The sequence below is a fragment of the Coenobita brevimanus genome, chromosome 86 (genome assembly GCF_032717465.1).
Source record: "Coenobita brevimanus isolate Jiangsu-jjx chromosome 86, ASM3271746v2, whole genome shotgun sequence".
NCBI classification, from domain to species: Eukaryota; Metazoa; Arthropoda; class Malacostraca; order Decapoda; family Coenobitidae; genus Coenobita; species Coenobita brevimanus.
In genome coordinates, this window is record NC_137039.1 from 35,066,246 (window position 1) to 35,138,334 (window position 72,089).

General features: G+C 42.8%; 4 protein-coding genes across 4 annotated transcripts in view; 3 read left to right on the forward strand and 1 right to left on the reverse strand.

Moving 5' to 3' along the window:
- Positions 1-24,908: 24,908 nt before the first annotated feature.
- LOC145410668 (uncharacterized) lies at positions 24,909-32,836 on the forward strand. The gene is made up of 7 exons (XM_080280781.1): positions 24,909-24,923; positions 25,201-25,387; positions 26,115-26,249; positions 26,690-26,723; positions 27,715-27,793; positions 31,649-31,786; positions 32,369-32,836. The coding sequence occupies exons 1-7, from the start codon at positions 24,909-24,911 to the stop codon at positions 32,834-32,836; spliced, it is 1,056 nt and encodes a 351-aa protein (XP_080136907.1).
- Positions 32,837-35,161: 2,325 nt separating this feature from the next.
- On the forward strand, positions 35,162-44,850 carry LOC145410669 (uncharacterized). Its single transcript, XM_080280782.1, has 6 exons — positions 35,162-35,302; positions 35,778-36,004; positions 43,012-43,137; positions 43,735-43,807; positions 44,224-44,340; positions 44,506-44,850. The coding sequence occupies exons 1-6, from the start codon at positions 35,162-35,164 to the stop codon at positions 44,848-44,850; spliced, it is 1,029 nt and encodes a 342-aa protein (XP_080136908.1).
- A 4,983-nt stretch (positions 44,851-49,833) lies between these two features.
- On the forward strand, positions 49,834-52,912 carry LOC145410670 (uncharacterized; the record flags this gene model as incomplete). The annotated part of the gene is made up of 5 exons (XM_080280783.1): positions 49,834-49,889; positions 50,607-50,679; positions 51,492-51,671; positions 52,302-52,414; positions 52,690-52,912. Coding segments are annotated over 5 exons (645 nt in total), but the record flags the coding sequence as incomplete, so codon positions are not given.
- A 10,167-nt stretch (positions 52,913-63,079) lies between these two features.
- LOC145410671 (uncharacterized) overlaps positions 63,080-72,089 on the reverse strand; it is an 11,537-nt gene continuing 2,527 nt past the window's right edge. Inside the window, exons 2-4 of the mRNA XM_080280785.1 lie at positions 67,602-67,766; positions 67,202-67,296; positions 63,080-63,425 (exon numbers count right to left, since the gene is read on the reverse strand). Of these exons, the coding sequence (XP_080136911.1) occupies positions 63,230-63,425; positions 67,202-67,296; positions 67,602-67,766 (456 nt within the window). The 3' untranslated portion in view covers positions 63,080-63,229. The remainder of the gene's footprint in view (positions 63,426-67,201; positions 67,297-67,601; positions 67,767-72,089) is intronic.

Here is a 72,089-nt window from a genome sequence, read left to right on the forward strand (position 1 = left end):
CGCACGAAAACGACACGTTGTGAGAGTCAACCAATGAAAACGCTGGCTCTATTCAGGAAGCACAGAAATCACACACCTACGCCGCCTCGTGAAGTTACAGCCAGCCTCGGCCATCTCGCTATCTCTCCTTCAAAGTCCTTGATCATTATAACACTAGCTTAAGGTACAGAGAATCCCAGTATCACGCCCAAAAGTCCGTGAGACATGAATCATTAGCATCCCTGTAGCCTACGAGATAAACAACTAGCCGGCATGCATCCAGCCACACTTGCCTTGTTGTGAAGTTTCAGCCATCTCGCCATGCCTCTGCCAGCGTCCTCAAACTTCTTAACACTATCCAAAGATGTAGAAAATCCTTGTGTGATGCTCAGAAGTCCGCAGATTAAAAGCACGATGAGTAACGTCGCAAAACTTCAGTAAAAATCATAATTCACTCACACACCAACAAGCAGCCACCTCAACAGCGCCGCATGCTGCGTCCCTCGCCTGCGCATGTCACCATATTTGAGTTGACGGCAAGATATTTCCGCATCCTTTTTATTTTACAGCTTTAGTTTCTCTCGCCATGCTTACTGTATGCTTCTACCGTAACTTTAAGGGCGAAAAAGGCTCTTATACTTGACAATGTGTAAAGGATTTACGTGTTTGTGATAATTTAATGTACGATTATTTGGTAAAACTGGGAAGTGATGGCGGTGACGTGGTGGAGGGGCTGGGGGGGATGAGGGGGAAGACGGAGAGGAGGGAGAGGGGGAGACTGAGAAAAGAGGGGGTAGGGTAGGACGTGGGGATAGGGGGGGTCTGAGGGAGGAGAAGGTGGAGGGATATGGAGGAAAGGGGGTACAACAAGGAGATAATGGCTGAGAAAGGAAAAGATGGCGGAGTTCAGGGAAAATGGGGTGGAGCAGCGCGTACCGGTTAAATTCATTACACCCTCACCAAAAACTACTCAAACACCTGGGCACGACAGATCTGAAATTGAGCAGAACGTAGCCAGCCATCTCGATGTGGTTGGTACGCCTGCTTGTGGAGTCACTCATTTTGAAACCACTTACATTGCCAGACATTCCTGAAATCTAGAGGTATATTTTAGATATATTATTAGAATTCGTACCATACTCGTTAATACTATTCCCTGAGAACAATGGGTTTTAATGAGTAAGGGAACTGAATAACCATATTTAGATATAGTAAAGGGGTAGTACGAGGCATCAGTAAAGTTAAACAACTACCTACTACACGAATCGTAACACGCTGCTTTAGGGTAACGCCAGACGGTTTTATTCTGGTGACGGACAGACTCTTAATGCTGAGGCGTAATAATCACCTAAAATACATTCACTTCAATATGCAACGGTGGAATTACCTGACACGTTAATCTGACAGTTCGTTATATTGACTTTGCACTGTGATGACTGAGAGACAAAGACATGACAACGCAAATGACTACGTAACAGGCACGGGAATATGAACCACTGGTAACTCGGCCAATCACTCTTGCATGTTTATGTAGATGCACCACTCGATCGACACAAGAAGAGTCGTTTCCAGAATTTTTCGTCATCTCTCTCTCTCTACTAAAATTAAATATAAAAAAACAAAGACATGTTACAGCTGGAAGGAAAGCATGTGAAACTGGTTACCACCCAACGTACTACATGGTTTCTTGGCCTACATGCTATCATCTAACTCGTCACTGTGTATAGTTAAAAGCAAGCACCATGGCAAGTGAGTGGATGGGGGGCATGACGAATTCAGAAGGGGGGGTGACTGACAAAACAGAGGTTGAGTGAGAGGACTCCAAGAGACGTCAAGTACAAAAGAAAAATATCACAAGGGAGGAGGACACATGAAATGGAGAAGTTGTAGGCAAACCATGGCCGAGATTAGGGCAGTGGCGGGGTGCACGGTGAAAGTTGGAGAAGTTTGTTCAGCAGCTGGCTTGTGATGGTGGTGCTGATGATGATGATGGTGCTCTCTCTCTCTCTCTCTCTCTCTCTCTCTCTCTCTCTCTCTCTCTCTCTCTCTCTCTCTCACACACACACACACACACACACACACACGTGGTTAAGAGGTCATTAGTCAGTGGCGGTGTAGCCCTGAAGAGCCCCTCTGTTCCAATGTCCGCCTCACACACACTGCCCTATGTCTCAACCCTTCCCATCCCCATCCCACCACATCATCTTCCCCATCCCTCACATATCCTTACTAGTTCTCCCTCCCCTCTCATCTCCTCGCCGATTCTCTCCCCTCTTCTATTCTCTTCTCCCCATCCCACCTTGGCCAGTCTCCATTCTCTCCTTTCCACCCACACCGTCAACCCCCTCCTCACATCTCTTCATCCCTCCCCTCTACCAGGTCCCTCCTTTTTCTCCTAACTCTGTCTCTCTCTCTCTCCCCACCCAACTTGCCTATCCCTCCCTCTCTCCTCTCTCTCCTCCTCCTCCTCCAACACAGACTTCCGAATATTTCATTAGTATAATTTCCGGTAGCTGGAAATCCTCAGCTGTGCATGGACGTGGGTAGTAAAAAAAAAAAAATTATCATAAAAAATAAAAGCCTGAAGATTGTATTTTTTTAACTAAGTGAGCGAAAACCTAAGCACGCCCCGAATTATTGGCGATCACTGGAGTAACACCTGTAATTTGTGCTCAGCTTGCATCCCACAATACGAAGTAGGAGTCAGTAAAGATGTAAAAATATTATTCATTTTCAATCATCATCGTAAAAAGATTATAATGATTCAATTTTTTATCACCACCACCACAAATTATCTTAAGAAAAAATGATCTTAAGAAAACCGGGAGACTGTCCACACTCTGTCTTCTTAATTCTCAAACAAAAAGGAAAAAATATGGAAGTATGTTAGCATATTCTACTGCGTCTAAGACAATCCCTTCAGGCCGAGAAGGTAACTTTATACAGGGTGGTCGTCACTAGCAACTGGCCTGACTGTACCTTATGCCCTGGGAGGACGGCTCAGACTGCTGGCGTGGGCGTAGGAGTGGCAGCGGGTGTAGGAAATTAACAAAATGATGCAGGATAGACACTGATGACGCTGACTGAGCCGTACCCGCAACACACGAGAAATCACCCACCCTGGATCGGATGAAGGACGTTATATATGGGGCACCCTCTATTTTTGCTCTCCTGACGATTTTATTTCAGCCTGGGATAGACTTTTAGAACTGGGAGAGATTGGATACAGCCTTCAGTGTGTGTGTGTGTGTGTGTGTGTGTGTGTGTGTGTGTGTGTGTGTGTGTGTGTACTCTACTGGCCTCTTCTTAAACCCTCAAAATCTATACCACAGACATCCTGCATTACATCACATAACCTTGTAGGAATGAATCAGCCTACTGTTTTGTACTTGCACTATGTACTCATTTGTAACTCCCCTCTCTCTTCCTTTCATTCTCTGCTTATCTACAAAATTACTTCAGCCACCATATTTCCTCCCTATATCTCTCCTTTTCTCCGTCTCCTCTCTTTCTCATCTTCTCATAGTTCCTCTCCATTTTTCTCAACCCAGCTCCTCTCCTTCCCTGTCTCTCGTCCCTTCCCTCCCCGATTCTCCACAAATTGCCCAAGCCGGCACAATCCTTCCCCATTTGTCTGCACCCGATGCTCCCTCTCCTTCCTCCCCTCCACACCCACTCTCCCTCTCCACTCCTTCCCTCCACACCCACTCTCCCTCTCTCCACCCCTCCCCTCCACATCTGTGCAAGTTCCGCTCTAGTAAAAAGAACGAGCCAACTGTTGCAAAGCTGTTTCTTTCTTGCTCTGCACTTGCTCCCCTCAACACAATTTTTCAGCATACCCCCTCAGACCATCCCCACCTCACCCGGTTTTTTAACACTCAGTCCCACCCATCACCTCCCCACCCTCGGTCTAAACACCATACCTCTTAACACGCCACCCCACCTAACCCCAGCCTATCCTACTGACCCCATCTCTCTCAACAGATCACCTCATCGCTCATCACCATCACCTCCCTCCCCAGTCTTTCAATATCGTACCCTTCCCATCACTTCAATACCCCAATCTTCAGCATCCCTCCCAACCGTACCCTGCTCCATTCTGCTAATCTCACCTCCCAACATCCCACCCCATCCCATCCCACAACATCCCATTCCACCCAACTCTTCAACACCCCACCTCACCCCTCCACACCAATACTCACTCCTGTCAACCCCATCCCACATTTCAAAACCCCATCTCACCCCTCCACACCAATACCCACCCCAGTCAACTCCATCCCACATCTAAACAACCCACCTCTCCTCAAAACATCCTACTCCTTTTTAGCACCCCACTTCATCCCACTCCATCGTGCTCACATATCACTCCTCGCCTAATCAAATCACACTACTCCCTTTCACTGCGTCCTACTTTACTTCCTCTCACCACACTCTGATGCATATATTCTCTCTTTTTATCTCTCTCTTCCTCATCATCTTAACCTTCATCATTATCAATGTTTTACAGTCACTCCATCCTCCCTCATTCATGACTCTTCCTCCCTTCGTTATCTATCTCCTCTCACCATCATCATCACTGTATCTTACTTTACTTCCCTCTCCACCCACTCCATCCTCCCTAATACACTACGCTCTTCCTCCATTTATTTCCTCCCTCTCTCCCTCCTCTTACCACCACCGCTACCACCACCATCCTCATCCTCTAAGAGCTCAGTCCAGTACAAAGGCCTTCAACAATTTTCTCCTCTCTTACCTTTTTATCTGCTACATCTCAACGGATCTAGGTCACACAAGGTAAACTTCAACAGCTTTCATCCGATATTGACCAAAGTTTGTGGAAAAGTTAAACGTCATAAAAAAGAACGATTTTGATAGAAATCGGTCGAAAGTCATGGTCACGAAGCAAAGTCAAATGTTTAGCCCTTATATCAAGTGGCAGGTGTTAATTATTTCTTTCTGGTTATGGCATAGTTATCTAATCTTACCCAATTCTTTCTCTCCTCTCTCCTCTTCACAGATACAAGACCCATGTAGTTATTATTTTTTTAAGGATAAATTAGGCCTATCATTATATATTACATAATTCTTCCCACATACTTGCCACATTTATCACACTTGTTTCTTTTTACCCCGTCATCCCCATCCACTTCCTTTCCCACATACCGAGACTCATTCCCTACATCCTGTCCATTAATTCATTCAACACCCCCTCCCTGCACCTTCCCCCTCCCTTACCCTCTATTTCCTCCCTCACCCTCTCTTCTCTGCGCCCTTCTTCTTCTTTTCACCTCTCTCCTCTTTATTCTACATTCCTACCGTTAACTTTTTTTCCTTCTCTTGCTCTCTCTTCTTTCTACTTCCATCTCCTTTCTTTTAACTTTCCTCTCTTCTTCCCCTCCCACTTCCCTCCAATCAGTATTTTTTTCATCTCTCATCTCCCGTTATTTTCTCTTTTCTTTCTCTCCCCTCTCTTCTCTCTACGTTATTCTCCTCTCCTTTTCCTCGTCTCTTCCCTTGCATTTTCTCCTCTCCCTTTCTGGTTTCATCCCATCTTTCCCCCCGTCTTTCTGCTTTCATCCTCCCTCCTCTTCTCATCTTTCCTCTTCTCCTCTGCTCTTCTCTTGCCCTTTTTACCCTCCTCTCCTTTCCTCCCCAACTGACGGCCTCATTACGTATCGCACAGCTGCCTACCATTGTGCAGGCGCGTAAAAATCAGTTGTTAAAATACACAGATACATACATACTGACAGAGACATACGAACATACATATATACACACATACATAAACATACCGTACATCACCATCATCATTATCATCCTCATCCCGGCCCTTATTCCCAGCTAAAAACGTGGATGCAGAAACAAGGAAAGAGATAAAACTTACAGAACTATCGAGAACATAATAGCCAATGAAATTAATCATAAGAATACAATCATTCACACATCATTCAAGCCTCCGGAATATACATACCTGTACGTACATAAATACTCATACATATACATACATACATAAGATACATACAGATTCATACACACAACACATACGTACTATATACCGGCACATACATATACATATCAAATATTTACATATATATTGGTACAAACATTTGGCAGGAAAGTCAGACAACTAAGAGATGTTAAGAGCAACATGAAGACGATCGATAAGAAAGATTCCTTAACCCATTCACCCCGAGGACGACCATTCTATTATATGCTTGTTTAATGCTACCTCTAGACGATTTATCTTCACCTTACGAGCGATTATTTATTTATTTTTGTATTTATTTACCAGTTTGTTTTAAGCAGGGGGTTCTGATACGTCCTTCATTAACCTCTTCACACTGAGATGCTTCCTAAGATGCATCAAATCACCTACAAGTAACACGAATAAAGATGTCACCGTACTGAAGGGTCTGATACAAGGCCCCACAAAGGACACGAAATAAAAAAGAATTCTACACACACACACACACAAAAATCCAACTGTTTCCTGGTGAAGGGATGAATGATGGACAATTAGAGTGATGGAGGAGGGCGGAGAGGAAGGCTGAGAACGAGGCAGACAGACAAAAGGTAGAAAGGAGACAGATGGAAGAAGGAATGTGTGTGTGTGTGTGTGTGTGTGTGTGTGTGTGTGTGTGTGTGTGTGTAAATAGGGGCTAGGTTAATGTATCTGACTGCTTAAGATGCTAGACGTAATAAAGGAGGGGAGAATTTTCAATACAACTGTGTATTAATATAATAATTATTCCATATTTACTACACCCGCTCGAACGATAGCGCAGCCGGTGTATTGTGTATTGCTGTGCATCGTGTGTACTGATGTGTATTGCTGTGTATTGTTTTGAGGTGTGTTTGAGGGGAGATAGATGGAACGCAAATGCTTGTAAGAAAGGAAGGATGCAAAATGGAAGGAGGAATGAAACAAAACAACAATAAATGAAGGAAAGAAAGATGGAAGGAAAGAAGAAGAGTTGATGGAAGAAAGGAAAGAATATGAACGGAAGGAAGGAAGGAACGAGGAGGAGGAGGAGGAGGAGGAGGAGGAATGATGACTGATGACAAAAGAAACAACGAATAAAAAAAAAAAAGGAACGCAAACTGAAGAGAAGAAACGATAAAAACAAAAAAGCAAGAAAAGAAAAACATTAAATACACATGAAAAGAATGGAACGAACGAATATACGAAGAGACAAAAAAGAAAGACAAGATACACGAGACAAAGTAATGAAAAATGGAGACAGAGAGAGAGAGAGAGAGAGAGAGAGAGAGAGAGAGAGAGAGAGAGATAAGAATGTTAAAAAGCAAGGCAGATAAAGAGCAGGCGTATATTTTCAATGCAGCAAGAAATAACATGGCTTTACCCACGCTGAAAAAAAAAAAAAGGAAATGAGAGAGAGAGAATCATTAACAAGATGCTTGTGAATTGCAGACAGAGGCGGAGACGGAGAGGGGAGGATGTGAAAGGGGGTAACAAGAAAGAAGAAATGAGGTGAGAAGGGAGGAAAGAGGAGAGGAGGTGGGGGGGGGGAAGTAAAGGAAGGATAAGAGGAAAAGGGAGAGGAAAAAAGGAAAGGGGATAGGAGAGAGAGGGGAGGAAGCAGGAAAATGGGAACAGGCATGAGGGAAGAAACAAAGGAGAAGGAAGAGGAAAAGAGGAGAGGGAGGTATGAAGAAGGTAAGGAGAACATAAGAATACGAATGCAACAGTCAGCTACCACTCTTACTTGCTTCTGTATTTATTATGCTTACTACATCTTACTAGTCTAATTTATGCTTTGTCTCCTTCATATCAACTAAGGCTGCTTTAATAACATCGAAAGGAATATAAAAATCCTTGTGCGAAGAAATAAGGACGTAGGATGTGGTACTTGCGCGACACCTTGGCCTACTAGAATACGTACCCGGACGCATCACTCACGCGGTCACTTTTCTAGCGCCCAGAAAACTAGTTCCATACATTTTTAGCCATTGTTTACCCTGTATGGTGTATTTTGGGTATTAGTCTTCATAATTAAGTTCACTGAGCACAGCGGTTTTAATAAATAATGCCACATATGCAATATTTGTACGAAAAAAAAAAAAATCCACCAATGAAAATAGTAACACGAAAAATACCATAATTTCCCTAACCACCAAATTTTGTCTACGACTCTGCAGTCTTATATCTATTCAGCAAAGAACGTTAACAAAGAGGGCACGTTAACACTATTCGTACGAAAATAAATGAAAAATAATAAAAAGGGAAGGAGCGAAGCGGTGCGTAATCTCAGCGTATTATCACTACTATTATTATCACTGTCATTATTATTGGTTAGTATAAGGAATAGTAACAGTATTACGGTAGTAGTAGTTAGTCGTAACAGTAGTATGAGGTCGATGAAAATATGGCAATATTAGGCTTTCTTAACATTTTTCTTTAGCGATTTAATTATGAGAACGTACAGTATGTGTTATTTTCCTCGTTTAAATATCGACACAAGTTACATAAATAACATACATTATTCTAAATCGGGAATAAACTACTAAGGATGAAGTGCTTTGCATACTCCAATGCCGACGAGAACACGGAAACTCAACGCACAAATTACTTACCTTATCTTCCACGTTTCCTCCGATTTCACGCTTCTTCTCAATCTCCTGTCTTTTCACGGCATTATAATGACACTGTATATAAAACTGTTCCGTATCTAACGCAACTGTCCCAAGATCTTCGTGAAAATTACGAGAGGCGAGACACGCGCAACATTTGAGCGCTTTTTCCCGCCAACGATGACGCGGAATACATGATGACCCAGGCGGGAAGATGTGGTACCTGTGCGACACCTTGACCTACGAGAATACGTGCCCCGACGCAGCACTCACGCCGTCACGTTACGATCTCCCACGTTTTAGCCACTGTTTACCCTGCATGGTGTATTTCGGGTATTAATGTGCATAATTATATCCATTAAGCATAGCAATTTAAATAAACAATGCCACCTAAGCAATACTGTATGAAAATTTAAAATACACCAAAATTCCACCAATGAAAATATTAACACGAAAAATACCATACTTTCCCTACCCACCGAATTTCGTCTATTAATATGCAATCTCATATATATTAAGCAAAGAGTTAATTAAAGAATGGTCATGTTAGCATTACTCGTATGAAAGTAAATGAAAACTAATCGACAGGGAAGGAAGGAAACGGTGCGTAATCTCAGCGTATTATTATTACAACCTTGATTATTAGTTAGCAGTAGTAGTAAGTAGTTTGTCGCAGCTGTAGCAGAAGTAGTAGTTAGTCGACGATAATATGGCATTATCAGGCTTCCCTAACACCTCTCGAGCGACTGTTTTAATGTATGTATGCACGTATGTACATTTATACCGTACACAGTATATGTATGTTATTTTTCTTGTTTAAATACCAGCACAGGTTACATAAATAACGTACATTATTCTAAAGCAGGAATAAACTAGTAAGGATGAAAGTGCTTGGCAGGCTCCACTGCCGACGAAAACACGCAAACTCAACGCACAAATTACTTACCTCATCTTCCACGTTACCTCCATGTCACGCCTCTTCTCTATCTTCTATATTTTCACGGCACTATAGACTCACTGAATATATGTAGCTTTTACGACTCCAACGCAAATGTCCCAAGATACTGGTGAAAAATACGAGAGGCGTGACGTGTGCTGCTCTCCCACACTTTTTCCCGCCTATAATGTCGCGGAGGAATATTAAGATCACCTAGGCAGTCCCGTCTCAATCTCCCAAGAAAACTAGTTCCGATACGTTTTATAGCCACTTTTTACCCTTTTTCTGGCGCATTTCTGCTATCAGTCTGCAATTATGTATCAATTATGCAAGGATATTGAATGAAAAATGCCACAAAAGCAATATTTATCATAAAATCACCAAAAGTAGAATATGGGGAGCGGCGCGTATCACAAGGGAGCGGCAATTTTATAACATCTGTCCAATAGGGAATCTTCACAATTCTTATTTGTTATCTATTATGCTTACTACAGCTTACTAGTATAGTGTATGCTGTTTATGTTTCCTTAATAGCAACTAAGATTGCATTAACAACACAGAAAGGAATATAAAAGTCCCGTGGGAAGAAATAAGACGTTAGGTTGTAGTACTTGCGCGACACCTTGACCTACTAGAATACGTGCCCGAACGCATCACTCAAGCAGTCACGTCTCTATCTCCCAAGAAACTAGTTCCCATACATTTTGGCTTCTTTTTTTTTATAACTTTTATGGTACATTTCGGGCATTTGTTTGCAAAATTAAATCCACTGAGCACAGATATTTAATAAGTAATGGCACTGAGCAATATTTATGGAAAAATCGCCTGAGCTGGAAGGTATGAGCAATGTATTACCATGGAGTGGCCATTTTAACTTGAGCATGCTGAGGAGTTTCTCTAATACTCTTAATTGCCATTTGTTATGCTTGCTACACCTTATTTGTCTAATATACGCTGTTTATTCCTTACTATCAACTTAGTCTGCATTGATAACATAGAAGGGAATATAAAAGCACCACGCGAAGAAATAAAGCGGTAAGGAAGAGATGACTGAGTGACACCTTGGCCTACCTGAATACGTGCCAGGACGCAGACAAGCGGTGAGGTGAGAAAAAAAAAATCACACATACTGTATGTATATTTACAAGACAAAGACTCGTCTGGGACACTATTTACGTAAACAAATAAGATGAAATAAGGAAAAAACAAAACTAACTTATATTCAACCTAATTTCTATTCATTAACCTTATTTCTATATACAAAAGCTATTCCTAGTCTTAAAAATTCTTGTGAAGATGGACTTTATAGGTTGAGCTGAAGGGTTTTCTTAAAGCTAAGAACAACAACTGCACTAACAATAATAATAATAATAACAGTAATAAAAAAGCAACCTCTTTCACCTGGCGAATCATGATGCAAGTAAAAAGATGTCATCACAATGAAAGGGTTAACAAGTTACTTCCTAGGTTAAGGCTAAGAGAACGAGAACGAGATAGGAAGATTAGAGTGAAAAGGTGCATGATGATGGGCATCTTGGAAAGGCAGGAGGGAGGAAAAGCGAGAAAGAGAGAGAGAGAGAGAGAGAGAGAGAGAGAGAGAGAGAGAGAGAGAGAGACGGGAAAAGTAATGTGAAAAAGCACATGCAGGAAGGTGACCAGGGTGTGCATGAGACGATGGAGATGTGAAGATGAGAGAATTTGAAAAGGTAAAATATGAATGAGCTGGAGATATGAAAAGAAAGGGAAGGAAGCTTGAATGCGCGAAGAGGAAGGGGAGACATGAAGCAGCCGAATGAGAAAAGGAAGACCACGAACGAGAGGGAAAGATCTGAGGGGAAGAGTGCATGATGGAGGGCGGGACCGAGTGGCAGGAGGAAGCGGAGACAGAAAGCTGACGGAGGAATGAGAAGACGATGACCATTATGGAAGAATGAAGTGGAAAAGATGTTACGCTGAGAAGAAAGTAAGAAGAGGATGTGTACGCCCAAGGACGAGGTGGAAGATTAGGGTGGAAGGATGGAAGACGGAAGGCGGGCTGAGATGGAGGAGCTTTGAGGCAGTTTTGGGGGCGGGCACTCCGGAGGTACAGTGGGATTGGACGACTGACAAAAGAATACATTATAAAGCTTTCTGGAGAGGGAGGGTGAGGCAGAGTATGACTGTGAGATGAAGGACACATCAATAAGACTGCGTGGGCGTGAGATGAGTGAGTGAGTGGGTCAGTGAGTGACGGGGGGAATGAGTGAGTGAGAGGGGGAGTGAGTCAGTGTGAAGGTAAGTGAAATTGGAGTGAGTGGGTGAGGGAAGGAGAAAAGTTAAATTACAGCATTAGGCCTTATTCGGTACTTTATTCTGGCTGTCACGCTTAACTACAGCTGTAGGTAACCCAAAGTAAGTAGAGTTAATGAAGGCTCTGAAAAGCTGGACAGCGGAAGACTTTATAATCTAAGAAACCTATAATGCTACAGGGAAAATCAGCTAACATCTATCCACTTGTACGGTAACGGGGATGGAACCCTGGACTACTGGGGCCTCGTTGCTGCGCCTTCTGCAGGGAAGAAAGCGAACAGCATGATGACGGAAACTCTGAGAGCAGAAATTATACATGAAGGGGTTGACGGCAGCAGCGGCCACCAGCAACCACCAGGCCAGGTAGTGGAAGCATGGCAAGCGAGTCCACAACCTCAGGGTGGCGGCCACACCCACCGGCACCAGCCACACCACCGCCACCACCAGCATCACCACAAGCGTCACTGTCACCTGCCGGTCTTGCTTTCTCCACGTCTCGTCCAGCCCCACCACAGAATGCCACACCTGCTGATCCATCTGTTGTCTTTTGACTTCTGCCCGCCAGGCTTGCACCGCCCTGGCTCCATGCAGGATGGTTATGGCCCAGGACAGTGTGGCAAGAGCAACGTATAAATAAAGCAGTACAGAGGACTTCCCTCTGTTGCCTCCAGTGGGCATACTCAAAGTTAATTTGGTCACTGGGTCAAAGAAACCAATGTATCTAACCTCATCTTCACGGCTCAACACGATGCTTGCTGAAAGGAGGAAGGCAGCCACCCAAACACCTGCCAAAGTCCACATCACTCGTGGTAGTGTCATTAGTCGATTGATGCTGAGTGGCCTCGATGTTCTACGGTACCGTTCAAAGCTGAGGACAAGCAGTGACAGAAGGGAAGCAATGAGTGAGAAGGTGAAGAGAAAACTGGCAAAAGCTGGGAAGCCTGATCGCTTGAAGAGGAAGTTTCTGAAAGGTGAAGGCAGAGCAAGCTGCTGGTGTGTGAAGTTCGCTAGGAGAGAGTCCGAGTCCAGTTGGTAGAGTGTAAGGTATCCATGGACTAGAGCCACATGGTCACGCACACCCAGACACGCCGGAACACCCATCAACAGGTCTGCCAATGCTAAAGACATTCGCAGGAGGCTCTGGGGTTCACTTTCATGGGCACCGTTCAGCAGGATGACTAACACCAGAATATTAGCAACCAAAATAGTGGGAGCAACCAAACCAGGCAGCAGGAAGAGCAGCAGCTCTTGCCATTTGTCAGTAAGATAAGCCCAGTCCACCACAGGGTCAAGGCCTCCCAATGGGTACAAGATGACCTCATCCAAAGCATCAGTGCTCCAAAACTTGTTGATAGTGGCACGTTGCTGATCATACGCCACTTGCAGTCTCTGCCAGAACCTCGCAGGCAAGTACTTATAGCATGATCCTCCTTGCAGTGTGGTTGTGAAAGGTCCCACACGAATTATACCATTGCCGTCCATGCCACGTATAGAAAACCTTCCTGAACATATTTCTTTCAGACACTGTTCGTCTGAGTTGGCGATGGCACCAATGGCAACGTCCAATGAAGCCTGAAAGTCTGGATGTTCTGGATTGAGAGGATGACAGCGACGACCTGGGGGAACCATTACAACCCAACCTTCATCCTTTCGAAACCACTCGTCCTCCTCTAAACTGACACCATGCTTGCCTCTGGTCCAATATGCTCCGATCGTCAGGTTAGTGGTATGAGGTTCCATTGGTGCACAAGGATTCTGGATTCTCTCCCAAAAGATGACTCTGCCTTGGCGCTCCCCTATTTCCCAAATAAGGCAACGGAAGCGCTCACGTCTTTCACCCCACACACTCAGTATGTGTGTTTTTATGTGCTTCAGGTCTTTCACAGTCACACAGTTAGCAGAAGAAGCACTGAAGAAAGCCAAAAAATTAAACTGCAGATGTTCTGGAAAGACGAATGACTCCATAAACTTTTGAAGAGTGTTGTATGGAATGGTTGAACGCATCCAGATAACATGGGAAGGGTGTATATAATGGGTTAAGAATGCTTCACCCCTACATACTGCATGCATTAAATCATATTTGTTACAGTTAAGCAGATTTAATACATTCATAGGACCTGACCAGAAACTGAAGTTACAGTCCAGGAAGACCAACTTACCCATCCATGTATCTAAAACCGTCACATTTTCCAAGTATACTACTGACTGGCTCACCATTTTGACTCCCTGCACACACTTTTCAACTAACTCACTCTCATCTGAAGGAACAGTGAGATCATACACATACCATTTTCTCTTCACCTTATTTGCACTCATGTCAGGATACATCAAGATTTCAAACTGTAGTCCTGCACAACTCTCAAGACCAACCGATACGAAATCCAGCTTGGAATTATATACAGCGGTACTTCTGGGCAAAGGGAGGTTCTTGCGAGTCTGACGAATCCAAACACAGGTGGAATTCAAGACATGGAAGAGGGGTGGCTCATCAGGGGAAGCAGACGGTGACTTATTCAAACTCTCCAGGCAAGTCTGACACTCCCCTGGGCCCTCCCTCACAAGAACGAAGTAGCTTGCTGCGCATGATGTATTATGTATCCTACCTCCAACCGACCTGATGTAAGATGTGATGAGGCATGACACACAGGAGCTTCCAACACTTCTGCAGCTCTCAATAAGGAGGAAGCAGGTCACACAGACAGCGTTTGGTGGAGGTTGCACGTGGTAGCAGAACAATATACACGCGCTGGAACAAAAGAAGTGGGAGTTATTATACTGAACATAATTTTCAAGAGCACTGACTTCCCGTAGACATGTTTGCGTGATGTGAGAGTCAGCATTGTATTTATTCATCTGTACTTTCGTCACATTGACATTTCTGCATCTTTCCCTATTCACGGTCAGCTCGTACATCGTCACCATTATTAGACACGCATCTGGCAGACCCTCAAACTGAAGTACTGAGTCTGCTATGGGTGACAAAAGCAGGGTCACACTTGTATTAGCATGGACATAGGTGCTATTCCCTCGATAAACTGGCTTGCCATCTACATTTCCCAGCTTGCAGAGGAACTTGTACCTGTCAAGGGAAGTCTTCTGGGGCTCCTGATGGTGGAAGTGAAGGTAGTAGGTGTGACCGAGAGACGAATGGGTCCCCAGCGGCATTATCCCAACACATGGGCTACATATAAGACACCGACACCACACTGGCAAAGCATCCACATTGAAGTCTTGGGGAAGAATCGCACACTCACACGGTAGTCCTGAAATACCTAAAAGTTCAGAGTCTCGTTTTAGGCATGTCTGCGGAAGGGGCATCAAAGAGCACCTATCAGAGTCATGCTGCGATCTGGCAAGGGGTGAAGATAGTAATGCTTCAGCTTGAGATGGTAATGATGTGCTAGTGGACAAAGATGTTACAGTGCCGTTAGGTGACGATACTCGTACAGTGAAGGGTAGTGACGATGCAGTGGCAGACGGTGATGATACACGTTTAGACAGTAATGATAAGGCAGACTCTGGTAATGATAGGGTAGAAGATAATGAGGCTGCAGTGGGATTAGGTCGTGGTATGGAGAACTTGGATGAGACTATTGGGACAGTTGGTGAGATTACAGGCTGCAACGGAGATACAACAGACACATATGGTGACGACAGAGGTTGAGATACAGGTGGAGAAGAGACATTCACTGCTAACAAGGCTTGGCATAACAGTGAGGCAGAGGCATTCAGCGATAAGGAAGGAGATTTAGATGGTGACGTTGCAGATTGGCACGGTAATGTTATGGATTGCAATATTGATGTTTGATTGGCATGCTGCAGTAACAGAGCTCTGCGGGTGATGACTCTACACTCTGCTTCTCTGCCTCTATCGACTGCAGTGGTTGGGTGACTGCTTTTGACGCGGCCTGATCTCACCACGACACTTGGCAAACACAGAACCACCGCAAGCAGCCATACGCAACCGCAGTCCATCTGACGAGCACCAAAATAAACAAAATAGAAATCAAATGAAAATGAAGATAAAGATGATGATGGTGATAGTGGTGGTGGGTTGGATAATAAAATAATGTATACTGTGTTGTATACACAACTTTTTTTCTTTCACAACACAAGGATGAATTATTGTGAAGACAGTTGAAACAACAACTCACAACCGTAGTGTTGGTAGTAGCGACAATCGTAGTAGTAGGCAGTCCTGGTGATTAGCGATTTTCTTTCCTTCACGGTAGTAGTGTTAGAAGTTATAACAGTGGTGGCAGTGGAGAGAAGTGATGAAAGGCACTGATGGTTTTCTTGTTTTGTTTTTCTAATGTCTCTTAATATCACGTTAACAGCCAGAAGTGATCAGCCACCCCACCCCTCACTTCATTTTTGAAGCATTTCGGCGCCTTGATGGATGAGAACTGAAACTTATAACGGCAGTAGTAGTGGCAATGGTAGCTGCGATGGTAGTGGTGGTGGTATAGTTGGGGCAGTAGTCCTCGCAGTGGTTGTTGCAGAAGATGTGGCTGTAGTTGAAGCAGTAGTGGTAGCTGCGATGATAGTAGTGGTAGTGGTTTAGCCGTAGATGAGGTGGCAGCCGTGGTAGTAATGGTAGTAGTTGCCGTAGTGGTAGTTTAGATGAACTACTATGGGTGACGATGGTACTCGTGGTGGTACCGGTAGCTGTAGTAGTGGTTTTGTCGTAGTAGTGGTGGTAGTTGCGGTAGTGATGGTGATAGTTGCACAAGTATGGGTGACGGTGATACTCGTGGTTACTGCAGTAGTCATGAACGGTGGTAGTTTGAAGATATTGGAGACAGTGGTGGTTTGGAAGTGTTGACAATGGTAGTAACTGGTAGTCGTGGTTGCTGTGGTGGTGGAGTGGGAAAGGGTGGAGAGACATACTGAGGGGTGAGGAAGTCAAGATCTACCAACCCCTCCAGCGGAAGAAAAAATCACAAGTTATCTCATGTTTATAATTATGCTTGCCTTCCTCCCACGGTCTCTGTGACATCTTGATAGGAAGGAAGGAAGGAAGGAAGGAAGGAAGGAAGCAAGCAAGCAAGCAAGCAAGCAAGCATGCAAAAAAGCATACATGCAGAAGAAGGGAAGGGAAGAAAACGAAAGAAAGAAAGAACGAAAGAAAGGGTGGATGAAGAGCAGGAAGGGGAGGTGAAGGCAACTCAGGAGAGCACTTAAGTTACATATGAGAAAACCTCAAATAAAAAGGATGAGAAAGAAGATAGTCCCGCTCCCATCCAGCATCACTGTCATCCATATCCGTCCCCCACCCCCTCTCTCTCTCTCCCTCTACGTTCATATGAGAAGCTGTGAGGATAAAAGTGAACAAAGTCTGATGCTTGTGGATCACAGTTTCCCCATGCTTCTTTTTAAAGACTATTCACCATTTAGTACTAGCCTCAACACTCTGGGGAACGTTGTCACTGAAGGCCATGCAAGAAGAGTATATGAGAGCAGAAGGGTTATATTGATGCATGCACTGAGCAAAAATTGAGTTCGTGAAGGAATTATTTGTTACCCATAAAATTTCCCGTTCTTTAAGGCACCAGTTACTTAAAGAAAACGGTTCCTTAAGGTATTGTTGAGGATGACTATTGTAAATGGTATCCGCGTACTTCATTAATATCAATCCATTTTTTCATTATTCGTAAATGATTGAGAGAGAGAGAGAGAGAGAGAGAGAGAGAGAATTACTTCTTGCAGTTACACGGTTACATTCAATCTGCATTAACCTTTTCACTATAATACTTCACTTCTATCTTGCTATCCCAGACTCGAAACACAGACAGGCCAAATATGGGCAAAGAGAAGGATTGTTGTGATGCTGATGTGGACATGCTGCAGATCATTCAGATGGGTTGGCTATGAAAAAATGGAGAACGATATCGACTAGGAAAGTCAATATCAATGAGGTGGAAATGGGGGAGGGGATCCAAGGATGAGGTGGTGAGGTATTAGAGTGTGAAGGTGCGTGAATTAGAGAAAGGGATCAAGTGAAATAGAGGCGGTTGTGGTCATCCATTCCTCCATCTGGCTACTGTATAAACACTGATAAAACAATGACGTTCTTTATCTTTCATTCCGAGTTTCGCTAGACAATTTGACTCGGCTTGCAGGGGACAACTATTGCAGGTTTCTTCCCTTCCTGCTGTTGACATAAAACTATATTTACTCTAACTTGGCCTAAAACATCCATCTCTCCATCTTGAATGCTACAGCAGGAAATTAATGCCTTTAAGGCCCTATCACACGGTACCTCGTACCAGGAACGGCCGAGAAAGATTTATGTGGAACAAAACTTGGACGCTATCACACATGTTCCTCGTATCCTCGGCAAAGGACATGCTTCTCACACTGTTGCCAGAACCCCGTCTCGCGACTGTGGACAGTGATCGCTGTCGCTGACTCGATAAAGAATAAGGAGAAGCAACTTTTGTTTACAAACTGGTACACACGCGGAACTGCCTCAATTTCTCCATAAGGGCGAATTCAGCTGCCCTTGTCCAGGAAATCGATGATAAAGCCATCAGTACGTTGTTGTTGTGGTGGTGTTTTCAGGTGGCGACTGGTTCGTCTACTCTACCTGCGATGGAGTCCTCGGTTGTAAACACGTGATATTTTATCGACATCACAGTTTCCTCGGTGTAGGAAATATTAACTCTTTATAAGGCCTTCAAAACGATTGATATTTATTATAAAATATTAATAAGTATTCAGAGTTAGGCTAAATGTTTAATAATGTAGTATGATATATTCTCTGTCAAGTAGCCTGGGTTTTGGTCACACTGTTTTGCCCGTCGTATCGTCGGCAGGAATCCATACAGACGGGTTCCAAATGCCCGTGGTATCGTCGGCAATTTTACCACGTTACCGTTCCGATTTACCATCGTATCCTCGGCAAACCTCGTATGAGGTGCCGTGTGATAGCCCCTTCATGCTACCCGCGAAAAGGTGTTGTGGAAAGCAAATACACCCGTAGCATTGTCTTTGCCGCTGAGCAACGTGAAACAGACACCAATAAGAACCAAAACCAGGGCCAAATTATGATGAAAAATCTATACTAATCATTTCCATGTACAGTACTTTAAGAAAACGATAATTTGGGGTTAGATTGGAAAGCCATGCTACAACTTGTTTGAGGAAATGATTTTGTTAGCAGGTGTGTGTGTGTGTGTGTGAGTGAGAGAGAGAGAGAGAGAGAGAGACTGGAGCAGGTCCCGTTGCTGCAGCGTACCGTTCACTGCTTACAGGTGGAGAAAGAGAGAGAGAGACAGACAGAGAGTATAGATAAAGTAAAGGTATATATACTACATATAAATAAAATATACATACGTATATTTATAAACATATATAGACAGATAGATAGATAAACAGACAGAAAGACAAAAATATCAGCAAGATATTAAAGTGTTATGGTAATAGCATGGTGTGTGTGTGTGTGTATGTGTGTGTGTGTATGTGTATGTGTGTGTGTGTGTATGTGTGTGTGTGTGTGTGTGTATATAGGGTAGTACCTCTGACCACTCTGTTGACGAGGCAAACATACTGATCGTTTAGGGCATCCCTCATCTCCCTCCCTCTTTGATTCTCCTTCATTCTCTCCCTCCCCCTTCATCCCCCTTCTTCTTCCTTCCCCTCCTTCCTTCCTTTAATCGTTCTCATTTCTTTCTTTCTTCCTTCGCTTCTCTCCTCCTTCTCCTTCCTTTCCTTTCTCATTTTCTTCCTTCGCCTCTCTCCTCCTCCTAAATCTCTCTCTCCTTTTCTTCTCATTTCCCTCAAATCTTTTTTCATCTGCCTCCTTCCTTTCCATCCCCCTTCATCACTCATTTCGCCCCCTATTTTTTTCATTTTTTCCTCTCTCTCTCTCTCTCTCTCTCTCTCTCTCTCTCTTAGCTTACGGTAACGAACGCTCCATGCAGTCATTACAGGAAATCAGCTGCATGTCGATAATCCACATGTTCTTCCTCTCAGCCAACCACGCCCTTGTGTAGTCGTTTTGTTAACTATAGTGCGTCTACACTAACCTGGCAAAGTTCCCTAACCCTCCAGCTCAGTTAATGGTCAAGTGTAGTTAGACTGGAGGGCGGATTTGACTAGTAACCAAGGAGACTCAATCCCACCTCGTAACTATGGGTCACTGAACTTCACGTCAACACGACACTGTATTTATGTTGTGGGAGTGGGTCAGTTCTGTCAGGTGAAAACGAGAGAGAGAGAGAGAGAGAGAGAGAGAGAGAGAGAGAGAGAGAGAGAGAGAGAGAGAGAGAGAGAGAAATACTTCCAATAATAAACCACCTTCCATTCCCTTCATAAAACAAAATAAACATACACATACCCAAAGAAGCCAACCATCGTACTCACCCCCTGTAAAAGGCAGAGAAAAAAATTGTTAGATTAAAAAAAAAAAAGAACTTACACTACCTTTATAAAATTAACTAAGCAGATAAATAAATACTTAACGTAAAATGAAAGGACACACTACCATCACGCACAGTAAATGTCTTCGTGGACGCCCTGAATCATCTATGGCATTAGGCTCAAGATGGAATAGATGGATATTTTAGATGAAATGGTTAGGTCTGTCTCCACTTTGCCTATATGTGAGTCTAAATATGTACACACACACACACACACACACACACACACACACACACACACACATATCTACGCAGCAATGTGTGGCAGGAGGAGGTGGGGGTGGGAGAGGTGTGAGAATAAGGCGTGGAAGCTCATAAAGGTGACATCTGCTCTCTCTCTCTCTCTCTCTCTCTCTCTCTCAAGAATCTGTGAGCAAGAACCCGTTATGGTGCTTCGGACAGGTAGGCAGGATGGTAGATAAGAGAGATGGGTAATAAATTGGTAGAATGGTTGGTTGGTTGGTTGGCTGGTTGGTTGGATGGATGGATGGATGGTTGACAAGCAGGAGGGAAATAAAGAAGACATGTTGGTAAGTTGGATGGTTCAAAGACATGCAACGGTATAAGGCAGGTACTAGGTAGGTAGCTAAGGTGGTGGGCTAGATTGGCTGTTTGGTAGATACTAAATGAACGAAGGAAGAAAGGAAGTAGAGAAAAAAGGAAGGAAGAAAGAAAGGAAGTAGAGAAAAAAGGAAGGAAGGAAGGAAGGAAAAAAGGAAGTAGAAAAGAACGGAAGGAAGTAGAGAAAGAAGGAAGAAAAGAAGTAGAGAAAAAAAGGAGGAAGGAAAGAAGGAAGTAGAGAAAAAAGGAAGGGAGGAAGGAAGGAAGGCAGGAGTGGAAGCTGGTATTTTTTATCCATCTAATTTCTATTTTCTTTTCACTTTTTATCTGCAAACAAGTCATGGTGTCTACCAGTTCACATTGTTTAGCTATGTATTCTTTTATCTGTCTACAAAAACATAATGGCAAGAAAAGGTATAGGAAAAGTCTACCTATCCACCTACCTACCTATTTATCTACCTGCTTATCTGTTTATATCTATCAATCTATCTATCTGTTTATCTCGCCATAATCTCTTAACATTCTTTTCTCACAGCTAACGAGAAAAACAAATCTTTCACCCTCATCAACTCACAGGCCAATTTTTTTTTTTTTTTTTTTTTTTTTTTTAGCTTCATTACCGATATCATTAATTTCTCATATTCCTTCATTTTCTTCATTACTTCTCAGACCGAACGGGGAGAAGAGAATCATCCAGTCACTGGTCCCCCCTCCCTCCTAATTTCTCCCCATCCCCCCTCCCTCCTAATTTCTCCCCATCCCCCATCCCGTCCCCCTCCCGCCTCCCCTCCTCAACGCTCCTCTCCCCACGCTTCAACTCAACCCGCACTCTTACACACACACACACACACACACACACACACACACACACACACACACACACACACACACACTCAACCCGCTCACACACAACCTAGCCTAGTCGTATTCGCTACCGCACAGGGAAGGGACCCGGCTGAGGGTGTTTACACTCTTCTACACCCATCAGAGAGGAAGAGGAAGCGGAGGAGGAGCAAGAGGGGGAAGAAGAGGAGGAGGAAGAGTTTTAAACCGCGTTAGACAAAGATTAATAAGAGTTACAGAAGAGGAGAAGATGCAGGAGAGAGAGAGAAAGTAAAGGAAGAGGAAGAAGTTTAAACAGTGGCAGCAAATATTAAGAACGGTAAAAGGAAGAGAAGGAGCAGAGAGAAGGGAAGAGGAAGAATTTAACAGGGATTGCAAAAATTAGGAAGATAAAAGAAGAGGAAGGGGGAGGAAGAAGAACGGGAGAAGGCAGAAGAGGAAGATTAAACGGAGGAGGAAAAAACTGTGAACGGTAAACACTGAGAGAGAAAACAACGGTGCTCAAGAGAGACAAAGAAGAGAGTGATGCAATAACAGGACTCGACAAAGACGAAGAGAGAGACGAGAAGTAAGAGTAAAGCAAACAAAACAAGAGGCAGCAGGAGGCTAAATACGAAGGAGACGAAAACAGCAAGAGGAGGAGAAGGGAGTGACAGAAGAGACAGAAAAAGACAAACACATACAGACAGCAATATCCACACAATAAACCAGGAATTCAAGACGCAAGAAACAACCACAACCTCCACCATAACCACCACATCCTGAACAAAGAACAAAAAAAAATAACAAAAAAGGCCTTCCATACACCCAAGACTGAACAAATAAAAGGGAACTGAGAAGCAAACATTAAAAAGAAAAAATCCAACTTAAAGCGGAGAAAAAAAGTCTGCCATCCTCAAACAAGAACAAAAAAAAATCGCTTATACCCCAACATCAAGTAAGGAAGAATTAAAGACAAAGAAGAAAAACGTCGCCAGTTAAGTAAAGAAAAGGTGAAGAAGAAAAGCCACAAAGAAGACAGTGAGGAAGACAGACATATTCACCACACCTACCGGTTAATTCATCATGGTAAGTAACATTCAATCATTCCACCTCTGTATTTGAACTTAAGACATTTATTTCTCCTAAGTACAGACGATTCTCTTCAGCTGACAGAACCCCAATGTATTCAAAAATTCAACCCCTACTCTCCAAGGACGCACTTCTCATTTTATTCCCGCTATCTCCATGCAATTTTACATATACAAGGGGAAACCTTTGGGAATAGAGGAGGTTTGATTTATAAACCTCCCTAAACCCCCTCGTCTCCCCAGAGCTGAATAAAATCGTCTGGAGGGGGCAAGAGCAAATTAGAAAGCACGTCGCCGGATTGACGGGGTACAACCTCTGCCATTATTATTATTATTATTATTATTATTATTATTATTATTATTATTATTATTATCATCATCATCATCATCATTATTTACGCCGTATTTTAGGTGGCACAGGCTTCTCAACACCTCTTCCTTAGCGATTTATTTTGCATGTTACTTTAACCCTTCCTAGTTTGCTTTTTATATCATTTTAATATCAACACAGCCTGAAATAAATATACAGGAGGATATTAGTGTGTGACACGCAGAATTAATCGCCACAGAAGAGGTGTTAAGAAATGAAAACTACTACGAATACAACCCACTGTCACGCAATGTATCATACGATTTCCGGCATCAATAAATCCCTCCCATAAATCCCTCATCGGGTGAATAAAATCGTCTGGTGGGAGAAGGACACACACACACACACACACACACACACACACACACACACACACACACACACACACACACACACACACACACACCACAGGGGCCAGATACCGCTAGTCTAGTGGATCCGGTTTATCTTCAGGGCACATTTTGTTCAGATATACCCTAGATTGTTAGTATGGCCGGGTGTAAGTGTAGATGAGAGAGAGAGAGAGAGAGAGAGAGAGAGAGAGAGAGAGAGAGAGAGAGAGAGGGGAGGTGCAATGAATGAAAGGGATGTGAAGTAAGGATGACCAAAAAATGTAAAAGGGGGAGGAGAAGGGGGTATTTAATATGAAGGGTAAGGGTGTAAAGTAAGGAACTAAGGATGTAAAGTAAGCCTGTTTAAAGTGGCAAAGTAAAGGAAAGTAAAAAGTAATGAAGTAAATGATACAGACGTTGGATTGTAAAGTAACTAACATGGGGAGTAGATTAAGGATGTTAGTTTGTAAAGTATTGAAGTTGGAGTGAGAAGTGGAGCTGGTGTGTAAAGTATGGTGTGAAGCAAGTATATTGGTGGGAGAGCAGCCTGTAAGTGTTAAGTAATGCTGGTGGGTGAAAAGTAGAGAGAGAATTTAAGTGTGAGGATGATATAAAGTAGGTAAGAGAGATCTGCAATATGTCTAGCACACTGCACATCACTCCATCCTCACATCACTGCAATGAACACCACAACACACCCTCAGAACCACACTGTCATCGTACCACACCATCCTCACACTACACCTCACATCTCACCACACTCACTACACACCACACACCATCCTCATTACACCACGCTACATACCATCCTCACACTACACTACACTTTACACTACATCATTCTCACACCACTTTCACACTCCGCTATACCACACCACACCACACCAGATGGTCAATGTGTGTAGGTTATGTCTCACGGAAGTAGCTGCTAGTAAAAGAAAATTACTATACTTAGGCTAGGCTGTTGCTCTTAGCGGTCTCTCTCTCTCTCTCTCTCTCTCTCACACACACACACACACACACACACACACACACACACACACACACACACACACACACACACAAATACAAAACCGGGTGACTAAAAGTAAATATTATATAGGCATTAGTATATCTCATAAACACAATGTACAGGATGTAGTGTCTGCTGGAAACATACACAGCTTCTCACTAGGAATGTCAATCCACCTAATGTCTATCCACAATCTTGTCCCAGAACATCAAGAATCATTAACATATGATGTATTTCAAACATCCTTGTAGTCCAGACGACCAAGAATTTCATGACGTATTCAAACACGTGGAGTAACCAGCCCTAGTCTGTTAGTCCACGTGAAAGGAAATCTACCAGACACACACATCCTCTCCAAGCTGTATATAATGTCAGAGAGCTTCCCTTCAGATCAGAAGAGGTTGGAGAGTAGGCCAGATAACACGAGGGTCAGGTAGAGTGAGAAGGGGTTAGACAGAGAAAGGGGAGAGGGGCAAGAGAGAAGGTCCGACACTAGGGTCATGATCCGCGACGCTGTAACTCACAATTAATACAACTGTGCAATAAACTTCGTAACCCAAGAGTGTTGCAACTCACCTCGTTGACACTACGTCTCACTACTTTATTCTGGCTGAGTTTAACGATCCTTAACAGACTTCCCCATCTCCCTACAAGTACCTAAGATCACGCTATTGAGATTAGTATATATTCAAACTCATACTGCTGCAATGAATCTCTCTCTCTCATCAATTATTATTATTATTATTATTACCTTACTGCTCATTAACAATTTTTTTCCATCACTACCTACAGGCCTCCCGCTGGGCCCTACTCTTCACTACCCTCGTGGCCTTTTCCTCCTCCCTACCTGACGGAGGAGAGGAGGCGGAGGAGCTGCCCAAGCCGGAGGAGTGGAGGAGAAACCCTACCCTGAATGGAGGAAACGGATATATGGACAACCTCTCGGCGGACCTGAAGGAAGCTTATAACAAAATGGCAGGTGAGGTGATGATGATGATGATGATGATGATTGTGGAGATATAGATGACAGGAATGATGATGATGATGATGATGATGATGGTGGAGATATAGATGATGATGATGATGATGATGATGATGATGATGAAGATGATGATGATGGTGGAGATATAGATGATGATGATGATGATGATGATGATGAAGATGATGATGATGGTCGAGATATAGATGGCAGGAATGGTGGTGGTGGTGGTGGTGATGTAGGTAACAAAGGTGATGGCAGTGGTGATGAAAATTGAGAAATATTAGTGATGATATTTTGACTACTAATAATGGTGATATAGAACAGTACATTTTTCTCCCATGTACAAACCCCTTCAGTACGAGTTTTTATCTTCTTTCTTACTAGTGCCTTTTGATTCTCCTCAGCTTTGGGGAGTATCGTGTGTGTGTGTGTGTGTGTGGAGGGGCGAATGAAGATTATTACTAGCCTTTTCGCTGTGACGTCTCCCAGTAGGTACATAAAACCGCCTGAAGAGAGCAAGACTAAATCACAAGACGCTGACGTATATAAGGAGTTAACCTAATGCCATATCCTTCAGTGTTATATTCAATTACCTTCTTTTAAATTACATTCCACTGCTCTTCGCTCCCCCTTCCCTCTCTGTTTGTCACTCTTCCACACTCTCTTCCCCTCTTCTCTCTCTCCCCCTCCCTCTTCCTCTCCCCACTCACCCTCTCTCCCTCAGCCAACAGAATGGGGGGAAACACACACAGCGGTTCAGGCAACAGCGGCGACTCCATCAGAAAGGATGGTGGAGGCTATGGTGCTGGAGGTGGAGGCTACGGTGGTGGTGGCGGCTATAGCGGTGGTGGTGGAGGAGGTGGATATGCAGGTGGGTGTCGTGGAGTGTGTGTGTGTGTGTGTGTGTGTGTGTGTGTGTGTGTGTGTGTGTAAGCATGGTGATATGTGCTTATAAGTAATACCATACGAATTAACACACCATCAATTCTTTTAACATGAAATACACCCACTACTAAATATATATAAAAAAGTGACATATCACCCAGAAAAAATGATGGAGTTCCGATAACTCAAGGATTTTCTCCCTCCCTCCTCCTACCCACTCCCTCAACCCCATCCCAAACCCCTGCACACCTCTCACTTCCCACCTTCATACCTCTCCCTCTCACCTCCCATCCTTCACCTCCACATCTCTCCTCTCCATAACATTTTCCCTCCCTCCCCCTCACTTCCCCCCATCTCCACACCTCTCCCTTCCCCCTCCTCCAACCCCAGACTACGGCTCCTACGCCCCCACAGGCTACGGGGATTACGCCAGTGAGAGCGGCTATGGGTGAGTGTTGATCTAAGTCCATAATTATTCAACAGACTTTTATCCAGAGAAATTAAACTGTTGCAGAGAATCTCGTAATTATGTGCAATTTCTTGATATAAGGAAAATTAAAGATGTTTCACGTTGATCAATGGCAGAAAAGGATATTGATAAGGCTCTACATCCTGTCAACAGCACTTCTTCGTGACTAGCATCATATTCTACTGTTGAGAAATTGTTACAGCTGCACATTCAAAACAGAGAGATGGCAAATTTAGGCAAAGTTAATGAGAACAGAATATAGTACCAGCCAAATAATTCAGTTTCCTCGAATTGTACTAATCACCTAAGTTAAGTGCTAATTAAATAAGAAATTAAGTACTGTATGGACTAATTAGGCCCCTATTACTATCTGGTATCAGAATAATTATAACTACCACCACTATCGGAAACTAACCTCATCCCTAACTGGCACTAAGTAATTATTGTAGAGACTAATGAGAGTCGATTAACCTCATATTCCGCTTACTGCTTTACTAACCTAATCAACCGGGGAGAATACTTTAATCATGGCATGCACGGTCAAGGAGTGTGTGGGAGAGGGGAGGAGGGAGAAGGGGGAGACCGAGGACTTGGTAGAGGGGAAGCGGGAGATCGAGGATGAGGTGGAGGGATGGGGTGAATGAGGGGATGGCAACCTGATGGCGAAGAAAAGGGTGATAAAGGCGACAGATTGACAGATGACAAAGGTAGGTGGCGGTCATTAAAGACAGGTGTTGTGGTGTAACGGTGGCAGACAGGTGTGGTGGCGATGCAGGTGTGGTACTAACTCAAGCATGGTGGAGGGACATTAATTTCAGTGTGGCTGTGGTGCAATACTAACTTCAGTGTGGTGGTGGTATGGTAGATGTGTGGTGTGGTGCAGGCGTGGAAGGGTACGGTGGTGGTATGGTAGATGTGTGGTGTGGTGCAGGCGTGGTAGGGTGTGGTGCTAACAGGAGTACCCCCACAGACTGTCGTGTGCATCAGGGTACGTGAACGCTTCGGCTGTGGCTCTCCTCGCCTTCCTCTTCCTCCTCAACATCATTCAGGTGAGCCTCACTCCGGCATTATTTCTCTCTCCTCACCCTCCTATTTCTCTTCCTCTCCCTCTCCCTTTCTCCTCTTTAACCCTCTCTCTTTCACTCTTCAATATATCCAGCTGGTTCTTCCCTCTCCCTCCCTCCCTCTCTATCTCTCTTTTCCATATTAAAATGTACACTTTTAAATTTCTTATATGGTTTATTTTAGCTTCACTTCCCACTTTCTGTTTTTAAAATTTCAAGCTTCTGACGTTCATCTTGAGTTACTTGATTTTTACATTATTTATACTACTCAGTGTACTAAGTCAAATTAATACAAGATAGTCTGCTGTTACGAATGACCTGTAAAATAAGTAAGAAAGTCAAAATATCTATAACACGATTGATATAAGTTACCGATTTCCACAAAAGCTGCCGGTAATTCATGTCACTTCATTTTTATACCAGTACCTTCGTTTTCACCGATATTCTCTTTTAATTATTACTTCAACTCTGATTTGTTGCACTCATTGTATTTCTCATTTTCATTTCACAAATTACTGGGTCACTCACTCATTCTCTGTCCACGCCGACTTCCTCCTCAGTTCCCGTTTATTTCCTTCGCAGATCCCCTTACTCTCGTTCACAGCCGTCACTTCACGAAATCCCGCACGTCACGTCTCTGATTTTCTTTTTTTTTTTCTGCTCGTCAAAGAACTCGCCCCCCCCAATCGGTAAACAGTTCATTCTTTCTCTGTTAACGGGCGCACTCAGGAATTTAAATCAGACCAACAGAGGACGAGAAATACCGCCAGTCTACACTATTCAAACGTACATTTTGACAATCACTTTCGCTGTTGTTGAGGCATTTAGTTACGACACTTAGCTCACGAAAACATCACACATTATCTTCAACTGAAAAAAAAAAAAAAAGTCAAAGAGTTAAAGCAGTAAGCGGAATAAAAAAACAAAGTATACAAAGTTATATGAAAGAAAAACGTAGCCGACACACACACACACACAATAAAATGTCGTTCTCATAACTGGCTATTATCGAAGAAATTATCTCTTTCTGATACCAGCCATAAAAAAGTATAATTTCTGTGTAGTCTATGTGCAGTGTCGTTGAAGCAGGGATCGTTACTGAACAGGGACATGTGTTTAGTGACGTTATAATAGTTACTGAGGCTAGGCTACCGCTCATAAGATGCTGCTTCAGGTACCGATAGTAGCTACAGATACCGGTACCAAAATGAGGAGACAGGTAGGCAGGCAGATAAATACAAAACAGTTGGATACACAGAGACGACAGAAGATATATAAAGATGGATATATGCCGTATAAATACACACACACACACACACACACACACACACACACACACACACACACACACACACAGACTCACCTCCTCACACACACACACAGACTCACCTCCCCACACATACACACAGCTGTTCAACCCCTCTATGTTTTCAATCACCCAGGTACTCTCTCACCAAGTACGTGGACTGCAGCTCGGCCATCGCTATCCTCTCCCTCATACTCTTCATTGACGTGTTGAGGGTACGTTGTGGGGGTGTAAATTTGGTGTGGGGAGTAGTGTGGCTTGGAGTGGTGTAGGGTGAAAGGAGGTGTAAGAGAGATGTGGCTGGGGTGTATTTTGGGTGGTGTACCAAGTGTCGTAGTACCTCTTCCTCTGCGATTTATTTTGGTAGGCCTATTCCACCTAAACATTTTTGTCTGTTACGATCGCCTTGGTTTACATTATTAACATACAAGAGATCAGTGAGGCGTAATGTTAAGAATGAATCGCCATGGAAGAGATGCTACGGAATCACCAAACTCACCTACAAGATGATCATAGGTGTCTGCAGTGTGGCTAGGTGCAGATGGTCGAGGGTGTACAGTATGGCTAACTGTAAGGCTAGACGGAAGACAGAAGCGGACAGGCAAGTATAACAGAATGTGAATAGGTGTAGGAAAGGTATGGCTAGGTGTATGAGGACTGCTAGCAATAGTAATGTCGGCAGGGCTAGGTGTACAAGGTGACAGGGCTAGACGTACAGAGTGACAGGGCTAGGTGTACAAGGTGACAGGGCTAGGTGTACAAGGTGACAGGGCTAGACGTACAGAGTGACAGGGCTAGGTGTACAAAGTGACAGGGCTAGGTGTACAGGGTGACAGGGCTAGGTGTACAGGGTGACAGGGCTAGGCGTACAAGGTGGCAGGGCTAGGTGTACAAGGTGACAGGGCTAGACGTACAGAGTGACAGGGCTAGGTGTACAGGGTAACAGGGCTAGGTGTACAGGGTAACAGGGCTAGGTGTACAAGGTGACAGGGCTAGGTGTACAGGGTAACAGGGCTAGGTGTACAGGGTAACAGGGCTAGGTGTACAAGGTGACAGGGCTAGGTGTACAAGGTGACAGGGCTAGACGTACAGAGTGACAGAGCTAGGTGTACAGGGTGACAGGGCTAGGTGTACAGGGTGACAGGCCTAGGTGTACAAGGTGACAGGGCTAGGTGTACAGGGTGACAGGGCTAGGTGTACAAGGTGACAGGGCTAGGTGTACAAGGTGACAGGGCTAGACGTACAGAGTGACAGAGCTAGGTGTACAGGGTGACAGGGCTAGGTGTACAGGGTGACAGGGCTAGGTGTACAAGGTGACAGGGCTAGGTGTACAAGGTGACAGGGCTAGACGTACAGAGTGACAGAGCTAGGTGTACAGGGTGACAGGGCTAGGTGTACAGGGTGACAGGCCTAGGTGTACAAGGTGACAGGGCTAGGTGTACAGGGTGACAGGGCTAGGTGTACAGGCTGACAGGGCTAGGCGTGCAAGGTGGCAGGGCTAGGTGTACAAGGTGACAGGGCTAAGTGCATGGAGTGACAGGGCTAGGACTGTTATGGTTGGGTGTTCAGGACTAGATGTGAGAGGTTCGGCTGGATGTATGAGGTAGTATGACTTGGATGCAGTGAACTATATATGGCTAAATATATAAACATTAGCTGTATAAATGATGTAGTGAGAGATTTATGTAGACAGGGACGACTATGGCAGGCAGGTGTAGGAACAAGACATAGGCTATATGGAAAACTAAATATGCAGGTGTCGAAGCAAGAATATATACAATCAGAAATAATTAACCCTGATGACAATAGACAGATGTGTATACAGTAATCAAAATCACGGTAATAATAATAATAACAATAATAATAATAATAATAATAATAATAATAATAATAATGAGGCAGGTGAATACACAAGAAGATATGCAAGTGTATAACAATGTACAAGTATAGCCTACAATTAATCAACAGGTGTAACAACAATAACATGTGAATAAATAAGCGTAGAAAAACAACAGATGTGCACAAACGTTCAGGTGTTACAATATCGGTACTGGCACACCGGTAAAAAATCGAACGCCAAATATCGTCACGTCTCGAAGTGCGATCATGCTACGTGAAATTCGCCAGATATCGTCAAATTCCTACAGCCTACCATTACGACAATCGTACTCTGTCGGATATGATACTCCGCCAAAACGCCAATTACCGGGACCATAATGAAATTCCAAAAACGTAACACATACTCCGTCCATGTGATATCACGCCAAAATCGTAAATTATCGCGTCCAGGTACGATTCAACGCCACGCCAAAACGCCAATTATCGCCCACTCTATGAAACACAATACCGTACAATATTCCGAGGTTGGTCGTCCACTTACGACACGCGTAGTACGAATGAAAGGCAAAAGGTATCGTAAACTGAGAATGAGAAAGTGATCCATCCTCTCCTTTCTGTTCGCTATGTAGCACTCTCTCTCTCTCTCTCTCTCTCTCTCTCTCTCTCTATGTATCTATCTATCTATCCCCCAAAAGGACGTGGTACAGCAGATCACAGGGGGACGACGGAAGCGAGATGCGGCTGACGACAACAACGACCTCATGAGCTTCCTGTCCAACGGGGGTCTGGCAGCCATGAAGGAGGGCATGCCGGAGGTCGTACTACCGCTCATGGTGGGTCAAGTGGGGTCGTACTTAAGGGCCACGGGGTGTGTGGAGTTAAAAAAAAAAAAAAAAAGGGTTGTTCTGGAAGGGTGTAGATTTTAGGGTTTAAGCGATCGAAGTCTGGAAGGGTTTAGAGTGAAAGAAGTGATACTTCAAGGAGTGTGGAGTAGAGAGGAATTCAGAGTGGGGTGGATGTGCAGACGAAGAGGGAGGCCAATGAATGGACAGAGCGAGGTCGACTAAAGCAATTAAAACTGATCCCTGGCCAGGTAAGCTGTTAGGGTACACCTCGCTCCATATACAAAATTCTACCTCGCATTCAGAGAATCGATTTCAGTCCATTTGAGAGTGAAAACTATTTCATAACCACATATTTTATCAAATTTCATTCAAATTCTTAAAACAACTCCACATCCACAAAATAAGGTATAGTAGTGTTTTCCCCGAAATCCTACTTAAATGTCCCCCATCTTTCAGTACTACTTTCCCCTCTTTCTAACCACAATGTCCTCCTTTCTTTCCTACAATGCTCTGTACCCTGATGTACTTCCAGTGCCTCCCTTCCAACCCTCTGCCCTCTCGTGTCTATAGGTGGATCTTCTGGACGCCTCAGAAGCCTCAGGGGACTGCCTTCAAAAGCCCCTCTGCCTGGCCAATTCTGAGATGGCCACTCGCTTCGGCACAGCGGGCAGGGTGGTGTCCTCCCTGTTCTCCAACGTTCTGGCCAAGGCGTTCTCCGGCGACGATACGGCCAAGTTCCACCAGGCCCTCCACGCTGCCTCAGCCGGGCGGAACGGTCAGGACTGCACCGTTAAGTTCCGTCACTGCTCCTCGGGATTTAAGTACTCGCAGGAGGCCAACACGAGAGCCCGGGAAGGACAAGAGGACAACAACCAAGGCAGTAACGAAAGGAACAGTAGTAACAACAAGGGCACCACCAACAACAAGGACAATAACAAAAGCAGCAATACCGATGACGACAGTGATTACCATTACTATGATAATAACCACCTGAACGATGACTTCTCAAATCTTGACGAACAATTTCTGTCAACTTAACACCTTACACGCCGGCTATTTAGCCTACGTTCTACCGAAGGCATTATTTAAAACTTCACTTATATATAAATACGGATATATATTGTCATAATCTTGCCCAACTTAACCCTTTAGTGGACAGGGCCTCTCGAACCGATCCAGATGATCTTATTTATCTGATAAGGAAACAAAAAACTGTTCCCAATACGGTTATTAGAACGTGAATAGCATCAGTGTGCAGCTGACACCGAAATCACCCTATACATGCCCAATTAGCCTAATACTCAACCTCCGACGAGTAGTTTCTGGAGATATTTTTCTGGATCTTACTCGACCTCCCTTAAAAGTGCAGGATGAGAATGGTGAATCAATCCATGGTACCGTATTCACGCAGCCTAACAAGCGCATGTTTTGGATTTATGTCTAATTACTTCCGAGATACGACGAGTGGCGAGGTGACATCACTCTGCGGACGAAATCAGGCAAAACCTCCATATCGGAATACCAGACGAGTCGCACAAACATTATTCTCTTACCAGTACTGAAACAATATAGGTTTACTCCATATGCCAAGGATAAATGCATACTGGTGACTTAAAAATCAACGTGAGGGTGGAGGAAAATACCCAGAGTTGTGGAGACTGTCTGATACCTGCAGAAAAAATTCGTTATTCAAAACATGCAAGAATTAACAGAAAACTCCAAATTAAAAAATGAAAACTTACATACCGCTATTATTTCTTTGCATAAAAAAATGGGATATGAAGGGAGGCGTGTCAAATGTAGCTACAGTTCCCAAAATAAATAAGGTTATCAGTACTATTTCTGCCTTTATATCTTGAGACACCGGCCGAAATACTTAAAATTAACCTTAATTAACTGGTAGTCTATGTAGGTTGTCTTTACGAATAAAACGTAAGGGAAGAAATTTACACTAAGTACAAAATGCATCACAGTCAAAAGTATCATGGGTGAGAGCTATTATTTCTGTACTAAATTTTACTATTATTACTATTACTATTACCATTATTATTAATTTTTCTGTATTAATTATTATTATTATTATTTATAATTATATATTATTACTATTACTGCCCTAGGGTGGCAACGGAGGTCCGGATGATGATGATGATGACTATTATTACTATTATTACTGCTTACTACTACAACCTCTTACTGTTTTCATCGATATCTTGGGTAGCGATACTGCTGACTGTACGTAGCGAAAGTAAGCCTATTTTTTAAGTATGTACAGTGAACCAATGAAAAATTATAGGGTGGACCCGTAAACAGCACTTCAATTTTAAAAAAGGCTCAGTCTTGCTGGTGTGGGCGTGGGTGTGACAGTGGGTGTACGAGATGAATTAATGGCGCAGGATGAACGCCGATAATGCAGACTGAGCCGTACCCTCAAAACACAAGAAAAGACAAGCGTTATATGTGGACCACCCTGATATAGCTATAGGGCATTTAAACACAGCACTTAGAAGTTAGCTAATTTTAGTGTTCAACGTTGAATAAAAAGTTGTTTATTGTCAAGACAGTCGTGTTTCTTCTTCCAAATAAAAATAAATATATGTTTCCGATGAATGATTTTAAAGATGAGTTAACTGGGCGAAAATGGAATGGACAGATGCATATATAGACAAAGAGATACAGGCAACTCATGACGAGTGAATCTGGTATTGTAATAAAGGAACTTACTGAAAATTCATATAGCTAAAGGCTAAACATTTACAAGGTGAGAAAAGGATATCAGTAAAAGACAGGAAGATACACACCAGTAAACACAGAGGCATGGATAGACAGCGTACACAGATAGGTTGATAGGTAGGTATAGATGGATACGGATAGATAAAACAGCCTTGGTATATAGCAGAATTATGAGCGTGAATTATTGATATAGAAAAAAAAATACTATCCCACTAGTTATAAACTGATATAGCGTGAGACAGATAGAAGAGGAAGACAAAACAGGAGTAGCCTATTTAACACCGACAACTGCTGAGCAACTGGGGTAAGTAGCCGAACCTATACCTATGCCACGAATTTTTTTATGTATTTGATCTATAAAATTTTGAAATATATGTTTTGAAAAATGTACAGTAGCTACAGGTTTTTACAGGTTGTTTTTTAATATATTTTTTTATTTCTTTGCTGCTTCTCCCGTACACTAAATATCTCTCCATCTTCGTTTCTTCCATTCCTCATCCGCTTTCCCTCCTCTTTCCTCCATTATTCCTCTCTTCTCCTCCCTCCCTTCCTCTCCTTTTTCTTCCACCCTTTCTCCCCTTCCCTTCCCTCCTCTTCTCCCCCCCCCCCCAGGATGTGGTACAGCAGATAACCATGGGCACAGGCAGACGACGACGCAGAACGACCCCCCACGACCCCCTCTTGGCCCAAGAACACGACCTTCTGCAATTTATCAGTGACGGAGGCGCGGACGACCTCACCACCTCCATACCCTCCTACGTCATCCCTATGCTGGTGAGTGAGGAAGGGGGTAGTTTTGAGTGGGTGTAAAAAAATGGGGGCTACAGCTGAGTTGGGGGGAAGAAGTCACCCATTTTCACCCGTTTTACTCTTCCATCATCCACGCTTCACTTTTTCTCATCTCAAAACACAGCAAAAAATTGGAAGCAGAGATGCATCCATGAAGCCCTCAAAATTTTCCACGCCCCGTTCCTAACACTATTATACTCATCTCTTACTCTTTTTTCACGATTATTTACCCATTATATTCATCCACAACCAACGAATCACTCATCTTTCACTCACCTCTTACTCATCCGCCAACACAGAGCCTCAAACACTGCCACTTTTAATATCCCAATTCGAACACCATTTCAGTAACTGCTTACCTATCTTTCACTCATTACTTACTCATCTTTCTCGTCCATAACCATCGAATCACTCATCTTTCAATCATTTTCACCCACTCCTTACTCATCCCCTAACACAGAGCAAGATGACGGAAGCGACGATGGATCCCAAGGGGCCCCAACACTGTCACCTTCAGCGCCCCGTCTGCGACACCAACGCATCCCTCTCCCGGCGCTATGGTGCCCTGGGTCGCGTCCTGGGGGCCCTCATTTCCAACCTGGCCGTCGGGGGGCTCCTGGGATCGAACCCGGAACTGCACTACCTGTCCCTGGAAGCGGGGAGGTGGGGGAGGCTGGAGGCATCGAGGTCAGCGTGTGAGATGGCCTACCCGTGTTATGCAAATGGCAGCTGGAAGGGACGCGACGATGGTGGATGGGAGTGAGTGGATGTGTGTGTGTGTGTGTGTGTGTGTGTGTGTGTGTGTGTGTGTGTGTGTGTGTGTGTGTGTGTGTGTGTGTGTGTGTGAGAGAGAGAGAGAGAGAGAATAAACTTCACCTTGATACGTAGACACTAATACATAAACACAATAGGCATTGCCTAATATCGACTACAATGATGGGTTACAAATTTATATGGAGAGAAAAATGGGCATTATTGTGTAAGATTTTCACAGTAGATAGATTTATATGGTAGGTCTAACTCCCATACCTCCCATCCACATTATTATTATTATTACTATTACTATTATTATTATTATTATTATTATTATCATCATTATTATTATTATTATTACCGTGGTGTTGTTATAGCTTTAATAAACAGTATTGCCGGAGCACTATCTTTAATTATCCTCTTTCTTTTATTAGCTATTATTTCTGTGACATGTCCATTTTATTCATCTACCTCCATCCTTTCGTTCATACCTAAACCCACCCATCTTACTACGCCCATTCCATCCATCCACATCCACCCACACCCTTGCCTTCCCACCTACACCCTTCACTAACAGCACACAAGTAACTAAGTCATCCACATCTCACTCTTTATCTTTACATTATTTCTATTTCATTTTATTCTTTATTGTATTTTATTTTTTCATTTTCTCCCGCCTACTCCTCCTTCCACCTTAAGCGCAAGACAATAACTGGCCTCACACCGGTATCGAGCTAACACAGGTAAAGGCAATATATTCTTTTCACACATCAATTTAAACACTGTCTTAGCATTCGACGGTATTCCAGTACGGCCTTTTTCGCTCCTTCACCCTTCCGTCCCTCCACTCCACCACTCACGTCCACCATCCCCCCCTCCATCCCCTACGCTCTCACCCTTTTACCCGTTAAGGTCAAAGATGTTTAACTACGGTACTTAACAGATATCCTCCTCCCCCTCTACACACACACACACACACACACACACACACTTCCTTCGCCTCTTGGTTACATAGGCTGAAGGGCGTCTGGGAATAAACAGGAAAAAACCGAATCTATCCGCATGCCAACAAATAAATTTTGCACGATACTTTACAACAACAACAACAACTACAACACTACCACCACCAAAAACAACACGACATACACGCTCACTCCCTCAACAGTGACTCTCTCTCCAGGTACTCTTTACTCTTAGAAGTCATCCACCAATAATACACCACAGTCTTTAAACAATCGCAACCACAAATTTTATGGCCTCTAACTCCCAACTCGAGTGGGTTCCGTGGAGGCCTTTTAATTTACGACAAACACTGACTTCATGGACAGCTGGTGATGCAGGGAGTGTGTACATAAAAAACAGATGGTAACTACACGCCTGATATTTCTACAATCAAGCCGGCAAGTTCACACATCAGTACTAAAAATTACATCGCCACACGGATTCAACTCGGGCTATTCACACAGAAAAGCAAACGAACGGAGACGCACACATAAGCTCCACTGCACAAACAAACACTCCATTCAGACAAAGACCTACCTCAATGTAAGCAGAACACGAAGAAAGCCGCAAACCTGCCGTAATACGCCTCTGCTCCATTAAACCCGCGAGAACGCACGTCATTTCACCAAACACACACACATGCGTTTTGTTTGCATGGGCAGCGTCAGCCTCGGCACACCCAGTTCGGCGAAATCCACAAGGTCATTCTCTTCCGCTTGGGCATTCCATTTCGTTCTATTATCCAGTTTCTCCTGCTATTTATTTTATAGCTAATTTTCCTACTGCATTTTCTATTATCAAAATTATTCTGCTATTTGTTTAACTATCTTCTTTCGTCAACTGCTACTCAGTGTCCATTTGCTGTCAGCTTTTCACGATGCAGTATTTCTACTAACGCCATCCCTACAATCCTTTTTCTCTTATCGATATTTTTCTCTTATTGACAATCTTTTCCATACTGAATGTCACTCTTTTCCTACTTCTGATGTTATAAAGACCATTTATTTTGACTGAACTCTGATCTTGCTAGGAAAATAAACTTCATTAAGAAATTAATGACAATCTATAAAGACCATATTAAAAATAGAACAGATGTATGTGGTTGAATTATGAAGGGCCATGCTGTAAAATTCAAATGACATTTTCAGATCGTAAAAGGCAAAGAAAAATGCAGAGGTGTGTTACGTACCTGTGAACTCAGTAGTTGTCCACACGTTGCAGAATGTCAAGATACATACCGTTGCAAAGATAAGAGAGAATGAGAAAAAAAAGCATGTAAGTGTACCGTAGGTATTCTGGTGTTTGAAGAACACTAGAATCTCAGTTCATCCGTACATGTGTACACTTCACATTCTTAATCAAGGATTTTTTTTTCTTTCGTTATTTTCCGGAATTCATCCCCGGGAAACAGATGAATTAACAAGTGCGGTCGAAGAAAAGGTGTTGAAAAAATAACCGAATTAACTAACAGGAAGTGGCATAAAAAAGTTAATGACGGCCGATCACTTAAGGGTGTTCCTGTGGGGATAGCGGCCGGTTGAACGACCTTTACCAACCTAAGGGCCTCTTCATTCCAACGACGCATTTTGTTTATTCTTTCTGGTTCTCTTCACTCCGATGACGCATTTTGTTTATTGTATCAGACAATTTTATTTAAGTTGGGAAACAGATGCCGCACTAAAGGAGCGGATGAGGGTTAGTCACTTCAAAATAGTAACCTTTTTAATTTATTATTGCATTTACCAGACGATTTAATTCAACTAAGACTTGCATAACAGTAAATACGAGCCTTCATTAACCCCTTCACTACCAGCAGGTCCTCCTAAGCTGAATGAAATCGTCCCATAGCAGCAAGAATACCTATATATCATCCAATCATTTTTACTCCATCAGGAGCGTAGGGGCCCAGGGTTGGGCTACTCAGACTCAAAACTTTAGGCAAGGGTGCCCGTCCTCGATATCCCCTAAGTGGTATTAAGTGAGCACTGAACCCCCCCCCCCTTTTTTTAAGGGAACAATCCTAGCCTCCGATTTCCTCCTTGCATTAAAAAAAAAAGAAAAAAAAAAAAAAAAGCTTGGAGCGCCTTGATCCACTAGAGACCACCAAGTAAAATCAGGTTATATGATTACCACTCAAGGCAGCGATTAGTTTTTGGGTTACAGGTTTGACAGTACAGACTCACCTGAAGACAGCACTGCAGTACACCTGGTAAATAAGCCCTGAGTCAACACCTACAACGGAAAGAATGACCGAAAGACAAAGGCAGAATGACAAAGAAATAAAGAAAAACCTTTGTGAAGGAGGTAATGTGACTTTCAGCTGCCTTCCCTCATGTTCTTCTCCACCTGACCCTTCCACCTCGTTTTTGCTCTTCCTTTAGTGTTTTACTGTGCTGGAGAGGGAAGCCTTCTTGCGGAGGCACCGACATAGCCGAGCAGCTCCACTGCCATCTTGTACAAACTTCCTATCCTCCGAAAAGTGGGTAGCGGTGGGGGGTAAGCTCAAACTGTAACCCAAATCCACTGGGTTCACGTTGAGATGTGCTTCGAGTTGCTACTACTACTACTACTACTACTACTACTAGTAATAATAATAATAATATAGGTTAGTGGTAATGCATCTCCTCCTCCCACTTCTACTACTGCTATTTTTCTCCTGGTACTGCTACATCTACTAGCCAATGTTTGAGGTCCAAAATTCCTAGTCACTGGAGCATCCCTTCCCAAATACACAGTACTTAAGTAAATGTTGACTTGGTGGTTGTGTTGACAGCACACACACACACACACACACACACACACACACACACACACACACACACCTGCCCTCATACACACCCTAATCTGCACACGAGGGCATATCCCCCATCCCCAACACACACACACCCTCTCCTCCCTCAGCACACACCCCACCCTCATCAACACACTTAACTGTACGCCGATCACCACAGCAACTGACGCACACTAATTAGCCCACACCCTCATTAACTGCTGTAAGATCACGTAGTCAGTCACGTTAAGTCACTACGAAGCTTCACTGTCTCGGAACCTTTGTACAGAATTAGCTAACCCTCTCCAGCACCAGTGACTTCCCTTGAGCATGACGCCCCACCCCCCTTAGGGAAGCCTACCTCCTTAGATTAACGATGAGGTTGCGGAAGGTCTTATCTAGCTCCGGCTAGATGATTTTCTTCTAACCTACATACGACTGGAGGCGGCAGGAAGAAAGTGAAGCATGCATCATCCATCTGAAGGGGTGAATGGGAAATTAGTATAATCGATGACACACCAGCGCAAAATAAATAAATAAATACATTAAAAAATAATAATAATAATAAAATCTCACGTCTGCTGACACACAAACTCATATAATCTCACCCTCACCCCAAAAAAATAAAAGACTATCACAAAGGCATTACACAGAACATCTGGTAATTATCAGTGTAAATGCAATGTGCATCGATATAATTGTTTCAGTACGATGGGTGATACGGTTTTCCTTCACAAATTTCAACATTCTAAATTCTAAAACAAAAAATGGAGAATGATGGGATTTGTCAAAATTTTGAACTTACCTCAGCTTGGGGGTGATTTTCCTTTTGTCAGAGTATATATATATATATGGTTTTCGGGGTTAAAGAGGAAATATTTTTTTAGTATAGTATTGAATCTAATCTTGACATTTCAAAATTCACGTACTTTTATCATATAGCCTTAACCGCCCCCTCCCCCCCATTTGGTCATCTTGCTCCCCCAGGTTAAGACAACACACAGGGATCCAAGACGGGTTCGGTACTGTTAGATGGTCTTACTCTAGGCTACAGGAACTGGTCCAGAATCGTCCTTTTTACCTCTGTCTCTGCCCAACAATCCCGTTCCTGGATGCACCCTTGGCGTTCCCTCCAACTCTGCCATTGGACCTAACATCCTTTCCTTAAGTGATTTTCCTTCCTGCCTTCACACCTCCTCCTCTCTCTTTCCTGTCTCCCTGCCCTGCACCTCTATACTCTGCTACTCTCCCCTCCTTGTCTCATAAAAGGTAAAAAGCACTCCCTCTCCCCTACTGTTGTCTCCTTACCATGTCCTCTGCTCTCCATCCACCCCCTACCTACCCTCACAATCTCCCTCCCTGCCTTCCCTCCACCCTAAACACCCTCCCCCCCACCTCCTCTGTGGCAACAAGCGGGTCAGCGTGTCCTGCAGGGTATCCTAGGGTGGACTGTTATGACCCGGGGCAGGACAGGTCACTCACCCACACCCTCACCCCCACACAAACACACACGCACCTCACCACCGCCAGGGGAACCCACTGCTTATACTACTCCTACTCCTGCTACTACTATTATTACTACTACCACTACTACTACCTAAATAAAATCGTGTGGTGATAGCGAGAAAAACAAGGGGTTTACGCTCTGACAATCGCGTGTTCTTTTCCTATTTCCTCCCACCTAACGGCAGACGATTTTACTCAGCTGACAGTCACAGGGATCCGAGAGAGAAAATACTGGTACCCACTCATGCTCCGGACAGATCTTTTAATATTTCACGCTAGACGATTTTCTTCATCCGACAGTCAGTCATAGGAGCCTGAGTGTTACCCGGGCTGCTGGAGGGTTGACTGAACCCCCGAATTTCAAAGTTCTGGGCTGAATTAAATCGTCCGGAGATAGTGAGAATAAAACGTAAATAAATTCTCTCTCTCTCTCTCTCTCTCTCTCTCTCTCTCTCTCTACATACCTTTCATATTTGCTCCTTCACTTATCAACACCCCCCCCCTCTCTCTCTCTCATGGCATCACTAGACGATATTAGGAAGCTTAGAAGAGTCCTTTCGAGCTGGAAGGGTTAGTTAAATCCTTCACTGTCCGCATCACTACTAAATATATTATTACTATTATTATTATTATTATTATTATTATTATTAGTAGTAGTAGTAGTAGTAGTAGTAGTAGCAGTAGTAGTGGTAGTAGTAGTAGTAGTAGTAGCAGTAGTAGTGGTAGTAATAGTAGTAGTATCTCAAGAGTTTACTGCTACACCTCGCCTTACGCAATGCACAGCACAGTACGTCAAAATACATGTATATTTATTATAAGTATGTAGAGTTCACCCTCTCTATCTATCTATCTATCTCTATATATTTTTACGAATAAAAGGACAAGGAAGATGGCAGAAAATGAACGATGTGCAGTGAGAAACAATGGGCGTTGTGGGCAGTGTACCAAGCCTCAACTTCCCTCCCCCCCCTTGGACACACACACACACACACACACACACACACACACACACCTGGAGAGCACACACACAAGACTCAACACTTCCCGGTTAAACGTTCCACCTAGCGAACCAAGTCAGTGTTTAGCGCTGTTTACAATTTAATGCTGGAAAACTACATCATTTCGGAACTTTACAGAATTCAGAGGAAGACTGTAGCTACTAGACGGAACTGTGTACAAGGAATTAACTTTTGAGAATCGCTAGCACAGGAGGAAGGAGGGTTACTGAAAGATCGCAGTGCTGGAGGCGGATTTACTCACGAACGCTGAATATTCCATTGCACCTGAGCCTACGAAAAGGGGGAAAAAAAAGCATGACAGAAGGTAAGTGTCCATTGCTCATCAGATATCTAGTGAATATTTTAAACAGTCACATAATTCAGGATGGAAATTTATGAGTTTATGGTAGAGTGAATGTTCGATGCAATATTTCTGATGGCACTTAATTTTTGCCACGTTAACCTTAATGCCAATAAAACAACTGCATCGAGGTTTCGGGATGATACTGTAACATTCCATATGAGGCCGACTGTAGGACGGACCTTCTCGATGGGTGAATGATAACCCTAATTAATCCTGTTCATGCTGGATAAGTACGAATGGGGACATGTAAAATTTGAAGTGTTTAAGTGGTATATATGTTTTTGCTTTTGAAATAAGACAGCACTGTACACACTCCCGTCCCCCCTCTCACTCTTACCCACACATTTTTCTCTCACATTTTCTTATCTCTCTCCCCAGTATTTGGTAACCTGGCCTCTGCGAGTGGATACGGCGGTTATGGAGGAGGGTGAGTTGGTTGGCCGTCTCGTTCTACACAGCATCGTTACTGCGTAGGGAGAGGAAGTGCATGGACATATAATTTAATTAAGAGACCCACTTCTCACGCGCTGTGGGGTTGGGCAATGAAAAACATAGATAAAACGATAGACAGACAGGTTTAGACACAGAGACAGATAGACAGATCTTGGTCGAATTTTTGTCGCATGCAGCCGTCTGAAAACGAAGGCATTTCGCTTTTTACTAACATAATTTCAGTTTTCGGTGACAAAATTCTTTCCACACTTTTCCACTAAAGTAACGATTTTTATTATTTTTCAAAGAATTAAACCATTTTTACAACTGACGCTCTGCTACTATTATCACCAGTCATTGTGAGCTATGTTTATTACTGCTGTTTATTAAAATCATATTCTCATCCTTCCCACACTAATATCCCCCTTCTCCCTTCTCCTTTGTTTCTTCCCCTACCCTACCCCCACCTTCCCCTTTCCCATCCCTCCTTCCCATACCCCACCCCCTCCTCTTCCACCCCATCCCCCAACTCCTCACTCCCTCCTCGCTTCTACTCCGCCCCCCTATTCTCTCCCTCCCCTCCTCCTAGCAGCTACGAGAAAGAGATCGACTGTAACTCAGCGCTGGGCCTCCTGGGACTGCTAGGACTGATAGAGCTCCTGAGGGTAAGCCGTCATGAAAAAAAAAAAAAAAAAAAAAAAAAAAAAGATTGTGCATGTATAAGTATATACTGTATATCGGAATTAACTGATGGGTTTTGGACTGGGACGGGTGATTTTAATGTGGTAGAGTTTAGCTTTCATTGTTATGCAAGAATGTTATAATAGCACTACCACAACTACTACTACTACTACTACTATTATTATCATTAAAATTATTTATCATTATTATTATCATTACTAATAGCAGTAGCAGTAGTAGTATTGCTGCTGCTGCTGCTGCTACTACAACTACTACCAACTATTATTATCAGATTATTCATATAGTTACTGTTGAAACAAAATTAATCTTTTCTTCTCAAAAAATAAACTTATCCCTCCCTTCCCCCCTTTCTCTATCTATATCTACCTGCCTATTCCAGGACATCATAGAGAGAGTGATAATGAAGGACAGGCGCAAAAGAAGTGTGGAGCCTCTCTTTTCTCTCCCTGGCGGCCAGCTTATCCACACCATCCCTGCTGTACTCATCCCTCTGCTGGTGTGTGTGTGGAGGAGAGAGAGAGAGAGAGGGGGGGAGGGGCTATATCCTGTATACGCAGTACGGTATTATGAAAAATGGGAATGACTATATGAATCAAAAATAAAAATTAAAAAGTACATACATATATATAAAACAAATATAAAACCTCTAAAATACCTCCAGCATAGCGCCGTGGATACCAACGATGGTTTTGAATCTCCCGCCTGTCTGGAGAGAAGCATTTGTCAGGCGAACCGAATTCTCACATCCCAAGCCTCCACTTCTTCCGACGCTGAGGGCTTCCTGGCGGACCTGGCTTCGTCCCTACTGAGTCAAGTCGTGGCCAAATCTTTCACTGAGGACAGGAAGAGCTACCTGAGAGTGGTGGAGGCGGGAGAGGCCGGAAGGAAGCGGAAGGAGTGTGAGTTGCTGTTCCCGGGCTGCCGATCCCCTCTCTCAAACCGACACACCCCACGGCCTGGTGTAAACATCTCCTCCCTCATCCAAGCTCACCTGAATAGTGTGTAACAAAAACAATTGACGAAATTAATGTATTTTTAAAACGGGGAGTAATCAACATAGAAAACAGAATGAGTGAATGAGTGAATGAATGTGGGAGAAGGCAGATACGGGAAGAATCAAAGAAGAACGGAAAAAATAATGAGAGTCAGGTACTGCCAATAAAATGAACATCTTGATGAGATTTGGTTGGAAATAAGGAAGGTTTAACTCTTTCACTGCGAGATACTTTCTCCAAGTCAGTGTTTCCAAAATAAAAGCAGGGATTTTTTTTTTTTTTTTACTGGGCTTCTTGAAATGCTCTACGAAAATAAACGGACGCACTGTACAGGGAACAAACATGTACAATCTGTGTTTGATACCGCTGAGTTCTTTGGCCACCTACACATGGCGGCAAAGTGACAGTGTACTGGAGGTAGGGGTATATGAGGTCAGGGCATCTGGTGCTGAGAGGCGGTTTTCAAGCAGGAAGTACGACCAACTGGGGGCTTGAATTAGTCCCCTCAAACACTGGAAAACGGCACCTCACGTCAGCATTAGGGAGCGGTAAAATATGAAAAAATGACAACTCTGACTTGGGGAAAAACCTCGCTTCACCAGGTTATAGAAAAAAGCGAACACGAGAAAAGGGAATGGGATGAAGATGATGATGATGATGATCGATGATGATGATGATGATGACCCTACTCTTCCCTGTGATCGTAGGTGAATTAGTCCTTGAAACTAGCCACAATAAAATTCCTCTGAGGGATGATCAATAGGGAGAAAGCTCAGTCTTTATTGTGTGTGTGTGTGTGTGTGTGTGTGTGTGTGTGTGTGTGTGTGTGTGTGTGTGTGTGTGTGTGTGTGTGTGTGTGTGTGTGTGTAATTCGTAACCCTCCCAAAATACAAAAAAAAAATCTAAGTAAATTACATAACAACCGTTCTAACCCTTATAAAAGAAAAAATAAAGAAGTACACAACCTTTGTTTTCCGTAACCTTGATTTCCTTTAGTCAGCCTCCCATTACGACAAGTTTCCCTCCCCAAAGCCTAATAAAATCGTCTGGCGGTGACAAGAACAAAATAAAAGACGGAATATATCGTAGTAAAGAAGTTAACCCCTCCACTACGATCACGTCTTCCTTAATTTCTTGACGGTTTTCTTATTTCTTATTCCCAATGTCTCCAGGCGATTTTATTCAGCTCAGGCGACACGTAATTTAAACTGTAAGGTTTTGATACACATAATTCCTTTACTATTAAGATGCTCTATTAATAACATCGTCTAACAGCGGCAAGGGAAAGTAAAGATTTGTCCTAAGGGTGAAGGGGTTAATGAGACAAAACGTAGAAGCAGAAGAGAAGGAGGGAGGGGGGGGGGAAAGATGCAAGGAAGAAGATAGGCAGCGAGGGATGTAGGGAGGAGGAAGAGAGGAAAAACAGGGAAAGAGGAACAGCAAGAGGGAGGGAAGGAGGGAGGGAGGGAAGACGGGATGGAAGGGGAGGGAGAATGAGATGCAAGAAGGGAGGGAGAAAGGGAGGGAAGGACGGGAGGGGGAAAGGAAAGGAGGGACGGCCGAAGAGAGGTAGAGAGGGTAGGGAGCGAGAGAGGAAAGGAAGGAGGGAGGAAAAGGAGGAGGCAAAGGGCCGGGAGGAGAGGAAAAAGGAGGAGATAAAGTTATCAGGAAGGAACGGAGTGAGGAGAGAATATCTGAAAGAGGTAAGCAGGGAGGTAGGGGGGAAGAAAGAATGACAGACAGATAGACAGAATGTTGGGGTAAAGGCGAACAGGAAGGAAGGAGGGAAGAAATACAGAATGGAAGAAAAGAAAACAAAGATGGAAGGAGGGAGAAAGAGAGGAAGGGAAGCAAGATGGGGAAGTAAGAGAAAGATAGGAAGGGAGAGGCAGGCAAGCAGAGGAAGAAGGAATGAAGGAAGGATGGAGGTGAAAAGGGGGAAGTAATTTAAGGAAAGAAGGAAGGAAGGAAGGATTGATGGATGGATGGATGGAGGGGATGGATGGATGGATCGGTGGGTGGGTGGGTGGATCAGGGGATGGATGGATGGATGGACGGACAAAAGAAGGAATGAAAAGTGGTAAAGACGAAAGGCGGAAGGAAACAGATAAGCAATATTAAAAAATAAGGAAAAACGAGAGAGAGAGAGAGAGAGAGAGAGAGAGAGAGAGAGAGAGAGAGAGAGAGAGAGAGAGAGAGAAACGGTGACTATGGCTTGTGGCTAAGAAGTTATGAATACCTTAAGATTACCCCCCTCTCTCTCTCTCTCGCTCTCTCTCTCTCTCTCTCTCTCTCTCTCTCTCTCTCTCTCTCTCTCTCTCTCTCGGGGGTAAAGGAGTGGGCAGGATGGGCTGGCGTGGGGTGGTACAGCCTGTGAAGATGGAAACTGTAGGTTGGATGGCTTGGGCGTGGAGAGGTTTATATCAAGGTTATCTCCAAGGACGAGAAGGAGGAGGAGGAGGAGGAGGAGAAACACTTCCTCGTCCTGAAGAGGTTAACCACAGTTACGCTGCTTATGTAGCCATTTGTACTGCCACCATCGCCATCATCACATCCTGTACACCAATAACACCATCACAGCTACTACCACCATTACCAATACCATCACCACCTCATGCCACCACCACCATCACCATCGTTCTCCTTACAAACGCCACTGTCGTCATCACCTACACCTTTACCACGACCGCACCACCACCACTACCAACCCCACCAGCACCACTGCTACCGCTACCATCATTATCACCAAGCTTCACCACAACTATCACTATCACCACCATCATCATCATCACCCCCATCAACCACAATCAACAACCTTTCACCACCCCCATCACCTTCCACCCCAGGCTGGAGTCCCGCAATGTGGCCCACGCTCTACTAGCCACAAGGTTCACTCGCCCTGATTGTTCTGCTCCTGGTGCCTGCCCTACCCTCCAGTGCCACACCCTTAGGCACTCCACAATGGCTCTCCTCCACCCCAACTCTCCCTAGTTATGTGTATACACATATACATATATATATATACATGTTATACATAATGTATATACACATGTATACATGTATACTTAATATATATACATATATTTATGCCTAACACCTCTTGGAAACTGTAGATCTGGTACCATGATGTGTAATCCTGCGTAAAACACTTGCAACTTTGTTTTTATCTTCCCAATAAATATTTCCACATGTGATTATAATTTTTCTATTTGAATAATTAATGGCATTATGAAGTCAGGCTATAACTACCAGCATGTTTTGCGCTGGGTCACACACTACCAATCAAATCTACCGTTTGCAACACCCGGCAGGTAAACAAGGCAGTGGTGGCGGAGGCAAGACGACAGAGCAACGGAGTGTTGGAAAAAGAGTATCGTACTGCGCGGTGACCAAGTTGGCTGGAGCCTGATAACGTACCGTGCCCTTAGCTTCTCCCCTCTCACCTCAGCACAGTTTTCTTCCCTCCCACCCACAATACCGTGACTCCACCGCTTCGCAAACGACAGTAATTACGCCTATTTTCGCGCGTGTAACGGCTGGAGCTAGCGGAAGGGCTGGAAAATTCGCTAATCTCGAGAATCTTCGTCATTACGACTTCAGGGCTGCGTGCACAAGATGTCACTTGGTAAGTCACGAGTTTTACACAGACTGAAAGATACATGACAATGCTAGATGCGTTTGTGAAAAATGGATTAATTTTTTCACTTCAATGTAGTCTTTAGTATAAAATGGGATATTATAACATCACAATGAAAGGGTTACAATCACCTGCCATTAACTCATTCAAGATTACTACTCTCTTATCGTACTCTCGTTACTATCATACAGTTTCATTTAGATTAAGGTCTTTTGGACTGACGGGATTAACTTTTTAACCACCAGTGTTCTCCTTTAGCCGTCTCAACAAAATCGGTTGGCATATGCCAGAAAGTCAATATATATATATATATATATATATATATATATATATATATATATATATATATATATATATATATATATATATATCACCTGACAAAATGTTAATCGAGATTTTTCGCAATCGCTTCAATCATTGTTATTAAAGATGGGTACATGCTGTAAATATGTAAAATCAGAAAGATTAAATCTTTCAGTACAATGACGTCAATATATAGATACGCTGACCAACGGTGAAAAACAACGACTAGTGGTTGTGGTGACGTGTGTGTGAAATGAAAGAAGTGAATTATCATCAACATCGCCATTATCCAAGACACCACCACCATCATTATCATAATTCCATTCCTAGTATTATAAACGAGGTGGGCAAGATCCATAAACAGGAAATGGATCACATATCTATTCAAAATCAAAGCCTCTCCAGAAAAGAAAAAATGAGCATAGAGGTAACTACACTGAAATTAAGAGTAAAGAAAAAGAGGTCGACCAAGAATGCGGTAGAGTGACAAAGTGAGAGAGTGTATGAAGGAGAATGAATGAAAGTCGAGGGACAGTAAGAAGAGGCAGACCAAGAATGAAGTGGGGGAGTACAGTACGAGTATATGTGGAAGAGTGCATTACAGTAGGGTGGTGGGAGGAGGTGCAGACCAAGAATGAGGTGGTGGGACAAGTTAGGGGGAGGGGTGAGGAAGAGAGGATGAGTGGAGTGCGAAAGAGTAGTGGAGTAGTGTATGGAGTGTGAGGGTGATGTGGTTGGAAGAAGAAGAGGTGGACTAAGAATGACGTGGAGGAATATATGAGGCAGTTTGTATGAGTGTGGTTGGGAGGCAGGAGTGGCAGACCGGGAATGATGTTTAGGAGCAGGGAGAGGTATAGTATAGCCAGGGACAAAAGTTCGCTTGCCATCGCTCTACGTCTAAAGTTACTTCACACTTAGAACATGTCCGTCACTTTCTTCCCTGACGCATCCTCCTCTCCTCTCCTCTTCCATCCCCTCCTCCTCCTCCTCCTCCTCTCCTCTCCTCTTCCTTCCTCTCCTCCTCCTCTTCCCTACACTAACATCTCCTTTCCTTCCCCCAGACACCCATCGATCTGCTGACTATTTGGAGACGGCGGCCAGCGGGTATGGGTGAGTTAGATTCCTTTATTACACCTTCAAGTGTTGGCCTCGACATACCTAGGAGGTGGGGCTGCCTGGTTGTACAAAATATCCCTCAACTCTAACACAAAAAATAAGGATGGTGGACTGCAATAGAGGCAACTTCAGCCTGCAAGCCACTAAAATCTAGATTGACATTCTGATGAACGTGAGGCTGTTACTACTTCTTCTAACACTATACTACTACTTCTGCCGCCACCACCATCACCACCACAACCATTACAACCACTACTGCCACCATATCTCATTTATATTTTAAACTGTCCACCATCAGACGATTTTAGTCAGCAGAAGGGAGAACTCTTGTGATGACTGGACTAAATGAATGTTACATCCACCTTCAACATATCGAACAAGCGGATACAGCAGAATAGTAGCAAAACTTCTAATCTTCACTGTACCATGCCACAATATTTTTGCCTTTATTGTAGTCTTACTCTCCTATTTTCACTCTAATCCGGCCTAAAACTGCATCTCTTCAATGATGTAGCCATTATGTAACGTTCAGCAGTTATCGTGTTATATTAAATTGTTATACTATGTTATTATACAGAATAGTTACATTGTTACATTTTACATTATATAATGTTATACTGTTCGTACGCTGCATTATGCTATGCTGGTATGTTATACGGTACTCCTCTGTGCTGCTACGTTACTGATACATATGTATGTCCTCCCACCCAGATACACTCGCTACGTGGACTGTAATTCGGCACTGGCTCTTATTGGCTTCATCCTATTTATTGACCTCCTCAGGGTAAGTCATCATCATCAACAGCATCATCATCTTTATCACCAGCACTATCATCGTTATCATAATCATCATAATTAGCACCATCATCATCATCTCACCATCACTATCGTCATCATAATCTTTACCACCATCATCTTTATCATCACTATAATCGTATCACCGGCACCATCACTTGCAGGCACCATCTTTATCACCATCACCCCTATCGACATCACTATCATCATGTCATCATCACCACCATCATCATCCCGCTAGCATCATCACTATTATCATCATCATCGCTTCTTCCTCGTATTTTGCATTTTATTCTTGCTAGCGTCAGGTGATTATATTCAATTTATGAATAAATGAGGGATTAACTGAGATTCTTTTACCCTAGTCACACGGTTCACTCATCTACATTCCGTATGTATTGTTTTTAAACCATAACACGAAATCTTATCCAGGAAGGTCGTGATATTTACCCTAATGTGCAATCCATCATTCCAATCATCCAACTCTCCCTAGCATTCCTTTTTCCTGTTTAATCCCTTGTCTAACGCCCCTTATCCTCCTCCCTATCCCTCGAAAGGAGAATGTAGAGATGTAAAAGAACAACTTCAACCTGCAGTCCGCCTGGTACACGTTCAGATGAGTCTGGGGCAACAATAATAATAACTAAAACAACTCTCAGTCTACCACTACCTCTCCTTCTTGTTCATGATGATGATGATAATGATTATTATCATCATCATTATTATTTATTTTTATTATTATTATTATCTCCTCGTCCTTTCAACTTCAAACACCCACTTGCAAAGACTATCTATACCCAGGACATTATTGAGGACGTGACTATGCCCATGAGGAGGAAGAGAAGATGGGCGACAGAAAACGGGAAGTGGCGCGGGCAAAATCGTGGATGGGAGATTGAGCCAGATCTTCTTACTTTCGTCAGTGAAGGCGGTCATGATCATCTGTATCATACTCTGCCTGGAATCCTTAGCCCGCTTATGGTATGAAGATATTTGTGTATAAAATACGGGGATCTGTAGCTACTTTGTTTTTGTTGATTTGGAGACGGCCTTTGACGGAGTCCGTAGAGAGGTGTGAAGTGAGCAATGAGAAAGCTTGGGATCGAGGAGTTGCTGGTTCGAGTGGTTATGGCTATGTATGTGGGTGCTCGCACCAAGATGAGAGTGCAAGGACAGTTGAGTGATGAGTTTTCCGTGAATGTTGGTGTGCATCAGGGGTCAGTCTCGTGCCCTTTATTGCTTGTTATGGTGCTTGAAACTTTCTCATGTGACTTCAGAAACATATCCCATGGGATATGTTGTATCCTGATGACTTGGTGTTTATTGCAGAGAATGAAAAGGAGGCAGAGGAAAGCATGTTGGAGTCTTAACAAACGATATACGACAAATAACAATCTACTCTTTTGATTCTCAGAAGCGCAAGTTCTTCCATAAAAGTTATCCAGCACTGGAGACACGTTTACATCTTTAGAATAACGCGAAGTGTGACATTATTCATATACAATACCAGTTTTATAACGACAGTAAAGTGGCAACACATATATCCAACCTAAGACAGTCTAACCAAATATAACCTTATTCAACCCAAATTAATCTAAGGTGTTTTGGCAGAGGGAGTGGGTGGAGGAGGGTGAGCAGTGTCGGGAGCTGGGTGTGTGTCAGGTCAACCGGGCACTGACCTCACAATACGGCACAGCAGGCAGGGTCATTGCTACACTCATCAGGTCAGTAGCTCTCTCTCTCTCTCTCTCTCTCTCTCTCTCCATCAGTTTAAAGCATTATAGTCTATGTTTCCGGATTATAAAAAACTAATATATATATATATATATATATATATATATATATATATATATATATATATATATATATATATATATATATATATATATGAGTGAGTGATCAAGAATTATGTCAGAATTATGATTAAGACGAAAACTGTAGAATATCAGTTTTAAAGTTCTCAAAATTCAGTAACAATTTATCTCAACTTTTTCCCCAGTAATGTAGCCAGTCGAGCCCTGTCTGGGGGTGATGACGGCGTTGCCATGGCGATACTGAGGGCAGCCAAGGAGGGGAGACACCTCGACCATACTTCTTGCCATGCCACCTTCCCTCACTGCACTTCACCACACCACCACCACAACGTCACCACACCACACACGTCACCCAACTCCATCACAGGGGATGACCCTCCTAAAAGCGACCAAGTGATACTTAAATGATTTGAGACATTCATCACTTGTACAGCATTCATAGTTTACAGCATCTAAGGGCGTCTCCACCATACATCAACAATGCAAGAGGTAGTTTCGTCACTGTCAGCGCTAAACCTAAAACAGTATACCGATAAGGCGATTATGTGAGGCATAAAAAACCCAGTACTAAAGGGAACTGGTGAGTGTGAATGTTTTGAGCTGACGCGTTTTTTTTTTTTTCCCTTGCCTCTACCTGACTGTACAAATAACACAGATGTGAGTAAGCAATGGGTTGTGTCAAATAATACGTTCTACATATTATGTTTCACTAGCTGTGGTATTATATTATTATAAATCTAACTGACATTCAGGGTACTGCAGGGTAGGGAGATCAAAAGCCCACCGCCTCCCTTTCATAAACAAATGTCTACCACAGCTATCACTAAACTCACGGACTCTCTCAGAACTATGATTATTATTACCATTATTATTATTATTATTATTATTATTATTATTATTATTATTATTATTATTATTATTATTATTATTATTGTTGTTGTTGTTGTTTACGTTACCCCCAGAGGTTGTTCTCGGGGGATACTTTTCGAACCGGGGGGAATAGAGACAATTAATCCTTTCACAGGCTTGGTGTTCTCTAAAATCCTTCGTAAATCCTTGCACTATTCTGATGTTCTCTTAAAACCTCCATTCATCATTTCACTGCTTTGGCGCTCTCTAAAGGGCCTGCAAGGGTTATCACTGCCACAGATACTTTCACAGTTGTATTCTGACTGGCACAGGAGACTTACGTAACACCTTTTCCTTAGCAGTTTGATTTATATATTACACCTTGTATCGATAATGTATGTTAGAGGTGGTTAAGTGGTATGGAGGGTGAGGTGAATGTGTAGTATTATAGAATATCAAATAAATACTGAAACTCATCACTCAGGCCTTTTCACATACGGGCAAACGTGTGTGTGTGTGTGTGTGTGTGTGTGTGTGTGTGTGTGTGTGTGTGTGTGTGTGTGAGAGAGAGAGAGAGAGAGAGAGAGAGAGAGAGACTAACGGGTGTCATGTGGTAAAACGGTGTGAGAGGTAGTGAAGGGAGTGGGTGTGGGGGGAGGGAGCCGTGACGGTCTGTAACGCTCCCTGGCACTACTGTAAGGACTGCTGTGACGCTAACACCGCTAAGGGGAGGCTGCTGTGACGCTGCTTTATTTGGTGACTGTTTGACACTTCATAACACTACAGTGACGCTATTTACACGTCCCAATACTGCTGAGACTCGTGTATGACTTTCCTGTTACTGATGAGGAGGCTGTTGTGACGCTTTCTAACACTGCAAGAGTAGCCCAAGAACATCAGATATATAAAAGAAAGAAAGAAAGAGAGGTAGAGACGTGACCTAGCACTGCAGCCGAGTTGGGATTCTAAAGTGACTCTAAAATTGCAATAACTCGACTTTTTTTGAGTCGACATGTTCGGGGCTGAGGAGGCAGTGGCGGTGGAAGAAGCTAGAGGCTCGTAAGTTAGAAGTGATTATTTATTTACCATCATCATCATTTTCATCAGTCATTCTATCCTCATCATCATCATCAGCAGCAGCATAATCACCCTATCATCATGAGCAGCAGCAGCACCATCAGAGTCATCCTATCATCATCACCACCATCATTAGATCCGTCACAATTATACATCTATTCACAAATAATACAACGCACACCAGTATACAGAATAGCTACTGATCACAAGTCACCAGTTTTCATCATCTTCAGTCATCAGTGTAGCCGCCGAAAATCAATTATATCGCTAAAACAACATGTGCATGTATGTAATTTGCATAATTACTGATTACACGCTACTCAAAAAATTCTAATCATCATCCACTCATTCCTCATTCTTTCCTTCGCAAATCTCACAGCCACCAACACAACATATATGTAATTTATATGATGTAAACTGTTGAAGAAATGAATACAACTATCACGGAATCATCATAATCCTATTCCCTTTACTGCACATGGTGTGGGCAGGATCCAGGAACAGAACATGGAAACACACACACACACACACACACACACACACACACACACACACACACACACGGTTACACCACACAATACCATATCTCAAAAATTACAACACATCACACTGCCAAATCTCACGCTACCACAACACACACTTCCACACCTCATGCACGTTAAACAACCTCATCATACACTGTCGCACTTTACAAGAACACAGCCACATCTCACAACACACACTACACACTGCCACGTCTCACACTATCATTCAACACATTCGCTATTACACCTGTCACATCTCACACAACTACACCACACAATAGCCTACTACACAATACACTGTTATACCTCACAATATCACCACCACACACTACAACAGCACACCTCACAGTGTCACAGCTCCCATCTCATACTGCACACTCTCCTTGAACCCTGTACGACATACAGTAAATGGATACATGTTATTAAAAACTGTACTGCTTAGAATGAACTACTCAGATATCTATTTTATTCATCAGCACATCCTTCAATAGCTGCCATCATCTGGAATCACTAAAAGGTTATTCCTTCACCCTGCGTAATACATCCCCCCCCCCTTTTTTACTGCATTCGTATCCACTCAGTAATATATTCTGCAGTCATATCCATTCACACGACATTTAACATTACACCCAGCGCAGTTCCTATTTACTCTATTTTTCCAGGTATGAATCGTTTGACTGTGCCCAGGCCGTGGCTCTAATTGGCTTCATTGGTCTTCTCAGCAACTTTCAGGTAGGCGCAAGGACACTATTCAGCTTTCAGCTCTGTATTTCTTGCGATGCCTACAACTTCTGAATTTTTTGCAATACCTACAACTTAAGTTATCTCTTGCGATACCTACAACTTACGTTACTTCTTGCGATGCCTACAATTTACCTACTTCTTGCGATGTCTACAACCTGAGTTTATATGTATACACAAAATTTTCATTCCTTTAACTTGAAACTAAGGAAGTGTTATCCGGCGGTGCATTTCTTGACTAAATAAAGCATACTTTCTTGCTCTCCCCTCAGAAACCAGGCACGCTTTTGTTCTTAGGGTGCCAATTACCTGCTTGGGTCTGTAACTATGACAAATAAAGGGATTTAATCCTCGACCTAGGAAACTATGACCATATTGTCCCACTAGTTTACGGGAGCGCGCTACCACTCACGCGCTCGAACTCACGACCAACCCGGCCACGAGCTCGACGCTCCACCTCTGAGCCACCGTTCCCCCACTATGACAAATAAATTAAATTCCTTTGACCTGAAAACTGTGGATATTCTCTTAATAGGGTCGAGGTTGGGTGTTGCGCACCCCCAATGGCATTGCTTGTGATTACAACCTGAATTTACATGTTTACCCACAAAATTTTCATTTAAAATTGGATATTATTTTCACATTTAATTTTCATTTTTATTACATTTATCTACTTACTGGGACGGGATTTGAGTCGGGGTTTATGTCCTTTCCCATGATCCCCAAGCGTAATTTCTGTTATACCGGACGATTACTTCCGTCTTTGTCTACTGCATGCAAGACTTCAAGATTTTGCTTTTATATAATGATCAGTGTCAACAATTTTTCTGAGGGGGAAGAGATGTGGGGAGCAGCTGGGGGCTGTGACTCCTCCCTCAGTATCTGTATGGCGCAGAGTCGTGGCCTTCTGGGCCAGTATACATCATTTACATGTTCTGTATATTAAAGCTGGGTTTGGTTAAGTATTTTGTGCACGGAAAGTTGACCCACATTCACCTCAACATTTTTCTCCCTATTATTTTCCCACAGGACATCATAGAAGAGTTTACCGACCTCATTAACGGTAACAGGAAGAGAAGCGTCAATTCTCAGCCGTGGTGGCTCCCCTCACATACACCCTTCGGCAGCCTTCACTGGTACGCCAAACTTAAGTGCTATGACGTAATGAGGGGGAGAGGGAGTGGTACATTGGCTTGCACATCTAGTTCGTAACTAGAACTCTAACTTGATTCTTGAACTGGTCAGACTGTTGGGCACAATGTTTTTCCCTAGTCCCTGTTCAAACATCAATATAATTAAGGACATGGACGTAAACCGCCTAGCGTACTACGGGATGTATTTTGGGGGGAAGTTTGGGACTCAACAAAAACTGCCTTAATGACCCTCGTTCTGTCCACGGCCATAAAAAGCAGCCACTTCCTCCTCACGCTTATTTTTTTTTTCCCCTACCACTATACAAATTTATTCACCTCCGTAGGAACCCCTTGGCTAGCTGCTCTGTTAGGCAGATCTCCAATTCTTTCACTGTTTGGATGCACCTGTAGATATTTTATTCCAATACCGGCATGTTCCTTTCTTCCTTCTTTTTTCTTTCTTTTTGTCAAAAGTCAGATTAAAAACTGCGTCGATTTACCCTTTCGTTGCTTAAAGCACAACTGATAATTTAAATTCTGCTTAACACCACATGATTTTGTTCTGCTGAATAATATCCCCCGAGTCAATGGCCTATGAATATTATAGGGCGGAAGAGAAACGCCTGTTTGAGGAATGCATGTGAAGTTACTTGAAAATAAGAAACAGATGGAGAAATTAATAAATTGGGATGGACATAAAGGTTACGAATGCAACTTAACAGAAGACAGTCAGACATATATAAGACTGACTGAGAAGCTATAGATGTACATAACTGGAAACAAAAGTTGACATATACATACAGGCGGACTGCAACAGAGAGAGAGAGAGAGAGAGAGAGAGAGAGAGAGAGAGAGAGAGAGAGAGAGAGAGAGAGAGAGAGATTTAAATAAATGAATATGAATGCCCTGTTTACTGTCACTTTACTAATCCTACACGTCTCTGACTAGGGATGGATTGCTGGACTCTGTACTGAGGGTGGTGCAATGGGACGAGAAGGGGAGGAAGACGGAAATGGAGGAAGGAGAGGTGGAGGAGGAGGAGGTCGCAAGGACAAGATGGGATGAACACAACGAGGGGAAGAAAGTAGGGAAAGAGCCGAGGAAGTCAGAAAGGATGAAGGAGGTGGAGGAAGAGCAAAATATGCTTTGGCTGGATATACAGGATGAAGAAATGGAAGGTAATGCAGCATAAATATAAAAGTAGTTTGCCTCTTCAGGCCGAAGACCTCTTTCAGTTCATTACTGCTATCTCCACGTTATATTCTTCTCAGGAGAGATCTTTTGTGCCAGAGTGGCTACCTTACGAGACATTCATATGTTGAATAAAACCATCTGGAGGTAGCAAGAATGAGCTAAAGCAAAAAATTAAATGGGGGTTAATCTATTTACTGTGATAACAAATTAGTTTATATTACGCCTGCTATTAACAGAGGAAATGATTTAGCTTTGGACACAACCTAAAACTGAAGGATACTAAAGTCTATACCTAACCCCTCCAGCTCGAAAAGTCAATCCTAAGATGAAGATACTCGTCTGGTGGTGGAGAAATTACAGTATAATGAAGACCATAACACTGAAGGGTTTATAATGTGTTTAACCTGACAAAGATCCCTAACCCCTTTCACCTCCAGTTGACAGTCAAATGTCTGAACTCGGATTAGAAGGTCGATCTGACTAGAAACCAAGGAGACCCACTCCTACCTGACAAGTAAGGATCATGGAATTCCATGTAACAACGACATACTAGATTTTGTGAGTGGCCCTGTTTCATCAGATGCAAAAAACACGCTTTATTAATATGTCCCAATTACTCTTCTCAGATGACCTAGAAGACAAGACTAAACCTAACCTGGACTCCCCTGCCCGTCACTCCCTCCTCTCACACCTGGCAAGAGTAGGACCTAAAATGGCGGTATGACTTTTTTTTTTTTATTCTACAGTATTACTACTTCTACTACTACTACTACTACTACTACTACTACTACAAATAATAATAATAATAATAATAATAATAATAATAATAATAATAAAAACAATAATAATAATAATATGATAATGATAAAACCAGCAGCAGCGACATTATCAGACTATATCAGATCCATAATCATGCATCATCTGTATCAATATCATCACTGTCATCATGATTGCCTGTGCTTTGTACAGTACATGTTATGTCCTAACCCTCCCATGACTACCTTTCTTTTTACTCTTCCTGCACTTAAGGTACGGTTACTTCATCAGAATTACGTGAGTAGTCACCTGTGGTATGTAAAACATACAAATACAGATACTGGAGACACGAAAACAAAGGTAGGCAGGAAGATATATATAGCTCATACATACAATATATAGATGTTGTACAGCCATTCCCACTCAAGTTGTTGTCCAAGGCATAAAAGATGGACACATACAAAGGCATACTGTAGACAAAAAAAACATACAGACATATGGCAATTATATATAGCTACAGTGTATGCAGTGAAATGTTCTCTTCTACAGGTGTCAGTAGTCATTTTCCTCTATGGTATACAGACATGAATATGAGATGATATCATCAGCAGGAATGCAGACATATAAAATTAAAGAAAACTGATAACCAATGAAACTCTTATAGATGTGGGTGGTTGTCATCCTATGAGGCATAGACAAGCATATAAAAAGATAGGTACTGTAAGCCGGGTACTGTAAGAAGGAAGGAAGGAATGATTGATGTTACTGAGCATCCCTGATCTGTTTGGTCAATCAGACTCATCAACTGAAAGCAAGCAACTGCCCTTGCAGGGCTGTCCTGTGCAGTGGCCAAATTTTCTCTGGCGACATGCAGCAACTCACCCCAAAGAAGCACAGGGAAGTATGTGGAAGTTTGGTTCCCAGATGGATGCCACATTTGCATCTTTCCACCCAATTAACAGGGATACTACAGTAGGTTCCACATCACCCAATTATTTGGTTATATGATTGCCACTCAGCATTGTAAATGGCCTCCTGGGTTATATATAAGAAACCATGAAGCTTGTCACTCAGTATAGCATCACCTGAAGTAGAAAAGATGACAAAGAAAAAGAAGTGACAGAACAGATGGGAAAAACCGAGACACAAAAAGAATGATAAAGATGAAGGATGAAGCAGACAGCACTATGTGAGCAGATGTTGGTCACCAAGGAGTGAAAAGTTTTCTTCTACAGATGTGGGTGGTTGACACAAGTGATGGGCGTGTGACAGGGGAGGAAGGAAGAGCTGGTATCTGTCGTGCCTTCAAGTCTCTCTCTCGGTACCACGGATGGCTTGGAACACTTTCCTCTAACCTCCTTCTGTGAGTAAAGCTTAAGTTTATATATACTGTACTGTGGAAGCACATTTCTGAGAATCCTTGTCAGAATATGTGTATTCTAGTAATTTCATTGGCTCATTTCTTCTCAGAATTGCCAAAGGAGTTACATGGGGGAGACTGATGGAAAAATTAAAGGATCCATGAAGAAATACAGTACAGTAGTTAATTTTAGTAAAATAACGATTGGCACACTAAGGTCATTCAGCCATGCTGAGAGAATGGATAGCAAGAGACTGACAAGGAAAGTGAAGAAGGTAGGGGCAGATCATGGACACTAAAGCCAATGTGCAGAGGTACAGTGAGACTATGTAATAGTGTGTGGAGCGTCATGAGAGGAGGGATGTTACTGAGTAGATACAGAAACAACCGAGGGCCCGTCATCAAAGTCATCCCTCACCGAGTGCAGAATTAGACAAAAGACAGCCAGATAAACAGACTGGTACAGGTATTAGATATTCTCCTCTAACCTGCCTCTGTAACTGCAGTTAATTGATATGAATAAATTTTGACTTACATTCTAGCTAGCAAGTGCAAAAGTAAACTGTGGTAGCATTATTTTATTTGATCACTCCCCTCCAACCTTTCGTGAGAAAAGCTGCTGTTGCTTCCTTTGAGTAAATTTTCTAACTCATGGCAAGGTAAGGGGCGGGTAGAGGTAATTCAGGGAGTTGTTGCCCCTCCTGACAATGAGAAAGCTCTCCCTCCATGCTAAACTGCTCTTGTATGCAGCGTATGTTCAGAGTGTAATGCTGTACATTAGTGAGACTTGGGAAGTAAAGGGTGAAGATATTTGTTGCCCCAAACATAAAGAGATGGTAATAATAAAATGGATGTGTAGTGCATCCTTGAATGTCAGGCTTGGGGAGAGGAGTTAGGACTGCAAATGAAGAGTTGAGAAGAAGGAACAGACTTGAATGTTTTGGTTTTGTGACGACAAGAGCTAGATTGTGATGGTTTGGACATGTGGAGAAGATGGAGGATGACAAATGGGTGCAGAGGGTAAGAGGTGTGAACGCTGAGAGTAGAGTTGCAAAGGGCAGACTGAGGAGAACCTAGGATGAGGTCAGAGTGTGTGACCTCAGGGATAAGGGACTGAACAGAGAAGCTGCTGGAGACTGAGCATCACATAGAGCAGTTATTAGGCAACCAAGGCCAATGCATGCATTAATGCTGAAGCTTCTAAAAAAGACTGAACATACAAACAAACTAATGAACCCCTGCATTCATGCACATTTTAGCAAAGCTATTACCTCACTTCAGTCATTTTTAATTTCCTTCCGATAGAGACAGCATGAATGGGAGAAATAGAAAGAGAGGACAGACACACGAAAGAAGTAGGCAGCACTACATCAAATAAGTGGATGATAGGCACCCCCACCTACCACCTAGCTTCAAAAGCAACAACGTCAAATAAATGAGCCATTTGTCTTAACTCACACAGAAATTAAGTAAATAAATAAAACTAAACGAAACATAAGGAGGCCCTATTGTATAACCTAAACTGACAGTTTAATGTGACATGATCTACTCAAATCAAATTTAACCTATTAAAGCTTTGTGTAACTCATGTCAATCTATTCTAACTCAAGTTCTCCTTTCCTTTTTTCAGACAGACCCTGAGCAATGCTGTGAGTCACCACCAGCCCTCCCGGACTCGTCTCACACTAGCCGGCCTCTCTGAAGGAACACCAATATGCTAACTTAACCTACCCAACCCTGACCTAATCTCCTTTGAACCTAACCCAACATGGCCTAACCTAGCTTAGCCTAGGCTAACCTAACCTAACCTCCTACTCCTCTTAACCTACCCTACCAGTGGCTGTAAAAGAGTTGGCTACACAGGAGCTATAAATTGACAGTTCATTCCCTTAGGTGTATGCAATGAAAAATTCCAACATATAAATAGTCTGGTGTAGAAGGGAATAAATGTTACCCTTGTCTGCTAAGTGTTCACTCTCACCTTACGCACAATAAACGACAAAGCACTGTATTTTGCTTTCTAGGTGCTACATATAGTATCTATCATTGCCAAGGGCTCGTTTCAGTATTACACTTGGGCTCAAAATTGATAACTATATTCAACCAAGGAAGACACACTGCAAGCAGAGATTTGACTGTTATGGACATACTTAGTTATCATACTGATTTTTAGCGAAGGCCTGTCTGTCAGTGGTCCTTTCTGTTCCAGCATTCTAAAATCCAGGTCTATAATCCATTACCATGGAATAATCTTATAGTAAAGTATAGTGATGATATTTTATATACAGTAGCTCCATGCATCCTACTGGGACACTTTGTGATTTTAGTACAATTACACTGATGGTAAGTGGTGGTGACCATCATTCAATCAGTGTTGTATGATGTACTGTAGTGGCCTTTTCCACTGGCTTTCAAAGTCAGGTTATGTATACAGGGGGGCCAGGGGAGAAGTCCTTTTCCAGATAGATCCACTTTCTGGACATGCCTTTGGTTCCATTACGTTGGATAATTGATGGATTACTCTACAAGTATTATGAGGTGAAGTGGGGCCTGCTATGGTGCCCTTGCTAACTGGGTGGAGAGATGCAAATGCTGTTTCCTGAAATTCCTGCCCTTTTCATTATTGCAGAAAAAGTGAATAAATGAAAGAACATGCTGAAGTATGGTTATGTCTAAAACAGTGTTGAAAACAGGAATCCTTCATCCTTTTTTCCCCCTATCGGACAGTGTTCAGCATGAAGAAATAAAACTGCACATTTCATTGTAAAGGCATGCCAATTACACCATCAACATCAACCATAGCATAAAGTCAGGGCAAATGTTTCAAAAGCTGAATGTCAAAATTCAAGGGGAACTGCTTAAAAAAAATAAAGTAAAATAAAAATAAAAGCAGGTGAGAGATGACTAGGGATAGTGAATGAAAAAAAGCTTCAAATCTTGTATCACATGATCTATTTCAAGTCATCAGTTCCCTATTTGCACCAAAACAAAGCACAGAAAATGAAGTTTTTTGACCAACATTGCTGAAGTACAAAACAGCTCCCCACTGGGCATGAAGTGAAGTAAGTTACAGCTCTTGGGTTAAAGATTTTTATCGTTTAGACCTGAACTTCTTGTTTCTATTGCCCTTGCTCATGCCAGCTTTCCTGCCCTTGCCCTGGTTGGTCCCAAATCTCTTTACAGATGGCATTGCATCTCTGGTTTCCTTTGTATTATTTCGTTTTGAGTTTTTCTTCTTGCCACCAAATCCAAACTTGAGGTCCTTGTAGGCTCTCTTTCCTTTGATTCTGGGGAAAAAATAGAGGCTTTGTAATAAGCATTCCTTTATGTTATTACAAGCTGCAAACTCAGTTCCTTCTGAACTGAAAGTTTTCTCACTGGAAGTCTGGCTTATTTACCATATATAATGATATACAGCAGACTCTCTAGATGCATGGGTAAAGTATTAACCTGGGGTAACATGCAAATGGAATCTACACACTCGGAGATCCAGATCCCTCTATAAACATCCAATGTGTTACCTAACCCTCCAGCCTGAATCCAACTTCTCTATTAAAAACCCTCTATGACCATACTAACAACAGATAGGCTTGCTATGGCCTTACTGTACACAGGTTAAGCAAATATAAGATAGTGACTTTTAAAAGGTCTTAAGCAATAATTCTTTTCGGTGTGTTTTTGTTTTTAAAGGCTCCACACCCTGCAGTGACGAAAAAAAATGGCCTGGCTGGGCGAAAATGTTCGTGTGGCCATAATTTCCATCAGGACACAAGCCCTTTGTCTGGGTAAAATGGAAAAATGTGCGAATAATGGTTTCAAACAGCCAGATCATAGTGTCTGGATAATGGATTGTTCAGATAATGGATGTCCAGATTATAGAGGGATTTCCGTACCTGCATATATACAGTTCAATACACATAAAAAAATGTGATAAAATTCATAATTATCTTTTTTATTTTTTTTTAAATGAACCCTCCCACATTATGTACTGATTTTGTTCATAATATGCATATCAGCACCAATGAGTTTTTTTTTGGGTGGGGGCAGGTGAAAATATGAATATTTCTTAGTGCAAAGTTTTTTCACTCTACTTAGTTTTCACCAGCAGGTAGCAGTCACTTGGCGAAATTTTTCGCACTTCATTGCAAAGATCACGATGGGTCTAAGAAGCTAAGAATTGCATTGCAGGTGCGCTAAATGTTTCTCTTCAATTTGGCAGGGAAAAAAAAAAATCCATTTTTGAAACTTGAAAAATCAGTTCCCAGGCCGGCCTGAGGGTCCTGGGGAATTCCACCGGCTCGGCCACAGAGGGGTTAAAAATTGGGTGACAGCAAACATTAAAATAACACACATGATACTGTACTTTAAGATACTGTACCTGTATAATAGTATTACTACTACTACTACCATGACTATGACTACTACTACTGGTACTACTACTGCTGCTGCTGTTATCGTTGCTACTTATACTACTACTGCTACTGCTATTACTAACACCAGGGATCACATTGCTGATCGCCAATGTCGCAATTTACAATAAAAAATAATTTTAGGTGATAGTTTTAAGAGAGTTTTAGAGAATTTGTGATATTTTAGAGCATCTGCTCATTTATAACTGACCCCCCCAGTGTGTAGCGTAGACTGAGTGAGCATTCAGTTGGCAGAACCTGATAAAAACTCGCCTTAGAAATAGGCTCAATACTGAAAAGTCTTGTGATGATTTCTAAGGTCGGTCCCCCAATCTCAGAATTAAACTTTGGGCAGGCTTTTAAAGCATGGGCACAATAAAAAGACTGCAAGTTGTTAAAATTCTAAGATTTCTAGAATTTCCAAAAGAGACAGCCAGCCTAATTAATGCAAATAAGTGAAGACACACTGTATTAATCAATAATGTGCTTACTTTAGTATTTCTGAAAAATCTTATACTTTGTTATTTCATTATCCAGACCTCCTTTCCCACCTTAGGGCACGGTGAGGAGTAGCAATGTTCAGACAGCCTAAGTTTGCCCAATTCAATGGGCCATACTTCCATTCACTCACCATTCAAGCCCATGGGATCATGGCTCCATCAGACAGGCCCCTCCCAAAATTTCACCACATTCTGTAGCATCACATATACTTATCTGACTGAGTCAATCCAAACGGTGTCACATTAAAAAGGGGTGCCAAATCTCCGATCATGCACGTCTCACAACATCCAGCCAGCTAGCTCAATCTCGTCAGTCCCCGAGCCTCTCTGACTTCCATACCTCTCTTCTTCAAACACTCATCCACCATATCCCTCCACCTTCTCCTTGGCCTACCTAGCCTCCTCCCTCCTTCAAATTCACTCAAATATATCTTTTTCACCACTCTATTGTTATCCATTCTCTCCACATGACCATAACATCTCAGTACACTCTCTTCAGTTCTGGTATCCACAGACTTCCTCACTCCACAACCTTCACAAATCACATTATTTCGTATCCTATCTACTCTCCGTACTCCACATACATTCCTCAGCAGTCTCATCTCCACTGCTCTCACTCATGACTTCATTTTCATGCCAAACCATAGTCTCACACACATGTTAAATTTGGCACTAACACTCCTTCATGTAAGCCTCGCACAGCTGTAACACTCTTTTGCACATTCTCCTCTCTTTTCTATCACCGTACCCAGGTATTTGAACTCTCTCACCAATTCATCTCCCTCCATTCACTGTAACAATGCAGTGGGAGTCACCTTCTCTCTTGATTACCATACTTGACTCTTTTCTACATTTACTCTCAAGGCACAACACTCACAGACATCAGCAAAACTCTGCATTAGTCTACCAATTTCTTGTTCGGTATCTGCAAGTAGCACTGCAACATCAGCATAAAACAAACTTGAGATATTCCGTCCATCACTATTCATTACCAACGCCATCCCTCTCTCCATTACTTGTGTTTTTACTCCTCTCATCACCCCATTCATGCATACATTGAACAAACCATGGGGACATCACACACCCTTGTTGCACGCCCACACTGATCGCAAACCATTTGCTTAGATGCACATTTACCCTTACACATGCCACAGTAGCCTACCATCATAAAAACTCTTGACAGCATCTAGCAGCTTACCATCTACACCGTACAAGTGCAAAACCTTCCACAATCCTTCTGTCTACTTTGTCGTATGCTTTCTCCAGATCGATAAATGCCATAAACACCTTATAGTCCTTCTCACAAGCCTTTTCCACTATTTGTCTCTGCAAATATTTGATCCACACATCCCCTGCCACTCCTAAAGCCACCCTGCTTATCACTCACTAGGAATTCTGATATCTCTCTTACTTTCTCTATAATTCTTCCATATACCTTCCCTATAACACTCCATAAACTTATACATGATAATTATTATTATCTGCCATGATTAACAGATTTTGGATAGGGGAATCTGGGGGACACTTAACCCTGACAAAAACCCCGGTTATATGGTTACCACCCAGTGTAGTAAATGGTTTCCTGGGTATAGGAAGCCATTTGGCATGTCATTCAGTGTGTAGAGACCATATGGCATCTCTATACTGAGTGAGTGGATGATGGGCGCCCCCATCCACCACACAGATACGCTTAAGTGAGGCTGCAGAACTTGGTGAATGTTTTTGGCGTATCCGATAGAGCCAGGATTTCCGGGGCTCGAATGATGAGTAAATGGAAGCATGGCCGACTGGGCAAATCTGGGCTGTCTGGACATTGCTACTCCTCACCCTGCCCTCGGGTAGGGAAGGAGGTCCGGATGATGATGATGAATGATGATTATTATCATTAAATAATAATAATAATCTGGTCATTCATCTCAAAGCACATGTTCTCCAACTGAATTCACTGGCACTCAAAACACACTTGCACCTTAGCCACTACACACTAAATAAGAGAAAAACTGATTATTATAGTTCCTTGCTACCTATAAACCAAATGCCATCTCCCCTAATTTAGAGTACTAGATACATGGAAAATCTTGTGATAATTTGGAACGTATGCATTCAGGTCTTACTGCAGCTCATTTATTGTAGTTACTGTAATAATAAACATACCTCTTGTCTTTCTTCATATGAGCCTTTGCCTTTGAGTCACCCTTTCGCAATGGACCTTTCTTATCTTCCAGGAAGTCGATGGTGTCTGTCTTTCCCTGAAAGTGAAAAAGTTACAGTACATTAGATATAAAATCATATATCACATACTTCTTCTTATTACAACCCCATGCTTATGCGAACATGAACCCAGAGGATGGCAGGATTTGCTGGAAACTGAGTAACAAGGAAATATAATACTTGTAATACAACCGGCCACCCTTTGCGGGATTTGGGCGTCGGGCTATAGATAGATAGATAGATAGACAATCTGTAACAAGGCGAGAGTCTCGGCTTAGACTTAAACTCTGTGTACAAGCACTTAGAAGAAAGATCATCTAGATAAATGAAAAGTCATCCTTACCTTCCTGAACTTCTTTATTTTCTGAAGCATCTCTCTTTTTGCTTTTTGCTTCTCCTGCTCTGCCTCAATCTGAACCTTCTTCCCATATTTCTTAATCTCTCGAATCTTCTTAACATGCTCAGATAACTGCTGTCCCACCTGTTTATTCTGGAGCCTCCTGCGCACCTGAGGGACAAGGGAATGGGTGAGAGAACCAATAAATTGTATGTACAATCTTCAACAAAAGTTGACACATCCCTGTTTCAACCCAACCTTCAAAGCGTGGACTCTAATATTAGACTGCTCAGATTCTGTTGGGAATGGCACACAGTTAGAGAATTATATCACCAATATTTTATCCAAATTTCCCATATAGGGTGTTGCATGAAATGTTTGACAAACTTCAGAAAGTTGTTCTCGGGGCACTTTTGAGTTAAGAATTGCTGCATCAACCTGGGCTAATTTCTCGTCTATTATGCTCAGGTTCTGTTGGGAATGGCAGCAGATTAGAGACTGATATCTGCAAAATTTTTATCCCCTGCCACCACCACCAGGCCGTTTATTTTTAAATCCCCTTGTAAAACTGTAGAGATATATCGGGAGGACAGGAAATAGTGATCCTACTCTGGTACTCTGTATGGAATTTGAGAGAGAGAGATGATGATGCCACTGATTCATGGGGTTATCTTTAATTCGACAAGAAACACTTTACTTACCTCTGTATTCAGTTTGCACGAAAATTAATGTTTAAAAGCCTGATAATATATTCACGAAATTTTCTTCTTAAAATTTAATAAATGTTTAATTTGAAGTGTGACGTCACTGTTGCATTATGGGAGCAACGTTGAGAGATGCTGGGGGTGAGTGAAGAATTTATTCTTTACGGTGTTAGTCTACTTCTTATTATGGTAATTCTTATGCCCATGTGTTTATCAGTGTTTGCTGTCATTATCGAGAGGTGTAGTCGGCTGATGTAAGTTGTAATTATTAGCTATAAGGATGATATACGGGGGTGTGTATCTCCAGGTGACCAAGATGTCCCTTTAAACTGGAGTAAGCAGTGCTACTTAAATCCCCCGATATTCACACCATCTGTTTAGGTTTTAAGGTCGAATGTGATCCTGTACATGGGCAGGCATAGTAGGTTAATTGGCTGGAAAAAATGAGGGGATGTGTGTAAAAACTGTAATGGGTAGTTTGTTTACATCGGGGATATAAACTCCGCGAGTCCCTTTAACTCTTGCAATCGCGGTGATGCCCTTTTCAGTTTATTCATAGTGCCAGAAGGCAATTTTATTCAACTTATGCAAAGTCTCTGCTATTGCAGGAGTTCAGTGAGGCTGTGCCTAACCCCCTACATTTCCAGAAGTCTATACAAAGCTAAATATAATCATGAGATGGCATGAAAAAAAAAAAAAAAAAAATCCCTGCTCTGTGAGTTAAACTAGTGAAGACTGAAGGTATTAAAAAGAAAATATTCATTCCAGTGCCTGATAGCAGAGGAGACGGTGACATGGAGGTGAATTGCTTGTGGTCACCCTGGTGGGATCATGATACCTAGCTGTTGAGGGGTACGTTTCCAGGTCAGCAGCTGCCCCAGTCAGAACGGTAAATGTGAGTATTTAGCAGAAACCACGTCTGGAATTCAAGCACTGTATTTTGAGGTATTTTCTGTTTATATCTCACCATTTGTTGATTTTTTTTCTTCTATGAGATTTCAGTTGCAATTAACTCCTTCCTTCCTTGGATTATTTAATCCTCAAGGGGAGTCATTGATGCCCCCAGGGGGATTCATCAATGTCCCCATGGGGCATTTGTGGCAGAAATGGCTTATACTATAAGAAAAATGTCAGCAAATGATGAGACAAATAATGCTTCAGAATACAGAGTACTGTAATTGCAGTTGTGGTTTCAGCTATATACTATACTGTATTAAACCTTGCCTGCTGGTAGGTAGGTAGATAGAAATTAACAAATCTAGTGAGGAAATATAGTCCATTTGCATATACAGCGAGCACTCACATAATGCGGATATACAGTACTGTACCCTGAAACTCCTGCTTTATGAGAATTCCACCTTATCAGACCATATGTTTTCATGTTAAAGGGTTTCATGTTACCTAAGCCAGCCCCAAGTTCTCCATTTGGGGCGATTTTCATTCTTTTTTTTTTTCCCAAGACATTTACATACTTAATAAAGACATCACTACAGTAATCCCTCGGTTATCTGATGTAATAGAGCCAACGGCATGTCTGGATAGTGGATCCTTCTGGATAATGGACTTCTCCCCTGGCCCCCCTTCATACATACCCTAACTTTGAGAGCTATTGGAAAAGGCCACAACAGTACCCTCCTGTTGTTCTCAAGAACTGTGCTTCTGTGCTTACACCCTGCCTAGGCAAACTCTTTCGCCTTTGTCTGTCAACTTGTACCTTTCCTTCTTGCTGGAAGTTTGCTCTCATTCAGCCAGTCCCAAAGAAGGGTGACCACTCCCAACCCTCCAACTATCGTCCAATTGCTTTAATGTCCTGTATTTCAAAAGTTTTCGAGTCAATTCTCAATAGAAAAATTTTAAGGCATCTTTCATATCACAACCTTCTTTCCGATCGTCAGTACGGGTTCTGTCAGGGACGCTCCACTGGCGATCTTCTCACCTACCTTTCAGACTCCTGGTCATCCTCCTTTCGGGACTTTGGCGAAAGCTTTGCCATTGCACTTGACATCTCAAAGGCTTTCGATCGAGTCTGGCATAAATCTTTAATTTCCAAACTGCCCTCCTACAGTTTCTATCCTTCTATCTGTGCCTTCATCGCTAGCTTCCTTTCTGGTCGTTCTATAGCCGCTGTTGTAGACGGTCATCGTTCTTCTCCTAGATCTATCAACAATGGTGTTCCTCAGGGCTCTGTCCTATCACCAACTCTCTTCCTTTTATTCATCAATGATCTTCTAAGCTGTACATCTAACCCTATCCACTCATACGCTGATGACTCCACCCTTCACCTTTCCATTCAGTTCCCGCAACGCCCATCTCAACAGTTACTTCAACAAACAAGGGATGAGGCTATGGCACACCTAATGTCTGACTTGGCTCGTATCTCTGACTGGGGTAAAAATAATATGGTTGTTTTTAATGCATCTAAGACTCAGTTCTTACACCTATCAACCCGACAAAATCTTCCACAGGTATACCCACTAATGTTTAATAATATTCAGCTTAATCCTGCATCATCCTTGAACATGCTTGGGGTTTCATTTACTCGGGACTTATCTTGGAAAGATCATATTACATCTCTTGTAAAATCTGCATTTGTCTTCTTAGTATAATAGGAAAAGTGTATGGTAGGATACTTATTGACAGAGTTAGAGAAAGAACAGAGAAATTAGTTGGAGAAGAACAGGGAGGCTTTGGGAAGGGAAGAGGTTGTGTAGATCAGATATTCATTCTCAGATCTTTAGTGGAAAAGTTTCTGAAGAAGGGAAAAAAGTTGTATGCGGCTTTCATGGATTTGGAGAAAGCATATGACAGGGTGGATAGACAAGGATTGTGGAAAGTGTTAAGAATATATGGAGTAGATGGGAAGTTGTTGAATGCTGTGAAGAGTATGTACGATGGTGCGAAGGCTGCAGTGCGTGTGGATGGTGAACTAAGTGAATTTTTCTCTTTGAAAGTTGGGTTGAAACAGGGATGTGTCATGTCTCCATGGTTGTTCAATCTGTACATGGATGGGGTAATAAAAGAGGTACAAGGTAGGGTAGTGGATGTTGGAGTGGCCCTGGTGAGAGAGGATAGTGTTTGGAAACTCCTGTACTGTTGTTTGCAGATGATACTGTGTTGTTGAGTGAAGACGAAGGGGAGCTGCAAGGCTTGGTGGATGAGTTTGAGAGAGTGTGTAAGAAACGGAATCTAAAGGTGAATGTAGGGAAGAGTAAAGTGATGGTCTTTGAGAGAGGTGAAGTCAGTGAATGTACAGCGAGGTTGGATGATGAGGAATTGGAAAATGTGAGTACGTTTAAGTACTTGGGTAGTGTGATGAGTAAGGATGGAGGTTTGGAGGGTGAAGTGCTTGAGAGGGTACAGCAGGGAAGAAAGGTTGCTGGTTCTTTGAAAGCAATGATAAGAAACAGGGAAGTGAGCATGGAAGTGAAAAAGTTGCTACATGACAGTATTGTGATATCAACTCTAACGTACAGAAGTGAAGCTTGGTCGTTGTTGGAAGGACACATGTCAAGAGTGAGAGCAGTGGAAATGAGTTATTTAAGAGGAGCCTGTGGAGTCACATGGAGAGACAGGCTGACGAATGAGGATATAAAGGAGCGTTGTGGTGTTGATGTGGATGTGATAGGAAGCGTTATGAGGAACACACTGAGGTGGTTTGGCCATGTGGAGAGGATGGAGGGTGAAAGACTGACGAAGAGAGTGTATGTGAGTGAGGTGGAGAGGGAAAGAGGGAGGGGGAGGCCGAGGATGAGATGGAGGGATGGGGTGGAGAGGTATATTAGAGAGGGGG

Excerpts from the sequence above, each read along its gene's own strand:
- LOC145410668 (XM_080280781.1), top strand. Across the intron at positions 26,724-27,714 it reads GCCAGTGAGAGCGGCTATGG|ACTGTCGTGTGCATCAGGGT; the intron begins GTGAGTGTTGAT and ends GTACCCCCACAG. Across the intron at positions 31,787-32,368 it reads AGGTCGTACTACCGCTCATG|GTGGATCTTCTGGACGCCTC; the intron begins GTGGGTCAAGTG and ends TCGTGTCTATAG.
- LOC145410669 (XM_080280782.1), top strand. The coding sequence starts at position 35,162 with ATGGGCACAGGCAGACGACGACGCAGAACGACCCCCCACGACCCCCTC. Across the intron at positions 36,005-43,011 it reads GGGAGGCTGGAGGCATCGAG|CACTGTACACACTCCCGTCC; the intron begins GTCAGCGTGTGA and ends GAAATAAGACAG. Across the intron at positions 43,138-43,734 it reads TACGGCGGTTATGGAGGAGG|CTACGAGAAAGAGATCGACT; the intron begins GTGAGTTGGTTG and ends TCCTCCTAGCAG.